Source organism: Panulirus ornatus, chromosome 20 (assembly GCF_036320965.1).
Source record: "Panulirus ornatus isolate Po-2019 chromosome 20, ASM3632096v1, whole genome shotgun sequence".
NCBI classification, from domain to species: domain Eukaryota; kingdom Metazoa; phylum Arthropoda; class Malacostraca; order Decapoda; family Palinuridae; genus Panulirus; species Panulirus ornatus.
The window spans coordinates 33,998,213-34,070,301 of record NC_092243.1 but is presented as its reverse complement, the minus strand read 5'-3'; positions in this window follow the sequence as shown (position 1 = coordinate 34,070,301).

Genomic DNA, 72,089 nt, shown 5'->3' with positions numbered 1-72,089 from the left:
GGACATAACACAAAATTGTGCAATAAACGATAAAGAAGTTGGAAAGAAGCGATATCAAAATAAATCAGTGGCAGACTAATTGGATGAGATGAAACAGTACGTGATATGTGCAGACAACATGCACATATACAAATTTGTATTAGAGAAGAATCAAGAGATGGAGTACTAAAGAATATAAAACTCCCTCATCGTGCAGTGGTAATAGTCATAATACCTTGCCTGTGCGCAACCGCGTGCACACAGCAGTGCTTATACGTAAGTATTCTGGCACATAACTGTCTGCGTAGGCAACTGTGTTCCTAGACAAGCGCTTCTGTGCACGACTATGGCTATACACAAATGTGCCATCACACAACTCTACCTGTACAATATATAAATGTACCTCCATACAACTCTACCTGTGCATAACTGATACCTCCACACAACTTTACCTTAATATATCTGTGGCTGTGCCTGAACACACTCTACATGTACATAACCGTGCCTGTACACAACTTTACCTGTCCATAACTGTGCCTGTGCACAACTCTACCTGTCCATAACTGTGCCTGTGCACAACTCTACCTGTCCATAACTGTGCCTGTGCACAACTCTACCTGTCCATAACTGTGCCTGTGCACAACTCTACATGTCCATAACTGTGCCTGTGCACAAATCTACCTGTCCATAACTGTGCCTGTGCACAACTCTACCTGTCCATAACTGTGCCTGTGCACAACTCTACCTGTCCATAACTGTGCCTGTGCACAAATCTACCTGTCCATAACTGTGCCTGTGCACAACTCTACCTGTCCATAACTGTGCCTGTGCACAACTCTACCTGTCCATAACTGTGCCTGTGCACAACTCTACCTGTCCATAACTGTGCCTTTAGACAACTGCCTGTACACAACTGCGGGTACTTAACTGTGCCACTAAACAACTCTGCCTGTATAAGACTATGCCTGTACACAAGTGTACTTGTACACAACTGTGTCTGTACACTATTGTGCTCGCAAACAAGTCCTTGTATACAAATATAGCTGTATACTAATACTCGGGTAAACAACTATGTATGTATACAGCTGTGACAGCAACGAGTGAGAGTAGAAAATAGAAACTGACCTTTATTCCACACCAGAAATATGAATCAAAATAAGTGATTCCATTCAGCTTATAATAATTCTCTTATTTTCGACCCTGCTTCACTACATCTGCCCAGGTGTAGATTGAAATGGGAAATTGACGTAGATTATATTGAAAAACATACGATGATTTCAGCTTTGTATGATTTTGTATACTAAGAAAAGTTAGATCATCACAGGTTATGATACCACGTATGTAAACCAGATATTCTCACACTATGGTTCTGCCTGCAAACGCACACAACTGTGGTTTACACACGCGAATGAGAGAGAGTGCTGTAACAATTTATTACCTGGAGAATTATAGCTTAGTAAATATTGCCACGACCACAAATGTAATATCTATTATTTAGTGGAAATGACCTTTTCTTTAGACCTGTATAGTTACTAGATGAATAGAAGTGATTTACAATACTTGTGTGTTGGTAGAGTAGGCCAAAGAAATCAATATCCCAAACCCACTGATGAAAGACAGCAATATCCCTAAAGTGACAAGAAAAAAAATGTTGCCCAAATACAATAATGTTTTGGGGTGTTTACTACGATGGTCGAAAACCCTAGACTTTAACATCGAGGTTAAACGGTTGCTGAAGTGACAACCCTGGAGAAAACTTCTGAGGTTACACCTTGGGATCACATATAAACTAACCACACAAGAGGAGAGATATGTGCCGAACTCACTTGATTCTCCTCCAGCGAGGTAAGGTACAGCGGTTTCGTCATACTGAGGGTATGGAGCGAGACAGGAAATATCTTGTGTGATTCCCAGACGGAAGTAGACCAGAGAGGAGATAAGAAATAAGGTTGTAAACAACCGTGAAAAAATATGAAGGAAAAGAAGGTAAACGAGGAGACCTGGAGGGGCTGGTCACCCTTTACGAGGCCCGACAGTCGATAGACCGAATAGTGTAACAGGAAGTTAGTGGGAAGGTGCACTAGTACCATTATATAGCTTTTGAAAAGAGGAATTATTTATAACTGGCTTAGAAATTAAAGATCATTAATGTACATATTTCCCGTCACAATGAAGACAAGTTTGGAGTCATTCATCTGAGTTTATATGCTGTCAATATTTTGTCCCCGCCCGTATCGAAAGGGTTTTGTAATTCAGTTAGGGCGCGTTTGCGTCCCAGGAGAAAGGCAGGTGTAGGAAAAGAGTACTTGTTGTTATCAACAGTGAGTAATGAATGGGTTTTCAAGTATGTTATGTTCATGTTGTCTGTTACCCGGTGGCGTACACTAACCTGTAATGGCATCATCTCATGCATACGTTAGCCTGAGTGGAGATGGGGTCAGCCCACGCAGACGCAGTGACACAGTGTTCGCCATTTCTTTAGCATCATGTATTTCCAAGCTGAGTTTATCCAACTTTTTTATAAGGATCAATTATTTTTCTGTGGATGAATATAGAAACCTCCTCTTAGTCTATTTACGACGTTCTCAATATAACTAAATAACAAAACATATATTTCAACCGTGATGCTTAGAAGAAAACATACATGTAAGTCCTTATCTCACAAACGTACCGGTAGTTTAGCGTGTTTTCATTAGCATACTTATTTGAATAGTAAATTACCAGCGTTTTTAACTGTGATCATTTCTTCGGATAGCAAGTTTTTTGATGCCCGGCTGCATTTCATCGAAAACCTAAATAGAACACTATCAATCTGCTTTTAAGGTATCAAAATGATTATAATGAGATTAATTAATTGTTTTTAGCAGAGACAAGCACGATACATGTGATGCTTACTTTTAGTTTAGTTTTCCACTTATCATATAGTTGTGTCTATTATGCTTTATGCAGACCTGAGGCCGATCCAGCTTCATCTTCGTACCCTTCCAAAGGCTTCAGCATCGGCCTGGAAGCTGGAGATGCTGCTTCGGCCACATATCATATCCTTATATCTGACGTCTTCGCCTTCACGAAGAAAAGTTTTGCAGGCCTTGGTTTCGGCTTCGGCTTAGGCCCCATGTCTGGCGTTATGCGGCAGGCTAAACATCACAGTCTGAATGCTCAAGAATTTGAATGCGAGTCGTTCTTCAACCAGTGGAGCAGCGAGTCATCCCGACGAAATCAAATAATTTCTCTTTCTTTTACAGGAAACAAATTTGTTTTCCTGACTATACCATGGAAGTCGTTCCTTATTGAACATATTAGTTTATATCACAGCGTTATAGGAAATTGGTTCTGTATGCAATTTTTAAAAGTTACGGTGAAAGGCAGTGTTTTTCAATACCATTCTTTTCCCCCAAAGCTTACGACTGCCGTAAAGTACCTATTGCACGAGGGTGTGAAAACATGTCAGCTGAAACGTTTACTGAAACTGTGTATTTCTGAAAGCATACGTGTGGCACTATCATCGTTATAATGATATTGATAACGAAATCATCAATACTCATCCCTCGTTAGTATCATCATATAACGAGCGTTTCAAAGGTTTAGATTATTTTGGTTGTGTCTTCAAACAATGTGCTCGGGAAGTGTGGATACTCAGAGCCTTGGGTGATTTACCTCATGGATGTGTGAGGGTCCAGTCTCCCTAGTCCAGGAGGAAACTGTGCTTGTCCAGTAACTTTATAGAGCCATCGTAATGCCTGAGGTACCAGCAGTAACAGCCGGGGAAAATTATAGTCTATGTATTTAAGGAAAATGTACAGATGCCTTTGCTCCAGTAGACACACTCAACAGCAATTACTCAGAGGTTTCAGAAATTTACGGTTCTCGTATCTTTTTATCTCTATCCAGTATTTCATGTCCAGCCACCTAGCAAGGTTGCTCAGGATGAGGCCACCATCTGAAGGTTACTGACTTAGTGTGAGGTCACGGGGAAATGAGAGAGTTATAAGATCCACATTCCTTTGAGTCTACAAGTATTATCTTTTCAGCTGTGTGTCAGAAACGCCACCTACTTATGATGATGTCATTGATGTACTTTACTTGAATGATTTAGATGCAGCAAATTACCCACACGACACTTCATATAACTGTTTCAAGACGATTGAAAACTCTGATGGTATTTGTGGAGTGCTGGAGGGCAATGCTATTCCTTTTTTTCTTTCTCATCATTATAGAACCGAGATTCTAGCGCTTCATTATTTCTAGCGCATGTGTCTGCGTGTGTCTTTAAAAGCTTGCCATAAAAGTTCGTGCTAACAATATGAACCTTTTATGATGTCATACACTGTGGTATCTGCTGAGCTAAAATCAAGGTAGTTGTAAATTTATTTCACACGAGGGTCTTTCAGGTGTATGCTAATCTATGCAAACAGGACCCAAAGGAGATTACCCTTGATTCTTCAACCCATGTAAGCAGATGAAAGGCTAGAGATCATTTACCCACAGTCAGGTGCCCCGTCGGACGGGTATTCTGAACCTGACAACGAATTACTTGCCACTGAAGATCCCGTGGCGTGTCAACAGCAAAGGTTTCTAGGGCCATTCTAAAATATGATATTGGACGGGACCAAGATGGGCGACGTCTGGATATCACTTATCCTTTCCGCTGATCAATTCCTTATTTGATGTTTAGGAAGGGCTGACGGTTTCGTAGTTAGTCTAACGTTAATGTGAGGTACATCATTATGGCATTGGAATATTTTTAGGTGATTCAGTGGCAGTCCTTGTCCAGTTAGTCTCATTGATTGATGAGGTAACCTAGGTTGATGGATGCTTTGAATACAACTTATTTTCCATACCACTATACGCCCTTGTAGAGGTGAGTTAACATTTCTTCTTACACAAGGCTTTTACCACCTCTTCTGTGTTCACCAAACCACCTTCCACGACTCTCTCAATTCTTATACGTCTCGGACCCAAACATCCTACATCTGCCAGCCTACCATCAAAGAGTCCTACAGTCCTTCAAAGCAATCACTCCATCTCCTCTTCAAAGGATATGTGCCTTTTACCACTTCTCCATTTGCCCCTTTAACGATATTTTCATTTGTTCTTTTGTTTTTCTCATATCATTAATCATCAAAAACATTTTCTTGTTCATCTAGAAGTACACTGATGCTCGTGAACCTCAGCTATCATTTGCCCCTTTTTCAGCCCCAGTACCAACCTCTTGACGCTTTCTCCTGTACATATCCCAATCACTTGTACTCCTTCCATGTACGTAACACCCTTACACCTTTCTGTTATCTTTCACTCGCAAGTTAACCTCGTCATCCTGCACTCAATACCTATAGTGTGAGAACCATCCCATGTCATTCCTGTTAACGACTGATCCCCAGCCAACAAGAAAAATGCGGGTGAAAATATTCACCAAACGTTCAGAATATCACTTTCTTTCATCCCAATATGAATGAGCTTGAAGGTGTATTGCACAGATGACATATCGTGGCTTTAGATTATGGTTTTTACCCCCTGCATCTGTTTCTTTTAGTGAATTTATTTTCACCGAAAGAGCAAAAAAATATGTGATCAACTCCAATGTTAAAAAGGTTTTCATAATTTCTAATTGTGCAAGCGTCAAAAGCAATAGATCATGAGTTAGTGACTCAAACAGAGTTCAGCAACACATTCCAGCGAACTTAATAAATGAGTTAAATCCATCATGTTGATTTAGCTGTAACGTCACTGCAACATTTATGCCAGGCGGCTGAAAAACCTACACGGTCAACTACGGAATCTATAGAGATCCCAGGGAATCCATCTAGACAACTGCCCAGCAGTAGAAAGAAAAAAATAAAAGGCATTTGAAATTTGTTGGAAAAATCAATATCTAAACATAACAGAGGTAGAATGAGGCATCTGTTTCCGTAGCAACAAAAGGGAGGCTACTGTTCTCCTCAGAAAGATAAACAATAACACTCTCATTAGCGCTAACCTCAACCCCAGGAAACCAATGTTTCCCATCAAGGCATCAGCCACACAATAACACGGCATCGGTAAACTATCCGGTAGAGAGACGAGGAGATCTGCTGCTGCTGGTGAGACGGGATAATGTGTTGTATATGGAACTGTCAAACATTTGTCAAAATCTCAGACGTAACCACCAAATGTGAGTGTTTAGAAGGACAAGACGTGATCAAGTGTGGTGAACCGCAATGTGTCGCGAAACTGCTCAGAAGAATAGGAGAAATTGATCTCTCGGCAGTTGAGGCAAGGTACCACGCAAACTGTCGAAAAGAACATATATAAAGGACTCATTGGCGAGAGAGAGAGAGAGAGAGAGAGAGAGAGAGAGAGAGAGAGAGAGAGAGAGAGAGAGAGAGAGAACTTTTACAGCTTTTGTCTAGCTTTATTGTTGATGAGATTAATTAACAGTCCCTTTTCTTGTCCACATCATAAATTCTATGATACGCATGTTGCCAGACTCGAATGCACCCGACCTCCATTTGGGTAGTCACTTGTTTACCGAAGGGCATCCAAGCTACATCTCCTTGTTGTATATCAACTGACTGTTATATTTCTCTAATATCTTCCCTGATGATGTGATCATTACACGAAAGTGCACTTGGGAACTTATCGTGTTTCATTTCCTTGTGGTAAGAAAGGAATATATATATATATATATATATATATATATATATATATATATATATATATATATATATATATATATATATATATATATCGTTAATGAGATGGCTTTGATTGGAGCATTAAGTTCCCAGTGCTATCTCAGCTGAAATGAAAAATTAGCTTTTCCATGTCATAAATCCAATAGAAACATCAATATAAATACCAGCGTCAATAACATTGCCACATCAGCCTGGAGAAGCAGATAATCTTGCTTATATAAATAAACAAGACAGTGAGAATAACATTAGAAGAACTATTTGAAAGTGTGAGGGTAACACAGCCAGGAGATCCTGACTATCTGGGAAATCTTCAAGGTATATTGCCAGGTGAACTAGAAACCTTCAAGGTATAGTACCAGGGGAACTAGAAACCTTCAAGGTATACTACCAGGTGAACTAGAAACCTTCAAGGTATAGCACCAGGGGAACTAGAAACCTTCAAGGTATAGTACCAGGTGAACTAGAAACCTTCAAGGTATAGTACCTGGGGAACTAGAAACCTTCAAGGTATAGTACCAGGGGAACTAGAAACCTTCAAGGTATAGTACCAGGTGAACTAGAAACCGTCAAGATATAGTATTAGGTGAATTAAAAGCCTTCAAGTCATAAGACCAGGTGAACTAAAAACCTTCAACATAGAGCACAAAGTGAACTAGAAACCCTCAAAGTATAGCACCATTTGAATGAGGAACCTTCAAGGTATAGTAGTATGTGAGCTAGAAACCTTCAAGGTATAGTAGTATGTGAGCTAGAAACCTTCAAAGTATAGCATTGAGTAAACTAGAATTCTTCAAGGTATAGTACTTGGTGAACTAAAAGCTTTCAAGCTATAGTACCAAGTGAACTAGAAACCGTAAATGTATACTATTAGGCGAACTAAAACCCTTCAATATATAGTACAAGGTGAACTAAGAATCTTCAAGGTATGCTATTAGTTGAACTACAAACCTTCATGGTATATTACTAAGTGAAGTGAACTACAAACCTTGAAGGTACCTTTAAGGTATGATAGTAGGTGAACAAGAAACTTCAAGGCATAATACCAATTGAACTAGAAACTTTTAAGGTATAAGACTAGGTGAACTAGAAACCTTCAAGGTTTGATAATAAGTGAACTAGAATTCTTCAAGGTTCAGTACTAGGTAAGGAGGAAACCTTCAAAATATAGCCCAAAGTGAACTAGAAACCTTCAAAATATAGTACCAGTTGAATTAGAAACCTTCAAGGTATAGTACTAGGTGAGCTAGAAACCTTCAAGGTATAGAACTATACAAGTCAGAAATCTTCAAGGAATAGTACTAAGTGAATTAGGAACTTTTTAGGTATAGTACGTGGTGAGCTAGAAACCTTCAAGGTATAGTAACAGGTGAACTATAAACCTTCAAGGTATATTACTATGTGAGCAGGAACCCTTCAAGGTAAATTATCAGGTGAGCTGAAAACCTTCAAGGTATAGTACCAGGTGAACTATAAACCTTTAAAGTATAATACCAGCTGATTTAGAAACCTTTATGGTATAGCACTAGGTGAACTAGAAACCTTCAAGGATAGAACCAGGTGAACTAGAAACCTTCAAGGTATAGTACGAAGTGAATTAGAAACCTTCAAGATATAGTACTAGACGAACTAAATACCTTCAAGGTATAATACCTGGTGACATGAAACCTTCAAGGTATAGTACCAGTGGAATTAGAAACCTTCAAGATATAGTACCAAGTAAAGTAAAAACCTTCAAGGTATAGTATCAGTTGAACTAGAAACCTTCAAGGTATAGTACCAGGTGAACTAGGAATATCTTTGCAAACTGGTTATGGAGAAAATCCCAATTTCATCATTCACAGTTCACGGCATTTACACAGCCACAATCAATGGCATGTTGGCGTGCATGACACCGAGACATAAGTTCCTTAGGGAAGAAGTGTTAACTAATGATCAGATCTGGACATTGCAAAAACTCTGCAGCTTGAATTCAGAAAAGGCAATTGTCAAAGCTGACGTTACGAGAGAAACGTCATCTGTTTTGTCTTAACACATAACACAAAAAATGACAGTCTTTCCCTTTGAGTCCGATTACTTTGAAAAACTGAGTTATGTGGTCCAGGATCTGCACATACAGCTCATTGTATCATGCTTTGGAACGCCGGCGCTGATGAAGCTAATGATGTACTAAACCTGCTTACAACAAATGAGGAACCTTCTCTACCGTACAGCATAAACAAGATTAAAACCTTCCGACCGCTGAGTCACACAGCGAAGCAGTCCTGCAAAGGTCACTACAGAGTAGCGGCATGAAACTACAGCAACTCATTCATTGCATCAAAAATGCAATCTTTCTGTGGATGGTGTTAAGACTATACGCTGCTCGTATACCCGAATGTGGAAGATGTTTATCTATTGCTGACCATTCAACAGGTAAGCTGTATCGTAAGAGATTACTATCCTGTTACACAAAGTCCTACTGCTGACTATAAGACCACGCAGTACTGTACTTCAACCTGGCTACAGAAGCGAACCATCAAGTGGGACAAAGTAAGCCATCACACATTTGATGTGAATTTCGCGGGGGCGACCCATTAGTGTAGAACGATCCGTTGATGTATAAGTACATTATTCGTCTCGAGACTTTTCAACTCACAAACTGATACTTTCATAAAACGTCGAATCTTTGACGTATTACTGGAAGTAGGTCTGTTAGGATATGATATATTTCAGTATGTCCTCAGTGACAAAAAAGCAAGCTATAGAATGTACACAATTTTGAACGACTGTTACTGGAGCTATAAATGAATAACAAGAATAAAGATTGTGTAAATATTAAAAAAACACAAATAAAGGCTTCAATGTCACCAAGAGAGGATCTTACAGACGTACATGATAAGGTTATCTCATCCTTCATTGATTTATTGTCAGGTTAAAAGGGATGCACGGAGAGGAACAGAGGGTGAGGCAGCTCAGCTTTGGATGTCCTGTATAGACCATACGTGTCCAGCTCACAGCTTCTTCACGAAGTAAAACGATATGACATTTTCTTATGTATTCATACTAGTCATTTGAAGGTGGATCTGTTTCTCAGTTGTAGAGAATGGAATTATGCATGATATATGACAGTGCTCTCACTGCTCATGGCAAGTGCTGATGAAACTCACCCAAGATCTCTTAACATAGTAAAGCAAGGTACATTTAGTGTCGGAAGGTTAGTGAATAACTCCAGACACCCTGGAGGAGAGAGTCATGAAGCATGCAGACACTTATGGACATGAAAATGATACCTGTTCGTCAGGTATTACGTATATGCAATTAATTTGTTTACTACATACACAGGGTCCGCACATCTCACTGAAGGTTAGAGTGTCTAGCTGCAGCACATTCATTTAAGGATATGTCCACTGAATCATCCAGTGCCTAGAGGGCCTTAGAAAAAGCAAAATTCGAAAAGGGTCAGAACAATGAGCTAAGTAAACCATGAAAGGTATGAAAAGATCTGTACATTCATCCAGCAAAGAGAAGAAAAAAAATGCTCTCGAGAGATACTAAAATTCTTCAAAGAAATAAGGTAAAAAGTAGAAGAGGAATATCTTTCTGCAGAGACTTAAAGGGAAACGAGATTTTATTTTAACCAATGGTAAAATAAAATGTGAAGATCAATAGACAATAAGAATAGGACAAGGAAAATGTCCTCTAATATCATAGTGAAATAAAAACATCATGGCAGTGTTGTGACCCAACTGTTGGTGAAGCCCCAGCAGGATAATACGAAACATATTGTCAGAGCTGATAAAGTATATACTCACTCCTGTCCCTTTTTGCATGGGAACAATTGATGGCATTTAGCCGAAGACTGACAAGTCTAAAATTTTTCACACTTAACACAATGCATAAATGGTAAATGTAAAGTATCTGGTGATATATCGACAACTGAAGATAGAATCACCCTGATACTCTACATGAAGATAAACAGATTTATGAGAAAGCCTGTTACATGATGCCTTAACAGGTTGATATTGATATTGGCACAGATGTGTACGCACGTTAAGAATTAAATCCTACTGGATGGGCCCGGTGAATTTCGAAATGATCAATACAACTCGCCACGGTTGGGTTGTTGAAACATTTATTATGACAAATGGCAGGAAATGTCATTAACAATCACTGTCTTGTAATATCAGGGAAGCAGGGCTACCAACTTGAGGCCACATCTATGGGCATCTCTTAAATTCCTTCGTCCGTGGTGTCAAATCTTTTCTCATAAAAAGTATTAAGATACCTTTTTATTGTCTTTGGAATTCTCTATCTCTAAAATCGTTTGGAATATAAAGAAGAGGATGTGGTGAAAACCTAGATATGAAAGGTCCAAGTACAAGAAACTAGAAGACAACTGACAACAGTAGAGAGAACTCACTAACAAACTTTGCTCGGGTGAGGATTTCTCCAGCAAAATTCATGGGAGAAAAGTCATTCATGAGAAGGAGGGTGAAGCAACGGATATGACAACAAATGACTGTCAAGGGATGTTCACACAGGAGGTAATTGGGTTAACAAAATGAATGGACACGCTTTTATAAAAGTAAACAAATGTGTGAGGATATAACCTGACAGCGATATCTTCCGGACACTAGCACATCATGCAAGAAACATCAAGAACACAAATTCTGTTTTATATACGAATCAGAAAGACGATTACAATAACTTGCAAACATTACTATTCGGCATCTATTTGCATCACACGATTCCAAATGTAACTCGTGTGTGATTTCAAAGGCGAGGGAAAGATAAAGCCAGTAAAGTTGCTCCTAGATTCAAGAGCTTTCAGTGATGCCTCGCAGCAGTTGACTGATATAAGGGATGTCATCAATGATCTTATTGGAAGTAATGAAAAGTTTGTGCAACGTAATAAAACTTTTTTTCGTGGCCTGGGCTCCACCAGAGTATATGCGCTCTGTGGTACCCAACATGCCCTCGATGCCTATGGTAGGAATTAAACTTGGAACTATAACATCTAGAGGTGTATTTAGCCCCTTATCAAAATCCCTTGCAAAAGAAAAGGAACATTTGTATAAGTCTGCCCTATACCGTGCTTCATTCTCCTAGACCCGTTCTCTATGAGCACCCCCACATATTGCCCTGCGTGCGCAAGTAGAGACGTTTCTTCCTTCATCCCACTTTCCACTGTGTTCTCGTTGGTTTGGGAGGATTTTCTGTGCCTGGCTGCCCCTATGTTTGTTTGTCGTCTTTGAGGTAAGCTGAATACCCCTGCAAGCATAGAGGCAATGTTTACACCTCGCTTTTTTGTTTCACTGTTGGCACAATCACTAGGAGTGTTGTTAGCTGCGCGTGGGATGCCTTGCAGTTGCTTCACTCTGACCTCCACGTGTGTGTCTGGTATAGCTTTTCTCCTTTTCCTCCTTCTAGCAAGCTCGTGCTGTTACTGAGGATCTTGTAGCTGTCAGTCAGCCACTTGCTAAGGTTAGGTTTATTTCCAGTGGGGCAGGACCCTGCTAGTAGTCAGTGGTCTCCTTGCAGAGTGTTAGAATGGATGATTAGGCTGTGAGGCCCTGGGTCCACAACAGGTCCTTGTCCATTGGAGGTTGTTTCCTTACCTGCAGGTTTGCTCTAAATGTCCACTGTGGTTAACAGCGTGCGGGATACGGGCTTTGGTGACTCAGAATGATTTGTCTCATTATGTCCTAAAATATAATTTTTCAAGTGCGGAAGGATCCAGTATGTGTGTTCTGCGAGTTCCTGGTTCTCCATCGTTCCACCTCGACAATGGTTTAGGTAATTTGACTATGGAGTTGCCTCGGCTCTGGCGGCGCCTCGGGGTTTTCGTCTATCTCCGGGTAGCGTAGCGTCGGAGGCAGACCCGCCCTCGACGGTCGCCATCAACGATTTAAGACTTGGGTTTGAGGTGACGCCTGCCTGCCCTTTCACTTCCTGTCCTCAGACTGGGAGTTCACTTCTCTGAAGAGGGAATGATTCTGGTTAGACCTACTCCGACCAGTCGTCCTTGAGGACTTCCGAACGCAGGCAACATCGCCGATGTGACATGGGAGTAGCAGTGGCCTAGCCTCCTCCTCCCCTCATGCTTTCGTCACTGTCTCCTAACCCCGGAGTGACACGATTCATCAGCGGGACTGGGCATATTATAATACATGACACCGTTGGATTTACGTACATGTTCAGCGGTGAAAGGGGACCTACCCACTTCACCGTTTCTCCTTGTAATTTGCCCACTGGAAGCTTTGTTGTAGTCTCTCTCTTTACAGGTACGTACTATACGCCTCACAACGTCAGGCAGTCTAAGAATACCAGGACGCCTCCCAGGGGGTCGTCGCGGGTCGGACCTTCGACGATAGTGATACACTAGGATGTTCAGATTATCTCTGGGTGGCCATCACCTGTATAACACCTACACCCTGACCTCCAGTGATGTCCAGTGTGTGTTCCGCGAGTTTCAGAACTATCATCTGCTTCCAGCAAGGAGAGTTAGGACAGCTTTCAACTGTGAGGTCCATCGGATGACCAGATTGGATCTCCAGGACACGTCCTCATCAAAGTACGCCTCAAAAGGAGGACCCAGAGATCCGTTCAAGCTAAGTCTACGTCCACCTCCGCATTCGAAACGGAGGCGACCAAAGCCAATAGTTAATCAGGAGGAAGACTCTCTGCTGGTTGTGGGCGTGGCTCACTCATCCTTCGCAATGGTTTATACTTCGCAGCCAATAAACGTCGCCCACCTAGTATTAATCCTGACGACGTCCCTAACTTCCAATATATCAGCCACAGTCATTTAGTCTCATCAGTCTGCCGAGTAGTACCTCGGGCGGAGCATCAAGAGACCGGATATCTGGCGCATTTGGGATATGGAGGGTAACCAATTAGCATTACATCGTCGTCAATCAGAGGACAGTTGACGGAAACTTGATAAAGTGGGGTCTTTGGAAGGAAACTATAATTTCGGCAATTTTCCCCTGACGCACGGTCGGGACGCTTCCAAAGCGTCTGCTTTGTTGGCAAGTTGGCTATGCGACGCAGTCCTAAACACTGGGCTGACTCTCATGATCTAGGTCGCTAAGACTGCTACAGAGTTCTGGAACTGCCAGAACTGATACGCAAGCTGCACCGTGCATTCACCAGGATGCCATCTTCCAGCAGTCCGGACGACGCAGCTGGACGACAGTAAGGCCAGGAAAACAGCAGCATATGCAGGATCTTCTCAAACACTGCTGTTCTTTTTCTCATGGTGGACACGTCTCCAGACCCCCAGATGATGCAAGACAGGCGTTCACCCTAAGATCCTCATTAGTACCTGTCGGACATTACCACGGGCATCAGTGTAGTCTTCTCGCTACAAGAATAGTGTACCGTGACCCTGTATAAATAAAAGAACTAAGTTGACACGGTTGTAAGTGCGCATGGAGGCGTGCTCTAACTTGAATAGCCATGTTCGCCAGGGACTCATCAAGAGATAACCCTCTCAGTCATTCCCCATTTGATGAAGAGGAACTCCTCAAGTGCCTAGCATTGCAGTCCCCACAAATACAAGTCTCTTTGCTTCCAAAAAATAAAAAAAGACCCAAACTAGCTTACCCTACGAGTCATAAGCCTCCCTTTCTCAGAGATCGTGACTTCTCTTCCTCTTGTGACCGGCTGGAACACGAGAGCAGCCACAACATTGAGGTCGCCTTCTCGGTTGACAAGATTCCAAAAACAAGAAGGGGACAAGATCGCACAGAGCGGCTAAGACGGCCACCGCTTAAGCTGTCCCCATCCTTTACCCAGATCTTCCCGACCATTCAAAATCACGTCTGGAAAATGTTGGCAGGTGGATGGAGTGAGTACCGGCGGCAGATTCCAGTTAGAAACTTAAGGTGGTGATTGAATTTGGAAGAGTGTGTGAAAGGAAGTTAAGAGTACATGTGAATAAAAACAAGATTATCAAGTTTAGCAGGGCAGAGGGACAGGTTAGTTGGGACGTGAGTCTGAATGGAAAACATTTGGAGGTAGTAAAGAGTTTTAGATACGGGCAAGTGGACATGACGGGAATACATCACGGGATGGATTCAAATCCTGGGCATCGACATACATGACAGGAACTGTAGATGTATATTCACAGGGTAGGTTCCGTAAGCACTGAAGAATGTGTGGAAAGAGGTATCGGTATATGGAAGGGCAAAAATATGTGTGTACAGTAGTGTCCACAATGGTCTGTAGGTGAAAATGTGCGGAGAAAGATGAATGTTTTGGAAACAATACGTCTGAGGACAGTAAGCTGTGTGAGGTGGTTTGGGTGAGTAATTAACATAACAATAAGAAAGCTGTGTGGTAACGAAAAAAAATGTGGTTGAGGGAACAGAAGAGGGTGTGCTGAAATGATGGGGACATAATGGAGTGATTGAATGAGGAGAGTTTGACAAAGAGGATATATGTATCTGAATTCGGTGGGACAAGCAGAAGGGAGAGACCAAACTGAAGATGGAAACATGGAGTAAATTAGATTGAGTGATCGGGGCCTGAACATGCAGAAGGGTGAAAGGAATGAAAGTGAGAGTGAACTGGAACGATGTGGTATTCAGGGAATCGACATGCTATCAGTGAACTGAACCAGAGCATATGAAGCGGCCAAGGGAAACCATGCTGAGGTATGTGGGGACTGGTTATGGATACCTGTGGTTTCGGTGTATTGCACATGACAGCTAGAAAATGGATGCGAGCAAACGTAGCCTTTTATCCTCTGTTCCTAGCGGTACCACGCTAACTTGTGAAACAATAATTGAGTATGCAGAAGAAAGGACAAAGATATACATACATATATATATATATATAGATATCTTTCTTTCTTCTTTCAAACTATTCGCCATTTCCCGTGTTAGCGAGGTAGCGTCAAGAACAGAGGACTGGGCCTTTGAGGGAACATCCTCACCTGGCCCCCTACTCTGTTCCTTCTTTTGGAAAAAAAAAAAAAAAAACGAGAGGGGAGGATTTCCAGCCACCCGCTCCCTCCCCTTTTAGTCGCCTTCTACGACACGCAGGGAATACGTGGGAAGTATTCTTTCTCCCCTATCCCCAGGGATAATATATATATATATATATATATATATATATATATATATATATATATATATATATATATATATATATATATATATATATATGGATGGGGTTGTTAGGGAGGTGAATGCAAGAGTTTTGGAAAGAGGGGCAAGTATGAAGTCTGTTGTGGATGAGAGAGCTTGGGAAGTGAGTCAGTTGTTGTTCGCTGATGATACAGCGCTGGTGGCTGATTCATGTGAGAAACTGCAGAAGCTGGTGACTGAGTTTGGTAAAGTGTGAAAGAAGAAAGTTAAGAGTAAATGTGAATAAGAGCAAGGTTATTAGGTACAGTAGGGTTAAGGGTCAAGGCAATTGGGAGGTAAGTTTGAATGGAGAAAAACTGGAGGAAGTAAAGTGTTTTAGATATCTGGGAGTGGATCTGGCAGCGGATGGAACCATGGAAGCGGAAGTGGATCATAGGGTGGGGGAGGGGGCGAAAATCCTGGGAGCCTTGAAGAATGTGTGGAAGTCGAGAACATTATCTCGGAAAGCAAAAATGGGTATGTTTGAAGGAATAGTGGTTCTAACAATGTTGTATGGTTGGGAGGCGTGGGCTATGGATAGAGTTGTGCGCAGGAGGGTGGATGTGCTGGAAATGAGATGTCTGAGGACAATGTGTGGTGTGAGGTGGTTTGATCGAGTAAGTAACGTAAGGGTAAGAGAGATGTGTGGAAATAAAAAGAGCGTGGTTGAGAGAGCAGAAGAGGGTGTTTTGAAATGGTTTGGGCACATGGAGAGAATGAGTGAGGAAAGATTGACCAAGAGGATATATGTGTCGGAGGTGGAGGGAACGAGAAGTGGGAGACCAAATTGGAGGTGGAAAGATGGCGTGAAAAAGATTTTGTGTGATCGGGGCCTGAACATGCAGGAGGGTGAAAGGAGGGCAAGGAATAGAGTGAACTGGATCGATGTGGTACACCGGGGTTGACGTCATGTCAGTGGATTGAATCAGGGCATGTGAAGCGTCTGGGGTAAACCATGGAAAGCTGTGTAAGTATGTATATTTGCGTGTGTGGACGTGTATGTATATACATGTGTATGGGGGTGGGTTGAGCCATTTCTTTCGTCTGTTTCCTTGCGCTACCTCGCAAACGCGGGAGACAGCGACAAAGCAAAAAAAAAAAAAAAATATATATATATATATATATATATATATATATATATATATATATATATATATATATATATATGATACCTTTTTTAATTATACTTAATCGCCGTCTCCCGCGTCAACGAGGTAGAACAAGGAAACAAACGAAGAATGATCCAACCCACCCACATACAAAAGTATATACATAAATGCCCACACACGCACATATGCATACATATACATTTCAACGTATACATACATATACATACACAGACATATACATATGTACACATGTATATATTCATACGTGCTGCCTTCATTTATTCCCGTCGAGACCCCGCCACACATGAAATAGCATGCTCCCCCTTCCCCCCTTCCAGCGAGGTAGCGGCAGGATAAGACAAAAAATAAGACACATTCGTTCACACCCAGTTTCTAGCTGTTATGCGTAAAGCACCGAAAACAAAGCTCCCTTTCAACATCCAGGCCCGACAGGCCTTTCCAAGGATTACCACAGACACTTCACATGCACAGCTCGTCGACCTCGTTATGCCACATCGTTCCAGTTCACTCTATTCCTTGCATGCCTTTCACCCTCCAGTATGTTCAGGCTCCAATCGCTCAATGTCTTTTTCCACTCCATCCTTCCACTTCCAATTTGGTCTCCCGCTTCTCCTTCCCTCCACCTCTGACACATATAACCTGTTTGTCAATCTCTCCTCACTCAGTCTCTTTATGTGTCTAAACCATTTCAACACACCCTCTTCAGTTCTCTCAACCACACTCTTTTTATTACCACACATCTCTCTTACCCTTTCATTACTTACTAGAGCAAACCACCTCACACCACATATTGTCCTTAAACATTATATTTCCAACACATCCACCCTCCTCCGCACAAGCCTATCTATAGCCTACGCCTCACAACCAAATAACATTGTTGGAACCACTATTCCTTCAAACATACCCATTTTTACTCTCCGAGATAATGTTCTTGCCATCCACACATTCTTCAACGTTCCCAGAACCCTCATCCCGTCCCCCACCCTGTGACTCACTTCCGCTTCAATGGTTCCATCTGCTGCTAAGTCCACTTCTAGATATCTAAAACACTTCACTTCCTCCAGTTTTCTCCATTCAAACTTACCCCCTAATTAACTTGTCCCTTAACCCTACTGAACCTAATAACCTTGCTCTTATTCACAACTTTTCTCAGCTTTCATCTTTCACACACTTTACTAAATTCAGTCACCAACTTCTGCAGTTTCTCACTCGAATCAGCCACAAGCGCTGTATCATCAGCGAACTGCAACTGACACTATCCAGGCCCTCTCATCCACAACAGACTGCATACTTGCCCCTCTCCAAAACTCTTGCATTCACCTCCCAAACAACCCAATCCATAAACAAATTAAACAACCATGGAGACATCACGCACCCCTGTCGCAAACCGACATTCACTGGAAACCAATCACTTTCCTCCCTTCCTACTCGTACACATGCCTTACATCCTTGGTAAAAATTTTCACTGCTTCCAGCAACGTACCTCTCATACCATTCATTCTTGAAGCCTCCCAAAAAGCATCTCTATCAACTCTATCATATGCCTTCTCCAGACCCATAAATCCTATATACAAATCTATCTTTTTCTATATATTTCTCACATACATTCTTCAAAGCAAACACCTGACCCACACATCCTCTACCACTTCTGAAACCACACTGCTCTTCCCTATTCTGATGCTCTGTACATGCCTTCACCCTCTGAATCAATACCCTCCCATATAATTTCCCAGGAATACTCAAGAGACTTATACCTCTGTAATTTGAACACTCACTTTTATCCCCTTTGCCCTTGTACAATGGCGCTGTGGGATAGGGGATTAAGAATACTTCCCACGTATTCCCTGCGTGTCGTAGAAGGCGACTAAAAGGGGAGGGAGCGGGGGGCTGGAAATACTCCCCTCTCGTTTTTTTTTTTAATTTTCCAAAAGAAGGAACAGAGGGGGGCCAGGTGAGGATATTCCAAAAAAGGCCCAGTCCTCTGTTCTTAACGCTACCTCGCTAACGCGGAAAATGGCAAATAGTTTAAAAGAAAAAAAAGAATATATATATATATATATATATATATATATATATATATATATATATTTTTCATATGTATATATATGCATGTGTGTGTGTGTATATGTGCGTGTGTGTGTGTATGTGTGTGTGTGTGTGTGTATATATATATGTATATTATCCCTGGGGATAGGGGTGAAAGAATACTTCCCACGCATTCCTCGCGTGTCGTAGAAAGCGACTAGAGGGGACGGGAGCGGGGGGCCAGAAATCCTCCCCTCCTTGTATTTTTTTAACTTTCTAAAAAATGGGAAAAAAAAAAAAAATATATATATATATATATATATATATATATATATATATATATATATATATATATATATATATATATATATATGTGTGTGTATATATATATTTTTTGCCGCGGGAGACAGCGACAAAGTATAAAAAAAAAAAAAAAAAATATTTTGCCGCTGTCTCCGGCGTTTGCGAGGTAGCGCAAGGAAACAGACGAAAGAAATAGCCCAACCCACCCCCATACACATGTATATACATACGTCCACACACGCAAATATACATACCTACACAGCTTTCCATGGTTTACCCCAGACCCTTCACATGCCCTGATTCAATCCACTGACAGCACGTCAACCCCGGTATACCACATCGATCCAATTCACTCTATTCCTTGCCCTCCTTTCACCCTCCTGCATGTTCAGGCCCCGATCACACAAAATCTTTTTCACTCCATCTTTCCACCTCCAATTTGGTCTCCCACTTCTCCTCGTTCCCTCCACCTCCGACACATATATCTTCTTGGTCAATCTTTCCTCACTCATTCTCTCCATGTGCCCAAACCATTTCAAAACACCCTCTTCTGCTCTCTCAACCACGCTCTTTTTATTTCCACACATCTCTCTTACCCTTACGTTACTTACTCGATCAAACCACCTCACACCCCACATTGTCCTCAAACATCTCATTTCCAGCACATCCACCCTCCTGCGCACAACTCTATCCATAGCCCACGCCTCGCAACCATACAACATTGTTGGAACCACTATTCCTTCAAACATACCCATTTTTGCTTTCCGAGATAATGTTCTCGACTTCCACACATTCTTCAAGGCTCCCAGGATTTTCGCCCCCTCCCCCACCCTATGATCCACTTCCGCTTCCATGGTTCCATCCGCTGCCAGATCCACTCCCAGATATCTAAAACACTTTACTTCCTCCAGTTTTTCTCCATTCAAACTTACCTCCCAATTGACTTGACCCTCAACCCTACTGTACCTAATAACCTTGCTCTTATTCACATTTACTCTTAACTTTCTTCTTTCACACAGTTTACCAAACTCAGTCACCAGTTTCTGCAGTTTCTCACATGAATCAGCCACTAGCGCTGTATCATCAGCGAACAACAACTGACTCACTTCCCAAGCTCTCTCATCCCCAACAGACTTCATACTTGCCCCTCTTTCCAAAACTCTTGCATTCACCTCAGTAACAACCCCATCCATAAACAAATTAAACAACCACGGAGACATCACACACCCCTGCCGCTAACCTACATTCACTGAGAACCAATCACTTTCCTCTCTTCCTACACGTACACATGCCATACATCCTCGATAAAAACTTTTCACTGCTTCTAACAACTTGCCTCCCACACCATATATTCTTAATACCTTCCACAGAGCATCTCTATCAACTCTATCATATGCCTTCTCCAGATCCATAAATGCTACATACAAATCCATTTGCTTTTCTAAGTATTTCTCACATACATTCTTCAAAGCAAACACCTGATCCACACATCCTCTACCACTTCTGAAACCACACTGCTCTTCCCCAATCTGATGCTCTGTACATGCCTTCACCCTCTCAATCAATACCCTACCATATAATTTACCAGGAATACTCAACAAACTTATACCTCTGTAATCTGAGCACTCACTCTTATCCCATTTGCCTTTGTACAATGGCACTATGCACGCATTCCGCCAATCCTCAAGCACCTCACCATATATATATATATATATATATATATATATATATATATATATTTTTTTTTTTTTCTTTTTTTGTCGCTGTCTCCCGCGTTTGCGAGGTAGCGCAAGGAAACAGACGAAAGAAATGGCCCAACACAACCCCATACACATGTATATACATACGTCCACACACGCAAATATACCTACCTACACAGCTTTCCATGGTTTACCCCAGACCCTTCACATGCCCTGATTCAATCCACTGACAGCACGTCAACCCCGGTATACCACATCGATCCAATTCACTCTATTCCTTGCCCTCCTTTCACCCTCCTGCATGTTCAGGCCCCGATCACACAAAATCTTTTTCACTCCATCTTTCCACCTCCAATTTGGTCTCCCACTTCTCCTCGTTCCCTCCACCTCCGACACATATATCCTCTTGGTCAATCTTTCCTCACTCATTCTCTCCATGTGCCCAAACCATTTCAAAACACCCTCTTCTGCTCTCTCAACCACGCTCTTTTTATTGCCACACATCTCTCTTACCCTTACGTTACTTACTCGATCAAACCACCTCACACCACACATTGTCCTCAAACATCTCATTTCCAGCACATCCATCCTCCTGCGCACAACTCTATCCATAGCCCACGCCTCGCAACCATACAACATTGTTGGAACCACTATTCCTTCAAACATACCCATTTTTGCTTTCCGAGATAATGTTCTCGGCTTCCACACATTCTTCAAGGCTCCCAGGATTTTCGCCCCCTCCCGCACCTTATGATCCACTTCCGCCTCCATGGTTCTATCCCCTGCCAGATCCACTCCCAGATATCTAAAACACTTTACTTCCTCCAGTTTTTCTCCATCCAAACTTACCTCCCAATTGACGTGACCCTCAACCGTACTGTACCTAATAATCTTGCTCTTATTCACATTTACTCTTAACTTTCTTTTTTCACACACTTTACCAAACTCAGTCACCAGCTTCTGCAGGTTCTCACATGAATCAGCCACCAGCGCTGTATCATCAGCGAACAACAACTGACTCACTTCCCAAGCTCTCTCGTCCCCAACAGACTTCATACTTGCCCCTCTTTCCAAAACTCTTGCATTCACCCCTCTAACAACCCCATCCATAAACAAATTAAACAACCATGGAGACATCACACACCCCTGCCGCAAACCTACATTCACTGAGAACCAATCACTTTCCTCTCTTCCTACACGTACACATGCCTTACATCCTCGATAAAAACTTTTCACTGCTTCTAACAACTTGCCTCCCACACCATATATTCTTAATACCTTCCACAGAGCATCACTATCAACTCTATCATATGCCTTCTCCAGATCCATAAATGCTACATACAAATCCATTTGCTTTTCTAAGTATTTCTCACATACATTCTTATAAGCAAACACCTGATCCACACATCCTCTACCACTTCTGAAACCACACTGCTCTTCCCCAATCTGATGCTGTGTACATGCCTCCACCCTCTCAATCAATACCCTCCCATATAATTTACCAGGACCACTCAACAAACTTATACCTCTGTAATTTGAGCACTCACTCTTATCCCCTTTGCCTTTGTACAATGGCACTATGCACGCATTCCGCCAATCCTCAGGCACCTCACCATTAGTCATACATACATTAAATAACCTTACCAACCAGTCAATAATACAGTCACCCCCTTTTTTAATAAATTCCACTGCAGTACCATCCAAACCTGCTGCCTTGCCGGCTTTCATCTTCCGCAAAGCTTTTACTACCTCTTCTCTGTTTACCAAATCATTTTCCGTAACCCTCTCACTTTGCACGCCACCTCGACCAAAACACCCTATATCTGCCACTCTATCATCAAGGGAAATTATACATTTCCCTTTTCCATAGCCAGAGGTTGAGCCATTATGTGACATTCATTTTTTCATTTCATTTCAAGCTAGAAGTTTCAGTTTTCTAAATTATTTCTTACATTTTTCATAAGTATATATATGTATATGTGTGTGTGTGTGTGTGTATATGTGCGTATGTATGTGTATGTATGTATATATGTATATATATATATGTATATTATCCCTGGGGATAGGGGTGAAAGAATACTTCCCACGCATTCCTCGCGTGTCGTAGAAGAAGACTAGAGGGGACGGGAGCGAGGGGCCAGAAATCCTCCCCTCCTTGTATTTTTTAACTTTCTAAAATGGGAAACAGAAGAAGGAGTCACGCGGGGAGTGCTCATCCTCCTCGAAGGCTCAGACTGGGGTGTCTAAATGTGTGTGGATGTAACCAAGAAGTGAAAAAAGGAGAGATAGGTAGTATGTTTGAGGAAAGGAACCTGGATGTTTTGGCTCTTACTGAAACGAAGCTCAAGGGTAAAGGGGAAGCGTGGTTTGGGAATGTCTTGGGAGTAAAGTCAGGGGTTAGTGAGAGGACAAGAGCAAGGGAAGGAGTAGCAGTACTCCTGAAACAGGAGTTTTGGGAGTATGTGATAGAATGTAAGAAAGTAAATTCTCGATTAATATAGGTAAAACTGAAAGTTGATGGAGAGAGATGGGTGATTATTGGTGCATATGCACCTGGGCATGAGAAGAAAGATCATGAGAGGCAAGTGTTTTGGGAGCAGCTGAATGAGTGTGTTAGTGGTTTTGATGCACGAGACCGGGTTATAGTGATGGGTGATTTGAATGCAAAGGTGAGTAATGTGGCAGTTGAGGGAATAATTGGTATCCATGGGGTGTTCAGTGTTGTAAATGGAAATTGTGAAGAGCTTGTAGATTTATGTGCTGAAAAAGGACTGATGATTGGGAATACCTGGTTTAAAAAGCGAGATATACATAAGTATACTTATGTAAGTAGGAGAGATGGCCAGAGAGCGTTATTGGATTACGTGTTAATTGACAGGCGCGCGAAAGAGAGACTTTTGGATGTTAATGTGCTGAGAGGTGCAACTGGAGGGATGTCTGATCATTATCTTGTGGAGGCTAGGTGAAGATTTGTATGGGTTTTCAGAAAAAAAGAGTGAATGTTGGGGTGAAGAGGGTGGTGAGAGTAAGTGAGCTTGGGAAGGAGACTTGTGTGAGGAAGTACCAGGAGAGACTGAGTACAGAATGGAAAAAGGTGAGAACAATGGAAGTAAGGGGAGTGGGGGAGGAATGGGATGTATTTAGGGAATCAGTGATGGATTGCGCAAAAGATGCTTGTGGCATGAGAAGAGTGGGAGGTGGGTTGATTAGAAAGGGTAGTGAGTGGTGGTATGAAGAAGTAAGAGTATTAGTGAAAGAGAAGAGAGAGGCATTTGGACGATTTTTGCAGGGAAAAAATGCAGTTGAGTGGGAGACGTATAAAAGAAAGAGACAGGAGGTCAAGAAAAAGGTGCAAGAGGTGAAAAAGAGGGCAAATGAGAGTTGGGGTGAGAGAGTATCATTAAATTTTAGGGAGAATAAAAAGATGTTCTGGAAGGAGGTAAATAAAGTGCGTAAGACAAGGGACCAAATGGGAACTTCAGTGAAGGGCGCAAATGGGGAGGTGATAACAAGTAGTGGTGATGTGAGAAGGAGATGGAGTGAGTATTTTGAAGGTTTGTTGAATATATATATATATATATATATATATATATATATATATATATATATATATATATATATATATACATATATATGCTGAAATAAAGCATTACTCTTATTTTATAACATAAAAGCAAGGCTATGCAATACATCCCTGGCTTTCACCAGGTCTTCCTTTAGAGTTAGTATCTAAATTCAGTCAGATATGATACATGGTCCGCTACGCTGCTGAAAATCCTTTGTCTTATTCTCTTTAGATAAATCTGCCTCTGTGTACCGGATGATGCAGCCAGCGGAAAAATGTAAATGGTAAAGTCGTAGAACTGAAAGAAATTGGAGGAGAAATTATGAACACATCTCACTGGACTTTTTTGTTTTATATCCTCTTAAATATGGAAAGTTTAGCTCCACTGCTTGTATGGTAGAGTAATGTAAACAAGCTTCTCTGTTGCTAGACTATATTAAGGCTAACTGTTGCTCTGAGCCACCCATTCATTGGAGGACTGCTGTTACAGCCTGTCAACGGCCGTAACTAACCGGGAACGAGAATTTAGTGGCCAAGGCAAACTCATTTTCAAAACCATCACTTGAAATGCTACACACAGGCTCGATTAGCGAAACGTATACAAACATTTACTAACATGATCATTCCGAACAAAGTTTACGGTTACACGTTTCGTTGCAACGTCATACGTTTCATCCTGATAATGGTAGCATTTTCCATTACATTATGACTGGAATTCCCGGTTCCCACATTCTTTTTTTATATGTTATTTTCACAAGTTTTACGACGCATGCAAAGCCGAGTGGGTAACGCTACTCTGGCATGACTTAGGTAATGGTTACGTGTATTGCAGCAGGAAGGACTATAAACAGTGTCAGAGTCTCATAGCAGTAGCCAGAGTAATAATGGCCAGTGATAATAAAGGTTCCCACTGATGGGAGCTTTACGTATCAGTCTTTATTGTGGTGGGATTTCCACTGCCGGAGACCCCTGCTCCCCCTAACTGCCAGACCTTACATGATGCATGCGAAAGGGGCGTAACCCATAGGGGTTTGCATGAGTCGTAAAAGCAATAAACATGACATCAGATAAATAGCGTCGCTGACACCATCAAATAAGAATTTAATGTGCGCTGTTGCCTGTCACCTGGGGTAAAGATACCAACTGGTAACACAGCCTCTCTTATCCTTAACTTAGTCTTCTCTAACTCTGTATTGGATGCTTCTGTATATAGTCCACTTCCATAATAATTGTATGCCCTTCGCTATATTTTCCTGCCTCCATCGGACCATCGTTCTCACCTCTATTGTCTCCAGAGTTTAGAAATTCACTGAAATCCCATTTTCTTAAAACATTTTGAATTCCATTCCGTCTTTCACATCTCCGGTAAGCTTTCCCGGTGCGAGGTCTACAGGTAATCTCTCCCATAAGACTTTCCTCTGGTCTTCCTTTTCTTTAGGAAATCGTTCTTCGTAGTCCTCAACATCTGGAAAGCATGCTATAGGGTTTAGTATGACTCTTTGCTTGCTAAACTTCCTTTGTTGGATTTTTTTTTTTCTTTTTACTCTCTAATGCGTAACTTCGTTTCTAGTTTGTGTATTACGGCAGTCAATGATGGAGTGACTTTCTTCCTCTTACTCCACTTACAGTGGTGCCTCTCAAGACTCTTCTATCGTCTACTTTCACTCTTTTCTCCACTAATGATCTTTTCAACCTTTACTGCTATTCACTATTGCGCCTATTATTCCGTTCTATTTGCTTCCAACTCCCTTTCACTCACTTCTCTACTGCAATACTCGCTGTTTCTGATGCTGAACGCAATTCCTCTCATACTTCGAACCTGTGCAGCCTCTTGAAATGAGAAATAAGTTATTTGGTAAAAGTCTGTGGTACAAAGCCCCAGTTCATTCCGATATGCTTTTTCTTAAATTTTTTTGAAAATGACAAGGAAGATTTGAATTCCAGTCATTATCTATGTGACGAAAGAATTCAAACAGATTCATGAACACGATTTTTTCTGCAGCCATCTTGGTAGTCGATTAACACTATATAATCCGTAAAGAATTTGAATAACTTCCCCAATTCATTGTTTTTTAATATTTTTCTTAGAACCAGAATAATGCTGATGCGACAGCACTTCAAAGTGCATTTCATTTCTATTTTCTAAAAATTGGTGTAACATCAACTACTTTCCAGTCATTTGGCACTTGATCTTTCCGTAATGCTTTCTTGAATATTCTCGTAATCGAAAAAGCTATATGCCAGCTTGTTTCTTTCAGTATTCTGAAAGAGAAATCATATGAACCTGACATGTTCGAATCTAGTTTATCGAGATTCTTAAAATCTTCGTGGAATTCTGCTTCAGAGGAATATGTGGTTACACCTGTTACTCTCATCATGAAAGCTAAATTACCAAAATTTGATATCATCTGACAAGATTTGTCCCCAACTATTGCTGTTTTCCGTTGTCTTTTCCACTGGCCTCATATGGTAACTGTACAGTTTTCTGAAAAATTCTTCGTTTATCCATTAGCTTCCGCCCAGAGGACATGACGTCCTCCCTAAACCCGAGTCCTTTACGAATGATATTTCAATATACAAATGGTAAATGGTTGATCTCCTTCCATGTAGATGTCATATGCCTTCTTTACGCAACTTAAGTTAATGTGGGCTATGGGTGCTGCGAAATATGATAAAGGTGTTCAAGACGCCTTCAGAGATCAAAAAGTTAAAAACTAACTCGATTAGGGACAGATTGTGAGGAAGCTATAGGCAGCACTAAACCAAGAACCCTTAGGCGATCATAGCCTAGCTGTAATGCTCGCGCCTGCTGCTAGCCAGGTGTCCCGGGTTCGATCCTGGCTGTTGGAAGTTTGTATGTTATATGGTAGTGCGCATTCATATGCACTATATTCGTAAATATATATACCTCTGTGTGGTATAGTTAGGTTCTGTAAAATGCTACCTGCTGGTTGTGTGAGCATATGGGAGATGATCAGTGGAGACCCCGTTGCTCACCAACGTGAGACGAAGGGTATTCGAGTACATAGTCGAATAGTCATTTCCTTATATGGGTGATCATAGCCTAGCGGCAATGCTCCCGCCTGCTACGCAGAGGTCCCGGGGTCGATCCTGGCTGTTGGAGGTTTGCAATATATATATATATATATATATATATATATATATATATATATATATATATATATATATATATATATATACTTTTTCTTTTTTTTTTTTTTTACTTTGTCGCTGTCTCCCGCGTTTGCGAGGTAGCGCAAGGAAACAGACGAAAGAAATGGCCCAACCCACCCCCATACACATGTATATACATACGTCCACACACGCAAATATACATACCTACACGGCTTTCCATGGTTTACCCCAGACGCTTCGCATGCCCTGATTCAATCCACTGACAGCACGTCAACCCCGGTATACCACATCGATCCAATTCACTCTATTCCTTGGCCTCCTTTCACCCTCCTGCATTTTCAGGCCCCGATCACACAAAATCTTTTTCACTCCATCTTTCCACCTCCAATTTGGTATCCCACTTCTCTTCGTTCCCTCCACCTCCGACACACACACACACATATATATATATATATATATATATATATATATATATATATATATATATATATATATATATATATATATATCCAAAGACGTGCTGTCAATGGATTGAACCACGGCATGTGAAGCGTCTGGGGTAAACCATAAAAAGTTCTGTGGGGCCTAGATTTGGAAAGGGAGCTGTGGTTTCGGTGCATTATTACATGACAGCTAGAGACTGAGTGTGAACGAATGGAGCCTTTGTTGTCTTTTCCTAACGCTACCTCGCACACATGAGGGGGGAGGGGGTTGTTATTCCATGTGTGGCGACGTGGCGATGGGAATAAATAAAGGCAGACAGTATGAAATATGTACATGTGTATATATGTATATGTCTGTGTGTGTATATATATATGTTTACATTGAGATGTATAGATATGTATATTTGCGTGTGTGGACGTGTATGTATATACATGTGTATGTCGGTGGGTTGGGCCATTCTTTCTTCTGTTTCCTTGCGCTACCTCGCTAACGCGCGAGACAGCAACAAACCAAAATAATAAAAGATATATATATATATATATATATATATATATATATATATATATATATATATATATATATATATATATATATATATTCATTTATTTATTTATCTTACTTAATCGCTGTTTCCCGCGTCAGCGAGGTAGCGCCGGGAAACAGACGAAGAATAGCCCATCCATTCATATATATATATATATATATATATATATATATATATATATATATATATATATATATATTATCCCTGGGGATAGGGGATTAAGAATACTTCCCACGTATTCCCTGCGTGTCGTAGAAGGCGACTAAAAGGGGAGGGAGCGGGGGGCTGGAAATCCTCCCCTCTCGTTTTTTTTTTTTTTTTTTTCCCAAAAGAAGGAACAGAGAATTGGGCCAGGTGAGGGTATTCCCTCAAAGGCCCAGTCCTCTGTTCTTAATGCTACCTCGCTAATGCGGGAGATGGCGAATAGTTTGAAAGAAAAAAAAAAAAAAAAATATATATATATATATATATATATATATATATATATATATATATATATATATATATATATATATATAGTGGTTTACGTGTTAATTGAAAGGCGCGCGAAAGAGAGACTTTTGCATGCTAATGTGCTGAGAGGTGTGAGAGGTGCAACTGGAGGGATGTCTGATCACTTCTTGTGGAGGCGAAGGTGAAGATTTGTAGAGGTTTTCAGAAAAGAAGAGAGAATGTTGGGGTGAAGAGAGTGGTGAGAGTGAGTGAGCTTGGGAAGGAGACCTGTGTGAGGAAGTACCAGGAGAGACTGAATACAGAATGGAAAAAGGTGAGAACAAAGGAGGTAAGGGGAGTGGGGTAGGAATGGGATGTATTTAGGGAAGCAGTGATGGCTTGCGCAAAAGATGCTTGTGACATGAGAAGCGTGGGAGGTGGGCAGATTGATAAAGGGTAGTGAGCGGTGGGATGAAGAAATAAGATTGTTAGTGAAAGAGAAGAGAGAGGCATTTGGACGATTTTTTGCAGGGAAAAAATGCACATGAGTGGGAGAGGTATAAAAGAAAGAGGCAGGAGGTCAAGAGAAAAGTGCAAGATGTGAAAAAGAGGGCAATTTATAGTTGGGGTGAGAGAGTATCATTAAATTTTAGGGTGAATAAAAAGATGTTTTGGAAGGAGGTAAATAAAGTGCGTAAGACAAGGGAACAAATGGGAACCTCAGTGAAGGTGGCAAATGGGGAGGTGATAACAAGTAGTGGTGATGTGAGAAGGAGATGGAGTGAGTATTTTGAAGGTTTGTTGAATGTGTTTGATGATAGAGTGGCAGATATAGGGTGTTTTGGTCGAGGTGGTGTGCAAAGTGAGAGGGTCAGGGAAAATGATTTGGTAAACAGAGAAGAGGTAGTAAAAGCTTTGCGGAAGATGAAAGCCGGCAAGGCAGCAGGTTTGGATGGTATTGCAGTGGAATTTATTAAAAAAGGAAGTGACTGTATTGTTGACTGGCTGGTAAGGTTATGTAATGTATGTATGATTCATGGTGGGGTGCCTGAGGATTGGCGTAATGCTTGCATAGTGTCATTGTACAAAGGCAAAGGGGATATGAGTGAGTGCTCAAATTACATAGGTATAAGTTTGTTGAGTATTCCTGGTAAATTATATGGGAGGGTATTGATTGAGAGTGTGAAGGCATGTCCAGAGTATCAGACTGGGGAAGAGCAGTGTGGTTTCAGAAGTGGTAGAGGATGTGTGGATCAGGTGTTTGCTTTGAAGAATGTATGTGAGAAATACTTAGAAAGGCAAATGGATTTGTATGTAGCATTTATGAATCTGGAGAAGGCAAGAGTTGATAGAGATGCTCTGTGGAAGGTATTAAGAATATATGGTGTGGGAGGCAAGTTGTTAGAAGCAGTGAAAAGTTTTTATCGAGGATGTAAGGCATGTGTACGTGTAGGAAGAGAGGAAAGTGATTGATTCTCAGTGAATGCGGCAGGGGTGTTAGATGTCTTCATGGCTGTTTAATTTGTTTATGGATAGGGTTGTTAGGGAGGTGAATGCAAGAGTTTTGGAAAGAGGGGCAAGTATGCAGTCTGTTGTGGATGAAAGAGCTTGGGAAGTGAGTCAGCTGTTGTTCGCTGATGATCCAGCGCTGGTGGCTGAATCATGTGAGAAACTGCAAAAGCTGGTGACTGAGTTTGGAAAAGTGTGGGAAAGAAGAAAGTTGAGAGTAAATGTGAATAAGAGTAAGGTTATTAGGTACAGTAGGGTTGAGGGTCAAGTCAATTGAGAGGTAAGTTTGAATGGAGAAAAACTGGAGGAAGTGAAGTGTTTTAGATATCTGGGAGTGGATTTGGCAGCGGATAGAACCATGGAAACGGAAGTGAATCATAGGGTGGGGGAGGGGGCGAAAGTTCGGAGAGCCTTGAAGAATGTGTGGAAGTCGAGAACATTATCTCGGAAAGTAAAAATGGGTATGTTTGAAGGAATAGTGGTTCCAACAATGTTGTATGGTTGTGACGCGTTGGCTATGGATAGAGTTGTGCGGAGGACGGTGGATGTGCTGGAAATGAGATGTCTGAGGACAATATGTGGTGTGAGATGGTTTGATCGAGTAAGTAACGTAAGGGTAAGAGAGATGTGTGGTAATAAAAAGAGTGTGGTTGAGAGAGCAGAAAAGGGTGTTTTGAAATGGTTTGGTCATATGGAGAGAATGATTGAGGAAAGATTAACCAATAGGATATATGTGTCAGAGGTGGAGGGAACGAGGAGAAGTGGGAGACCAAATTGGAGGTGGAAAGATGAAGTGAAAAAGATTTTGAGTGATTGGGGCCTGACCATGCAGGAGGGTGAAAGGCGTGCAAGGAATAGCGTGAATTAGAACGATGTGGTATACCGGGGTCGACGTGCTGTCAATGGATTGAACCAGGGCATGTGAAGAGTCTGAGGTAAACCATAGAAAGTTGTGTGGGGCCTGGATGTGGAAAGGGAGCTGTGGTTTCGGTGCATTATTACATGACAGCTAGACTGAGTGTGAACGAATGGGGCCTTTGTTGTCTTTTCCTAGCGCTACCTCGCACACATGAGGGGGGGAGGGGTGTTGTTATTCCATGTGTGGCGAGGTGGCGATGGGAATGAATAAAGGCAGACAGTATGAATTATGTACATGTGTATATATGTATATGTCTGTGTGTATATATATTTATACATTGAGAATGTATAGGTATGTATATTTGCGTGTGTGGACGTGTATGTATATACATGTGTATGTGGATGGGTTGGGCCATCTTTCCTGTGTTTCCTTGCGCTACCTCGCTAATGCGGGAGACAGCGACAAAGCAAAATAAATAAATAGAAATATATATATATATATATATATATATATATATATATATATATATATATATATATATATACATATATATATATATATATATATATATATATAATATATCCTAGCCTAAGCCAGGCACCCAGAATTAATTGTTAAATGAAATGTAACTGTTTAATACAATATCATGCATTGTTTCTCCCAAGAAATATCAGTGGAGTGTAAAGTTTTGCGTATGGGTATATTGTCTTCTGTATTGTTGTGTGTGAGAGAAGTTGAAGAAAAAATTGTAATTCGATAACTGAGAATTGAGGAAGAACATAGCGTGGTAAACATAAGTATAAGTACCGAAGGTTAGGCAAACATTTCGTAGCAGAAACTCTCACAGGAACGTAACTACATTGTTGTAGGTACTTGAGTCGCGGGTGTGTGCAGTGAAAGAGAAAAGAATTAAAAGTGTATTACCTGAGGAATGAAACTGTGCAAAGTGGGAGTTGTAAATTAAAAGGTCTGTTGCTGTAGAGGTAGAGTCATCTGTAAATTACAGGAAGAGTGGCAGATGGGAAAATAATCTTCCTTCTCCCCTCTTACTGACGGTTTACTATGGCCAGCTGGTGGCCTCTTACACCTTCTCTATTATCACAGAATAGAAAATTTATAGAATTTCCTTTGTTCCATTTTTTTTTTTCAAATTCTCCTCCGCTTCGTTATCACCCATTTCTGGTTACCTGAGTGCTGTACTCTGATGGCTTCATGGTACAAGAGGTGCTGTAAAAATGTGCATGTGCAGAGCTTTGTGCTATAGCCTCACCGCCTGATATGCAGTATGGCTTTCAGCTCGGAGCTTTTTGTAGTGCTTGGTCCGCTGTTCATGCAGAGGTGCAGTGGGTGGTCACATCATCTCGTATCTGCATAGGAATCTTGCCACTGATTACAGGTTTTTTTTCTACAAGAGCCATTACAAGCATCAGACGTAGATAGCGACGGATTCCACTACAGTGTCTAAGCATAAGAGAAAAATTGCCGTTCATCCAAATATCTAACTGTTGCTCATAATCACGCTGAACCATCCTTCTCATACGAGTCTTTCATCTTAACTCCGGATTTAACAGTGCTCTACCTTTCTTATCTTTATTTAAGATGATACATCTTATCAGTATTAGTTACGAATATCATCATCCATCGAGGTAACTTTTATCTTCACACAATATATACATCCATTTGTTTAAATAGGCTCAACCCTTCTCGTGTAATGAATTCATTTTTCTATTTAGCAATTACTCATTGATTTCTGCATCGAATCCTCAAAAAGGAGATGCTTCATCATTTTGAACCTTCCCCTCAACAAACCGACCCTGAATCACCAGATTTTGATCTGGCATACCTCAGGCTGTTTTCTGTTCAAAACCCTCCATTCCTTGCTAACCCAAGCATTCTATCTGGAGCTTCACTACTGATTTAAGCCAACAACTCAAACATTTCCTCCTACTGATCCTCATAAAATTGAGGCAGAGATAACCTATACTCAAAACAACCTCGCACACCTTACCAGCAGAGCAACACGCACTTCTAATTCTCCTTGATACAAGGTAAACACCCTTGACATTTTCCTCGTTACTCACCCTCGTCTTTGTCGTCATTACCATATAATCACCTCAAGGATCTCCTTAACTCTACAGCGTGTCTCTTATACACTACTGCTAAACACCAGCTGAATCACCGTCCTATGTAACACCATAGTGAGGTTAAATGTAACAGCCGGAAAATGTACCACACACTGTCACCGCTAACGCGTGGAACATACCTGAAACTATTACCCATGACACTGAACTGTTCATTACCTGCTGTGTCTCAGCTTCTCTTTTTAAACATCGAGGAAGAGAAAGTGAGCACAAATAGATATTTGGAAATCGGAAGGCTTGAAGGAACACGATGCTGGACAAATGAACATGGACAAATGAACAAAATGCAAAGGAAATCACCATCTCAATGGGAGAAAAAAGCAAAGTGTTTTGTGATTAACATAGAGGACAGAGAAATTTGGTCAAGTAGGGTAGAGTAACTCGGTCAAGTAGGGTAGAACAACTTGGTCAAGTAGGGTAGACCAACTTGGTCAAGTAGGGTAGAGCACCTTGGTCAAGTAGGGTGGAGCAACTTGGTCAAGTAGGGTAGAGCAACTCGGTCAAGTACGGTAGAACAACTTGGTCAAGTAGGGTAGAGCAACTTGGTCAAGTAGGGTATAGCAACTTGGTCTAGTAAAGTAGAACAACTTGATCAAGTAGAGTAGAGCAACTTGGTCAAGTAGGGTAGAGCAACTCGGTCAAGTCGGGTAGAGCAACTTGGTCAAGTAGGGTAGAGCAACTTGGTCAAGTAGGGTAGAGCAACTTGTTCAAGTAGGGTAGAGCAACTTGGTCAAGTAGGGTAGAGAAACTCGGTCAAGTAGGGTAGAGCAACTTGGTCAAGTAGGATAGAGCAACTTGGTCAAGTAGGGTAGAGAAAGTCGATCAAGTAGGGTAGAGCAACTTGTTCAAGTAGGGTAGAGCAACTTGGTCAAGTAGGGTAGAGCAACTTGTTCAAGTAGGGTAGAGCAACTTGGTCAAGTAAGGTAGAGCACCTTGGTCAAGTAGGGTGGAGCAACTTGGTCAAGTAGGGTAGAGCAACTCGGTCAAGTACGGTAGAACAACTTGGTCAAGTAGGGTAGAGCAACTTGGTCAAGTAGGGTATAGCAACTTGGTCTAGTAGAGTCGAACAACTTGGTCAAGTAGGGTAGAGCAACTTCGTCAAGTAGGGTAGAGCAACTCGGTCAAGTCGGGTAGAGCAACTTGGTCAAGTAGGGTAGAGCAACTTGGTCAAGTAGGGTAGAGCAACTTGGTCAAGTAGGGTAGAGCAACTCGGTCAAGTAGGGTAGAGCAACTTGACCAAGTAGGGTAGAGAAACTTGGTCAAGTAGGGTAGAACAACTTGGTCAAGTAGGGTACAACAACTTGGTCAAGTAGGGAAGAGCAACTTGGTCAAGTAGGCTAGAGCAACTTGGTCAAGTAGGGTAGAGAAATTCGGTCAAGTAGGGTAGAGAAACTCGGTCAAGTAGGGTAGAGCAACTTGGTCAAGTAGGATAGAACAACTTGGTCAAGTAGGGTAGAGCAACTTGGTCAAGTAGGGTAGAGAAATTCGGTCAAGTAGGGTAGAGCAACTTGATCAAGTAGGGTAGAGCAACTTGGTCAAGTAGGGTAGAAAAACTTGGTCAAGTAGGGTAGAGCAACTTGGTCAAGTAGGGTAGAGAAATTCGGTCAAGTAGGGTAGAGCAACTTGGTCAAGTAGGGTAGAGAAACTTGATAAAGTCAGGTAGAGCAACTTGGTAAAGTAGGGTAGAGCAACGTGGTCAAGTAGGGTAAAAAAAAAAAAATGGTCAAGTAGGGTAGAGCAACTCGGTCAAGTAGGGTAGAGCAACTTGATCAAGTAGGGTAGGGTAGAGCAACTTGATTAAGTAGGGTAGAACAACTTGGTCAAGTAGGGTAGAGCAACTTGATCAAGTAGGGTAGAGCAACTTGGCCAAGTAGGGTAGAGAAACTTGGTCAAGTAGGGTCGAGCATCTTGGTAAAGTAGGGTAGAGCATCTTGGTAAAGTAGGGTAGAGAAGCTTGGTCAAGTAGGGTAGAGAAACTTGGTCAAGTAGGGTAGAGAAACTTGATCAAGTAGGGTAGAGCAACTTGGTCAAGTAGGGTAGAGCAACTTGTTCAAGTAGGGTAGAGCAACTTGTTCAAGTAGGGTAGAGCAACTTGGTCAAGTAGGGTAGAGAAACTCGGTCAAGTAGGGTAGAGCAACTTGGTCAAGTAGGATAGAGCAACTTGGTCAAGTAGGGTAGAGAAACTCGATCAAGTAGGGTAGAGCAACTTGTTCAAGTAGGGTAGAGCAACTTGGTCAAGTAGGGTAGAGCAACTTGTTCAAGTAGGGTAGAGCAACTTGGTCAAGTAGGGTAGAGCAACTTGGTCAAGTAGGGTAGAGCAACTTGGTTAAGTAGGGTAGAGCAACTTGGTCAAGTAGGGTAGAGAAACTCGGTCAAGTAGGGAAGAGAAACTCGATCAAGTAGGGTAGAGCAACTTGTTCAAGTAGGGTAGAGCAACTTGGTCAAGTAGGGTAGAGCAACATGTTCAAGTAGGGTAGAGCAACTTGGTCAAGTAGGGTAGAGCAACTTGGTCAAGTAGAGTAGAACAACTTGGTCAAGTAGGGTAGAGCAACTTGGTCAAGTAGGGTAGAGCAACTTGGTCAAGTAGGGTAGAGCAACTTGGTCAAGTAGGGTAGAGCAACTTGGTCAAGTAGGGTAGAGAAACTCGGTCAAGTAGGGTAGAGAAACTCGATCAAGTAGGGTAGAGCAACTTGTTCAAGTAGGGTAGAGCAATTTGGTCAAGTAGGGTAGAGCAACATGTTCAAGTAGGGTAGAGCAACTTGGTCAAGTAGGGTAGAGCAACTTGGTCAAGTAGAGTAGAACAACTTGGTCAAGTAGGGTAGAGCAACTTGGTCAAGTAGGGTAGAGCAACTTGGTCAAGTAGGGTAGAGCAACTTGGTCAAGTAGGGTAGAGCAACTTGGTCAAGTAGGGTAGAGCAACTTGGTCAAGTAGGGTAGAGCAACTTGATCAAGTAGGTAGAGCAACTTGGTCAAGTAGGATAGAGCAACTTGGTCAAGTAGGGTAGAGAAACTCGATCAAGTAGGGTAGAGCAACTTGTTCAAGTAGGGTAGAGCAACTTGTTCAAGTAGGGTAGAGCAACTTGTTCAAGTAGGGTAGAGCAACTTGGTCAAGTAGGGTAGAGCAACTTGGTCAAGTAGGGTAGAGCAACTTGGTCAAGTAGGGTAGAGCAACTTGGTCAAGTAGGGTAGAGAAACTCGGTCAAGTAGGGTAGAGAAACTCGATCAAGTAGGGTAAGAGCACTTGGTCAAGTAGGGTAGAGAAAACTTGGTCAAGTAGGGTAGAGCAACTTGGTCAAGTAGGGTAGAGCAACTTGTCAACTTGGTCAAGTAGGGTAGAGCAACTTGGTCAAGTAGGGTAGAACAACTTGGTCAAGTAGGGTAGAGCAACTTGGTCAAGTAGGGTAGAGAAACTTGGTCAAGTAGGGTAGAGCAACTTGGTCAAGTAGGGTAGAGCACCTTGTCAAGTAGGGTAGAGAAATTCGGTCAAGTAGGGTAGAGCAACTTGGTCAAGTAGGGTAGAGCAACTTGGTCAAGTAGGGTAGAGCAACTTGGTCAAGTAGGGTAGAGCAACTTGGTCAAGTAGGGTAGAGCAACTTGGTCAAGTAGGGTAGAGCAACTTGGTCAAGTAGGGTAGAGAAACTTGGTCAAGTAGGGTAGAGCAACTTGGTCAAGTAGGGTAGAGCAACTTGGTCAAGTAGGGTAGAGCAACTTGGTCAAGTAGGGTAGAGCAACTTGGTCAAGTAGGGTAGAGCAACTTGGTCAAGTAGGGTAGAGCAACTTGGTCAAGTAGGGTAGAGCAACTTGGTCAAGTAGGGTAGAGAAACTCTGTCAAGTAGGGTAGAGCAACTTGGTCAAGTAGGGTAGAGCAACTTGGTCAAGTAGGGTAGAGCAACTTGGTCAAGTAGGGTAGAGCAACTTGGTCAAGTAGGGTAGAGCAACTTGGTCAAGTAGGGTAGAGCAACTTGGTCAAGTAGGGTAGAGCAACTTGGTCAAGTAGGGTAGAGCAACTTGGTCAAGTAGGGTAGAGCAACTTGGTCAAGTAGGGTAGAGCAACTTGGTCAAGTAGGGTAGAGCAACTTGGTCAAGTAGGGTAGAGCAACTTGGTCAAGTAGGGTAGAGCAACTTGGTCAAGTAGGGTAGAGCAACTTGGTCAAGTAGGGTAGAGCAACTTGGTCAAGTAGGGTAGAGCAACTTGGTCAAGTAGGGTAGAGCAACTTGGTCAAGTAGGGTAGAGCAACTTGGTCAAGTAGGGTAGAGAAACTTGGTCAAGTAGGGTAGAGCAACTTGGTCAAGTAGGGTAGAGCAACTTGGTCAAGTAGGGTAGAGCAACTTGGTCAAGTAGGGTAGAGCAACTTGGTCAAGTAGGGTAGAGGAACTTGATCAAGTAGGGTAGAGGAACTTGATCAAGTAGGGTAGAGGAACTTGATCAAGTAGGGTAGAGGAACTTGATCAAGTAGGGTAGAGGAACTTGATCAAGTAGGGTAGAGGAACTTGATCAAGTAGGGGTGGGAATAACAAAAATATGGATAATCATTTATCACTGTTGATAAGGCCGGAAACTAGGAATGGCGAGACATATGAGAAAGCGAGAGACCTTAAGCACAGAAGAATAAGTAGGCCTACTGGACGGGAGAGCCAAGAGTACTGTTAGGGGTTCTGCAGCACTAGACTCCGAAGGCTAACAGAGTAGGTGACTAATTTTAATTTGACATGTGGAAGAATAAGTAGATATAATCTGATGACAAAAGAGATCAAAGAAATTTCAGAATAATGGGGATTTTCCACTGAGGTGTATGACAGTGTTCTGAAGTGTTTTCAGGTAGTGAAGATGAGTCAAGCGAGCGAGTGTGGGAACACGAGTATTACATTACACAAGAGCCAGCAGAGGGTCAAGGAAGAAGTGCCAGTCTGGAAGGGAAATGAGCAGAGTTGTGCAATGAGTTGACGTTTTAGGGCCTGCAGAGAGAGAGAGAGAGAGAGAGAGAGAGAGAGAGAGAGAGAGAGAGAGAGAGAGAGAGAGAGAGAGAGAGAGACAGAGAGAGAGAGAGAGAACCTTTCAACCTTTCAATATAGTGGTCCTCTTTATACTGAAGATGGATGAACTAAACAAGTCGCGCGTGATCTATACATACAACCCTTTATCTGTTCTACCCATGCGTCACCAGGAGGGGCGGAGCATGTTTGACAGTGGAGGGGCTGAGGTGTGTGAGTGTCATGCTGGGAGTGTAGCTAGATCCGTGAGGCAGATGCCTCCTTCTCCTCTGATGTGGGCACAGCTTAATAATACAGACAGATCACCTATGATCTTACGAAATCTTAATATAAATGCTTATCTATCTGGGTGACCATACAGAAAACATGTTTACTTCAAGAAGAACGATGAAAGAAAAAGTCCTAAAATATATAAATCATGGAAAAAAAAATTCGCATAAAGATAGCGGGATTTGGGAAGGTTTTAAAGGAGCTAGAGGCTTGAAATAGCCCAACCACTACCTCCGCCATCTATGGATCCCACGGTCCCCGGGCATTTTGTTTAAACCTTTCAACAGCTTAGAAAGAGAAGTGGAAAAGTATTCCGCTGAGATTTCCTTCCAAATTTCTTTGATCTTATAGATAATTCTTCGTAGAAAACATGCCTGTGAAGGCAAGGATGGGTATGTATGGTTCGATCCGTGGGCCATAGACAGACAAGTACAGGGAAGGGTGGGTGTGCTTTAAAAGAATTGCATGAGGTCGATATGTGGTGCGAGGAGCGTTCATCATGATCTGTCAGTGGGCTGAACCAGGGCTTATGAGGGCTGCGAGGCTTCATCATGGATTAGGGCTGCTAGTTCTGATGTATTATACATGACAGTAGGAGAGTGTATACGAGTAAATGAGGACGGTATTTGTCTGTTCCTGGCGCTACCTCGCAACTCGGGAAACAGCAAATGAGTAAATAAAAATAATCAGTCCACGTCCGCTGTGCCGGACCAAGGGTCAAACTCGGATGCTTAAGTTTCCTCAAGTGGTATCAGCTTCATTACACATCAGTGCTCTCCATAAAGTCTACTCAAAACCATTAGCCTAAAACGACCAATCTTACAGAAACATCCAAATTTACCTTCCCAAACCATTACGCTCCTAATTCAACACTCCACAAGGAACAGCACAACGTGTGCAGTCCCTCCCTTCATCAGCTTATCCTTCTCATCCATAGAACCACATTCTCACACTAAACATATTACATTTCAACAGAAATAGCATAACAAATAAGCACACAAAGGTACTAAACTTTCTTCAGAAACAACATACACAAAGCCCTCATCCAAGAAACAAAACTTTAACCCACATCCTTCCTGCCTCCTCTCTAACATTACGCGATCTTAAAACAAGAAAGACGTCATACACAAAGAAGAGGACACATGACACCGAAACATTAAAAATCCAGTTCTCAAGCAATATCTAAAGCACAAAACAGATTACAAACAATGAAAACATTCTTCAAATACAATCCAAGAAATATACTACATCACACCATCTACAGTGTAATCAACTCCAACATATTCCCTCCCACCTTTCCACCTGCCCTCCCAGATGATCTCTCCAACTGCAGAACCTTATCAATATTCCTAACACATATCTCTGTGGATATAGCATTGCCTATCACCTTGCATCGCTCAGCAACCACACTCAAGATCCACGAAGCGAACTAATTATAAATCAAGTCCATCCTTTCAATATCCTCATCCTACACAACCCGCCAACCAGAGTCTTAATCAGCCACTCTCAGCAGCCAATCTCGCCTGACACGAGTTTCACATAACATTACTGAACACAAGAATCACCTGGAGCACACTAGATGAACCCTCTCCTTGATGACGTACTCATTCTGATGAATGTACACCTAACCCATTCAACCTACAAAGCCACCAAAAAATATACACAAATACTTGAAGGCATTTTAATTGTCACTCACGCAGTACATAGCATCCAAGCTCCAAAACTTAACTATTGATGATCTCCGATTCCATATCATGCCATCTCGAACCAAATAGACATAATCAACCAAACCAGCAAAATTCACATACGATCAAAACATAAAAAGATATACAACACAAACTTCCTCCATACAAAGTTGTATATCTCACAAGGCAGTAACAGTAAAAAAAAAATCTCTACCAACAGAAATAGCAGAACACATTCAAACTCTAGCTAGACAACACCATCATTAAACCTAATCACTGAAAAGGAAACAACAAACTGGCAAACCTACTTCAACATGATGAACGTCAATACCCCACATCAACCAACTCTGGCGCACGTTAGGAAAGGTACACACCTCTCTCACCAATTCAGTGATGTTCTTCTCCGAAAGAACACAGAATACTCAAGAAACACTACCCAAAAATCAGCGAGAAACCAACTGCAGATCAGTGGTAACAGACATGAACAAAGTCCTTCAAACTGTACCCAGAAATATCCACACACAAAAGATATCACCCTACACAGCAAAGACAAAATGTAGTTAGCCATTTTCATAGCTGGCCACCAAGCCAGAGTTCCTTCCGCAGGTTTCCCCTCTAAGGATGCAGCCACACTTTCTCTAAACGTGTGGATACAAAACATGTTGACGACTTTGTCATGAACCAGAACACACACTTGTTCGAAGCACTAGTGTCAGAAACATGTTGGTAACTCTATCGGATCATGTTGGTAGCACTGGTATGGACGAGGCTTCCAGCTGCCAATACAAATGTAACATCCACACAAGCCTACAAATGAGACTGTTCGTAATTAACAGGATACAACTGGGTGATTCGTATGTGTGGTTACACAGGAAATGCATGCCACCAAGCCACTGTAGTTGTTTAAAGTTCACATTGGGTTGACACCTGATAAGACCTTACACCGTTATGGTAGACATGTGGAACCAGACGTGTCATTCAGCATGTACAGTCCCTCCCACGAGTTTCGCTTCGTCCTTGGTGCATATCTAACGAACATATGACTGATGACAATGACCGTATTATTGTTAATCGTAAAAGTATCCGTATGTACGACTGTATCTACATAACATGTATTGACACTAAACAAATCTTTTATATTGAAATAATTCACTATCGTGGGTGTACTGGAATACGTGGCTGTGCCTAAACATACACACGCACACTGGCCGTACCTGAACATAATCACTTAGGACAACGACAGATGCAGGTATACATCTGTACTGTCTGGCAGACGGGTTTGCTGGGATATTTTGAACAGGTGACCAAGACCGGTACGAATCCCCGCAACCAGGCGCCGTAGAGTCAGGTGGTCTGCAGTCCATATTGGTGTTCTGAGCCGGGTGTCCACTTTACAGATGTCGAGTCTAATTTCGTAGAGTGCCCACTAAAAATCGGACTTTGACATCCTGAAAAAAGTCTGGAATGATGCACCGTCCCCCAGTTGTGCAGGTTACAGTCCTACATCTCGTATCAAAGCACTGATAAGATTGTTCCTTTTACCAGAGGGTTTAGGTCTAAGCGAAGGACGTACCCAGCATCGGCGGCTACACTTAATGTGTTGTCTACATAACACTACCGCTGCGGCTGCAGCAAGTGACGCGTCCTCACCCGTCGTCATGATGGTGTTGGCTGCTGTCACGGACAAATGGGGACCAAATTTTTACTTCACCTCTGTTTCCAACATGTTGATGTCTCTGCCCCTAACAATGCCCGAAACATTGCTCTAATCAGGCCTGTGACATGATGTTAGCATGCATGTGACATGTTCCCACCATATTTCGAGCAGTGTTTATGACAATTTCTTAGGCAAGTGTGACGCACCCTAAAACACAACCCCTACACGGGACATCTCCGAGGAGCAGTAGTCCCATCTACAAACCTCTTCATCTTTTCCCATATGACCTTTCATCACCTCCTGCAAAACATGGTATAAAAGTTTCCTCAAATGCAGTTGACCTTATGTTTACATCATAGCGCCCTCACACCATCCACGCAACAACAAAAATAGAACACTACATTACACAAATGGAACAGCGACTCATCCAGGACAGAATGTCTCCACCTCCACACAAGTGTTCTGTCACCTTTTGGCATCATACAGACATGATTCCATTATATACCTTCCCATTACCTTAAATGAACAATCGTTTCTAATCAACAAAACCCCAGCTACTCTAGCCATCATATTCGACACACATATGACGATCACCACCGCACCACAAGCATCAAAACAAAATCAACACACTAACAAAATGCCCTTAAAACTCTTTCTGGTCCCATATTTAGACAAAACAAAGAATCCTTTAGTTTCCCCTACACACATTTCATGGTTATCTATCTTGTCAGAGAAGAGAACAAAGCTGTAAATCACACAAAATAGAGCACTGACAACAATCATTGCCTGCCGAGCTACCACAAACACTCATCATCTACACACCGAAGCAAAGATCTTCGCAATACAATGCCACGTTCGACATTCATTTTCACAGCAACAGCACTAGACCCTTTCCGTTTAACCCACTGCTTAACTGAGCGCTTGATTAATCCCCCAAGTCAAAATATGAATCTTAACTCTGCTTCACAACTTCAACAACCTATACTCACAATCCTGAAAAAACATATACACCTAGAAATGATCTAATAAGCACCAGACATCCGCTTCTCAACCCAGTTGTAAACACCGACTCACCAGAAATACATCCACTAAGACCACACTCGCCGGAAATGTACGAAAAGATCCACTTTTGTACGTGCTCTTGACATCAACCATCTCTACAACATCACAAACACCGATTCTGCTAACCACAAGACCCCAGTTGTCCAAGATGCAATATCCATAACAACAACATAACTGTTCATAACTGTTCAGCGCAGACACCAATACACAGTCTCATACCTCACGTTCTAAGTCGTCAAACACACTTTCCAAACCAATGAACAGCTGTATGCATGGAATTTCAGGCACCATGAAGGTTACGGAAAGAGAAATCCATATCATATTCAAAAGATTGTATCGTCTGTGCTAGTGATGAAATATTGAGATAAAGTCTGAGAGTAAAGAAAAGGAAGGAGAAACAGACTATCTGCAGTTTTAAAAGTTTAATGAAATCAAACAGAAACATTGATTCTTATAAATGAAGCAGACATATATATATATATATATATATATATATATATATATATATATATATATATATATATATATATATATATATATATATACAGCCTTTCTTAAAATCTTTTATCAGCAAGCAACCTGGCTATGATCATAATCCCGGCCTGGCTCACAAGAGGGAAACTGTCGGCACCAGACAATGTGTTACGGTAGGGGAGCCGCTCATAATCTCTGAGGCGATTACCCTTCAAATCCAGTAATGATAATTGCCTTACGGACAATGAAAACTAATCTCCGCTTCATCTAGTTCCGACTCTGGCTTAGATTAAGTGCGCACGGTTCTCTTGAGGCAATGTTGGCAGGGGGTTGGAACGCAATGACATTTGTAACGATAAACGCGTGAATGAAGTTTACTAATATGGGTATGAACACAGCGTACAAGAGTATTTATACTTGTATCTATATATATATAATGGTGTTGTGGGAATACCATTTATGATGACTATTTCGTTGATACGGAGAGGGGAGATTTGCACTCGCGTTACCCTAGCCTTGATAGTACATCAAAAAAAGTATTAGCGATGTAAGATTAGTGTGAAGAACACATATCCTTTGACCTGACATGTAGGATACAAATCAAACGCGAATACCGTCAAGGGTGTAGTGACGATAAGGGTGTAATGAAGATGAGGGTTCAGCATTGTAGCAGCATGGTAGACTTTTACCAGAGCAGCCAAGGAGCATAGCAAGCTGACCATGATAATCATAAAAGTTAGGTTCCGGGAAGGCGAAGTTACTCAAAAGGTAAATACAAGAGGACAACCTCTCATCGTACAAACCAAAATACGAACACTCGCACAAGCATATCAGTAAACCTAAAAACAATCAGCCGATCACATAACAAAATCTGACTACTATAAGAGTAAACATACAAACCAGCAAACACAAACTGTCACAGACACGCACTTAAAAGAACACACACAAATACACACACACACACACACATTTATATATATATATATATATATATATATATATATATATATATATATATATATATATATATATATATTCTCTCTTTTTTCTTTTAAACTATACGCCATTTCCCGCGTTAGCGAGGTAGCGTTAAGTTCAGAGGACTGGGCCTTTTTTGGAATATCCTCACCTGGCCCCCTCTGTTCCTTCTTTTGGAAAATTCAAAAAAAAAGAAACGAGAGGGGAGGATTTCCAGCCCCCCGCTCACTCCCCTTTTAGTCGCCTTCTACGACACACAGGGAATACGTGGGAAGTATTCTTAATCCCCTATCCCCAGGGATAATATATATATATATATATATATATATATATATATATATATATATATATATATATATATATTTATTTCATTTATTTATTTATTTTGGTTTGTCGCTGTCTCCCGCGTTAGCGAGGTAGCGCAAGGAAACAGACGAAAGAATGGCCCAACCCGCCCACATACACATGTATATACATAAACGTCCACACACGCAAATATACATACCTATACATCTCAATGTACACATATATATACACACACAGACATATACATATATACACATGTACATAATTCATACTGTCTGCCTTTATTTGTTCCCATCGCCAGCCCGCCACACATGGAATAACAACCCCCTCCCCCCTCATGTGTGCGAGGCAGCGCTAGGAAAAGACACCAAAGGCCGTATTCGTTCACACTCAGTCTCTAGCTGTCATGTAATAATGCACCGAAACCACAGCTCCCTTTCCACATCCAGGCCCCACACAACTTTCCATGGTTTACCCCAGACGCTTCAAATGCCCTGGTTCAATCCATTGACACCACATCGACCCCGGTATACCACATCGTTCCAGTTCACTCTATTCCTTGCACGCCTTTCACCCTCCTGCATGTTCAGGCCCCGATCACTCAAAATCTTTTTCACTCCATCTTTCCACCTAAAATTTGGTCTCCCACTTCTCGTTCCCTCCACCTCTGACACATATATCCTCTTTGTCAATCTTTCCCCACTCATTCTCTCCCTGTGACCAAACCATTTCAAAACAGCCTCTTCTGCTCTCTCAACCACACTCTTTTTATTTCCACACATCTCTCTTACCCTTACATTACTTACTCGATCAAACCACCTCACACCACATATTGTCCTCAAACATATCATTTCCAGCACATCCACCCTCCTGCGCACAACTCTATCCATAGCCCACGACTCGCAACCATACAACATTGTTGGAACCACTATTCCTTCAAACATACACATTTTTGCTTTCCGAGATAATGTTCTCGACTTCCTAACATTCTTCAATGCTCCCAGAATTTTCGCCCCCTCCCCCACCCTATGATTCACTTCCACTTCCATGGTTCCATCCGCTGTCAGATCCACTCCCAGATATCTAAAACAATTTACTTTCTCCAGTTTTTCTCCATTCAAACTTACCTCCCAATTAACTTGACCCTTAACCCCACTGTACCTAATAACCTTGCTCTTAGTCACATTTACTCTTAACTTTCTTCTTTCACACACTTTACCAAACTCAGTCACCAGCTTCTGCAGTTTCTCACATGAATCAGCCACCAGCGCTGTATCATCGGCGAACAACAACTGACTCACTTCCCAAGCTCTCTCATCCACAACAGACTGCATACTTGCCCCTCTTTCCAAAACTCTTGCATTCACCTCCCTAACAACTCCATCCATAAACAAATCAAACAACCATGGAGACATCACACATCCCTGCCGCAAACCTACATTCACTGAAAACCAATCACTTTCCTCTCTTCCTACACGTACACATGCCTTACATCCTCGATAAAAACTTTTCACTGCTTCTAACAACTTGCCTTTCACACCATATATTCTTAATACATTCCACAGAGCATCTCTATCAACTCTATCATATGCCTTCTCCAGATCCATAAATGCTACATACAAATCCATTTGCTTTTCTAAGTATTTCTCACATACATTCTTCAAAGCAAACACCTGATCCACACATCCTCTACCACTTCTGAAACCACACTGCTCTTCCCCAATCTGATGCTCTGTACATGCCTTCACCCTCTCAATCAATACCTTCCCATATAATTTACCAGGAATACTCAACAAACTTACACCTCTGTAATTTGAGCACTCACTCTTATCCCCTTTGCCTTTCTACAATGGCACTATGCACGCATTCCGCCAATCCTCAGGCACCTCACCATTAGTCATACATACATTAAATAACCTTACCAACCAGTCAACAATACAGTCACCCCCTTTTTTTAATAGATTCCACTGCAATACCATCCAAACCTGCTGCCTTGCCGGCTTTCACATTCCGCAAAGCTTTTACTACCTCTTCTCTGTTTACCAAATCATTTTCCCTAACCCTCTCACTTTGCACACCACCTCAACCAAAACACCCTATATCTGCCACTTTATCATCAAACACATTCAACAAACCTTCAAAATACTCACTCCATCTCTTTCTCACATCACCACTACTTGTTATCACCACCCCATTAGCGCCCTTCACTGAAGTTCCCATTTGCTCCCTTATCTTACGCACTTTATTTACCTCCTTCCAGAGCATCTTTTTATTCTCCCTAAAATTTATTGATACTCTCTCAACCCAACTCTCATTTGCCCTCTTTTTCACCTCTTGCACCTTTCTCTTGACCTCCTGTCTCTTTCTTTTATACATCTCCCACTCAATTGCATTTTTTCCCGACAAAAATCGTCAAAATGCCTCTATATATATATATATATCCCTGGGTATAGGGGAGAAAGAATACTTCCCACGCATTCCTCACGTGTCGTAGAAGGCGACTACGGGGGACGGGAGCGGGGGGCCAGAAACCCTACCCTCCTTGTATTTTAACTTTCTAACGGGGAAACAGAAGAAGGAGTCACGCGAGGAGTGCTCATCCTCCTCGAAGGCTCAGACTGGGGTGTGTAAATGTGTGTGGATGTAACCAAGATGAGAAAAAAGGAGAGATAGGTAGTATTTTGAGGAAACGAGCCTGGATGTTTTGGCTCTGAGTGAAACAAAGCTCAAGGGTAAAGGGGAAGAGTGGTTTGGGAATGTCTTGGGAGTAAAGTCAGGGGTTAGTGAGAGGACAAGAGCAAGGGAAGGAGTAGCACTACTCCTGAATCAGGAGTTGTGGGAGTATGTGATAGAGTGTAAGAAAGTAAATTCTAGACTGATATGGGTAAAACTGAAAGTTGATGGACAGAGATGGGTGATTATTGGGGCATATGCACCTGGGCATGAGAAGAAAGATCATGTGAGGCAAGTGTTTTGGGAGCAGCTGAATGAGTGTGTTAGTGGTTTTGATGCACAAGACCGGGTTATAGTGATGGGTGATTTGAATGCAAAGGTGAGTAATGAGGAAATTGAGGGAATAATTGGTATACATGGAGTGTTCAGTGTTGTAAATGGAAATGGTGAAGAGTTTTTAGATTTATGTGCTGCAAAAGGATTGGTGATTGGGAATAACTGGTTTAAAAAGCGAGATATACATAAATATACGTATGTAAGTAGGAGAGATGGCCAGAGAGCGTTATTGGATTACGTGTTAATTGATAGACGCACGAAAGAGAGACTTTTGGATGTTAATGTGCTGAGAGGTGCAACGGGAGGGATGTCTGATCATTATCTTCTGGAGGCGAAGGTGAAGATTTGTGGGGGGTTTCAGAAAAGAAGAGAGAATGTTGGGGTGAAGAGAGTGGTGAGAGTAAGTGAGCTTGGGAAGGAGACTTGTGTGAGGAAGTACCAGGAGAGACTGAGTACAGAATGGAAAAATCTGAGAACAAAGGAGGTAAGGGGAGTGGGGGAGGAATGAGCAGTGATGGTTTGCGCAAAAGATGCTTGTGGCATGAGAAATGTGGGAGGTGGGTTGATTAGAAAACGTAGTGAGTGGTGGGATGAAGCAGTAAGATTATTAGTGAAAGAGAAGAGAGAGGCATTTGGACGATTTTTGCAGGGAAAAAATGCAAATGAGTGGGAGAGGTATAAAAGAAAGAGGCAGGAGGTCAAGAGAAAGGTGCAAGAGGTGAAAAAGAGGGCAAATGAGAGTTGGGGTGAGAGAGTATCATTAAATTTCAGGGAGAATAAAAAAATGTTTTGGAAGGAGGTAAATAAAGTGCGTAAGACAAGGGAGCAAATGGGAACTTCAGTGAAGGGGGCTAATGGGGAGGTGATAACAAGTAGTGGTGATGTGAGAAGGAGATGGAGTGAGTATTTTGAAGGTTTGTTGAATGTGTTTGATGATAGAGTGGCAGATATAGGGTGTTTTGGTCGAGGTGGTGTGCAAAGTGAGAGGGTTAGGGAAAATGATTTGGTAAATAGAGAAGAGGTAGTAAAAGCTTTACGGAAGATGAAAGCCGGCAAGGCAGAAGGTTTGGATGGATTGCAATGGAATTTATTAAAAAAGGGGGTGACTGTATTGTTGACTGGTTGGTAAGGTTAGTTAATGTATGCATGATTCATGGTGAGGTGCTTGAGGATTGGCGGAATGCTTGCATAGTGCCATTGTACAAAGGCAAACGGGATAAGCGTGAGTGCTCAAATTACAGAGGTATATGTTTGTTGAGTATTTCTGGTATATTATATGGGAGGGTATTGATTGAGAGGGTGAAGGCATGTACAGAGCATCAGATTGGGGAAGAGCAGTGTGGTTTCAGAAGTGGTAGAGGATGTGTGGATCAGGTGTTTGCTTTGAAGAATGTATGTGAGAAATACTTAGAAAAGCAAATGGATTTGTATGTAGCATTTATGGATCTGGAGAAGGCATATGATAGAGTTGATAGAGATGCTCTGTGGAAGGTTTTAAGAATATATGGTGTGGGAGGCAAGTTGTTAGAAGCAGTGAAAAGTTTATATCGAGGATGTAAGGCATGTGTACGTGTAGGAAGAGAGGAAAGTGATTGGTTCTCAGTGAATGTAGGTTTGCGGCAGGGGTGTGTGATGTCTCTGTGGTTGTTTAATTTGTTTATGGATGGGGCTCTTAGGGAGGTGAATGCAAGGGTTTTGGAAAGACGGGGCAAGTATGCAGTCTGTTGTGGATGAGAGAGCTTGGGAAGTGAGTCAGTTGTTGTTCGCTGATGATACAGCGCTGGTGGCTGATTCATGTAAGAAACTGCAGAAGCTGGTGACTGAGTTTGGTAAAGTGTGTGAAAGAAGAAAGTTAAGAGTAAATGTGAATAAGAGCAAGGTTATTAGGTACAGTTGGGTTGACGGTCAAGTCAATTGGGAGGTAAGTTTGAATGGAGAAAAACTGGAGGAAGTAAAGTGTTTTAGATATCTGGCAGCGGATGGAACCATGTAAGCGGAAGTGAATCATAGGGTGGGGAGGGGGTGAAAATTCTGGGAGCATTGAAGAATGTTTGGAAGTCGAGAACATTATCTCGGAGAGCAAAAATGGGTATGTTTGAAGGAATAGTGGTTCCAACAATGTTGTATGGTTGCGAGGCGTGGGCTATGGATAGAGTTGTGCGCAGGAGGGTGGATGTGCTGCAAATGAGATGTTTGAGGATAATATGTGGTGTGAGGTGGTTTGATCGAGTAAGTAATGTAAGGATAAGAGAGATGTGTGGAAATAAAAAGAGTATGGTTGAGAGAGCAGAAGAGTGTGTTTTGAAATGGTTTGGCCACATGGAGAGAATGGTGAGGAAAGATTGACCAAGAGGATATATGTGTCAGAGGTGGAGGGAACGAGGAGAAGTGGGAGACCAAATTGGAGGTGGAAAGATGGAGTGAAAAAGATTTTGAGTGATCGGGGCCTGAACATGGAGGAGGGTGAAAGGCGTGCAAGGAATAGAGGGAATTGGAACGATGTGGTATACCGGGGTCAACGTGCTGTCAATAGATTGAACCAGGGCATGTGAAGCGTCTGGGGTAAACCATGGAAAGGTGTGTGGGGCCTGGATGTGGAAAGGGAGCTGTGGTTTCGGTGCATTATTACATAACAGCTAGAGACTGAGTTCGAACGAATGGGGCCTTTGGTGTCTTTTCCTAGCGCTACCTCGCACATATAAGGGGGGAGGAGGTTGTTATTCCATGTGTGGCGAGGTGGCGATGGGAACAAATAAAAGCAGACAGTATGAATTATGTACATGTATATATATGTATATGTCTGTGTGTGTATATGTATGTGTACATTGAGATTAATAGGTATGTATATTTGCGTATGTGGACGTGTAGGTATATACATGTGTATGTGGGCGGGTTGGGCCATTCTATCGTCTGTTTCCTTGCGCTGCCTCGCTAACGCGGGAGACAGCGACAAAGCAAAATAATAAAGATAATATATATATATATATATATATATATATATATATATATATATATATATATATATATATATATATATATATATATATATATATTCATATGAGTCCACGGGGAAAATGAAGCACGATAAGTTCCCAAGTGCACTTTCGTGTAATAATCACATCATCAGGGGAGACACAAGAGAGAAATATAAGTCAGTTGATATACATCGAAGAGACGAAGCTAGGACGCCATTTGGTAAACATGTGATTGTCCAAAACATACAACGAGCGTTTATAAACTTATTTTACAAATTTTATCAACAACAAAGTTATCTAATTTGTACACACCATCACTAATAACAAGATTATAATTCTTTGTGTATTTAATAATAGAAGATTCAATAACATTTCTCTTGGTAATAGAGCTAGAGTTAATAACTGAGATGGCATTACTCCAGTCAATTCAATGATCATAGATTTTAACGTGATTAAACAAGGCATTTGATTCTTGTCCCGTTCTTATACTATATTTATGTTGCTTAAGTCTAACAGAAAGATCCTAATCAGTCTGACCAACATAAAATTTATCACAATTTCCACAAGGCACTTTATAGATGCAACCAAGAGAATTTTCTGGTGAATTGCTGATTAAGATATTCTTTATAATATAATTGCTGCTAAAGGCAACACTTACATTAAAGGATTTAAGCAACATGGGGAGTAAAGGGAAATTATTACTAAAAGGGAGAACTAAAAGATTCTTGGTGTCAATGGGAGGTTTGGACTCAACTCTATAAACTGACAACAAAGGTCACATTCGTTCACACTCAGTCTCTAGCTGTCATGTAATAATGCACCGAAACCACACACACACACACACACATATATATATATATATATATATATATATATATATATATATATATATATATATATATATATATATATATATATAAATAAAGTGATGGGTGATTTAAATGCAAAGGTGAGTAATGTGGCAGTTGAGGGTATAATTTGTTTATATAGGGTTTTCAGTGTTGTAAATCGAAATGGTGTAGAGCTTGTAGATTTGTGTGCTGAAAAAGGACTGGTGACTGGGAATGTGGTTTAAAAAGAGATATATATAATTATACATATGTAGGTAGGGGAGATGGCCAAAGAGCGTTATTGGATTACGTGTTAATTGATATGAGCGTGAAATAGAGATTTTTGGATGTTAATGTACTGAGAGGGGCAACTTGAGGGATGTCTAAAAATTATTTGGTGAAGGTGAAGATTTGTGGAGGTTTTCAGAAAAGAAGAGAGAATGCTAAGGTGAATAGAGTGGTGAGAGTAAGTGAGCTTGGGAAAGAGACTTGCGTGAGGAAGTACCAGGAGAGATTGAGTGCAGAATGGACAAAGGTGAGAGCAAATGACGTAAGAGGGGTGGGGGAGGAATGGAATATATCAGGGAAGCAGTGATGGCTTGCACAAACGATGTTTGTGGCATGAGAAAGGTGGGAGATGGGCAGATTAGAAAGGGTAGTGAGTGGTGGGATGAAGAAGTAAGATTGTTTTAGAGGGAAGTAGTGCAAATGACTGGGATGTGCATAAGAAAGATGCAGTAAGATAAGAAAAGGTGCAAGAGGTGAAAAAGATGGTAAATGAGAGTTGGGGTGAGATAGTATCTCTGAATTTTAGAGAAGATAAAAAGATGTTTTAAAAGAAGGTAAATAAAGTGCGTAAGACAAGAGAACAAATGGGAACATCGGCAAAGGGAGCTAATGGGGAGGTAATAACATGTAGTGGTGATGTGAGAACGAGACGGAGTGAGTATTTTGAAAGTTTGTTGAATGTGTTTGATGATACAGTGGCAAATATAGGTCGTTTTGGTCGAGGTGGTGTGCGAAGTGAGAGGGTTCGGTAAACAGAGAAGAGGTAGTGAAAGCTTTGGATGGCATTGCAGTGGAATTTATTTAAAAGAGGAGAGGACTATGTTGTTGACTGGTGTGTAAAGATATTCAATGTATATATGGTTCATGGTGAAGTGCCTGAGGATTGGCGGAATGCATACATAGTGCCATTATGAAGGCAAAAGGGATAACGGCGAGTGTTCATATTACAGGGGTATAAGTTTGTTGAGTATTCCTGGGAAACTATATGGGAGGGGATTGACCGAGAGGGTAAAAGCATGTACAGAGCAACAGATTGGGGAATAGCAGTGTGGTTTCAAAAGTGGTAGAGGATGTTTGGATCAGGTGTTTGCTTTGAAGAATGTATATGAGAAGTAATTAGAAAAACATATGGATTTGTATGTAGCATCTATGAATCTGAAGAAGGCGTATGACAGAGTTGATAGAGATGCTTTGTGGAAGGTATTAAGAGTATATGGTGTGGGAGGTAAGTTGCTAGAAGCAGTAAAAAGGTTTTATCTAGGATGTAAGGTATGTGTACGAGTAGGAAGAAAGGAAAGTGATTGGTTCTCAGTGAATGTCGGTTTGCAGCAGGGGTGCGTCATGTCTCCATGGCTGTTTAATTTCTTTATGGATGGGGTTGTTAGGGTGGTGAAATGCAAGAGTTTGGAGGGGTATGTATGCAGTCTGTTGTGGATGAGAGGGCTTGGGAAGTGAGGCAGTTGTTGTTCACTGATGATACAGCGCTGGTGGCTGATTCGGGCTAGAAACTGCAGAAGTTGGTGAGTGAGTTTGGTAAAGTGTGTGAAAGAAGAAAGTTGAAAGTAAATGCGAATGAGCAAAGTTTTCAAATTCAGTAGGGTTGAGGGCCAAGACAATTGAGAGGTAAGTTTGAACGGAAAAAAAATGGAAGTGGAGTGTTTTAGATATCTGGGAGTGGATTTAGCAGCGGCTGGAACCGTGGAAGTGAAAGCGAGTCTCAGGATAGGGAGGAGGCGAAGGTTCTGGGAGCGTTGAAGGATGAGTGGAAGGCGAGAATGTTTTCTCAGAGTGCAAAAATGGGTAGTTTTGAAGGAATAGTGGTTCCAACAATGTTATATGGTTCCGAGGCGTGGGCTATAAATAGGTTTGTGCGGAGGGTGGATGTGTTGGAAATGAAATGTTTGAGGGCAATATGTGGTGTGAGGTGGTTTGATCGAGTAAGTAATGAAAGGGTAAGAGATGTGTGGTAATAAAAAGAGTGTGGTTGAGAGAGCAGAAGAGGGTGTGTTAAAATGGCTTGGTCACTTGGAGAGGATGAGTGAGTTAAGATTGACAAAGAGGATATATGTGTCAGAGGTGGAGGGAAGGATAAGTGGTAGACCAAAAAGGTTTTGAGCGATTGGGGCCTGAGCGTAAAGGGGGGTGAGAGGCACGCAAGGAATAGAGTGAATTGGAACGATGTGGTTACTGGGGTCGACGTGCTGTCAATGGAGTGTACCAGGACATGTGAAGCGCCTAGGGTAAATCATGGAAATTTTGTGGGGCCTGGATGTGAAAAGGGAGCTGTGGTTTCGGGGCATTACACAAGACAGCTAGAGACTTGAGTGCGAACGAATGTGGCTTTTGTTGTCTTTCCTTTGTGCTACCGCGCGCGCGCGGGGGGGAGGGGGATGCCATTTCATGTGTGGCGGGGTGACGACGAGAATGGATGAAGGCAGCAAGTGTTAATGTGTACATGCGTATATAATACGTATATGTCTGTGTATGTATATGTATGTATACTTTGAAATGTATAGGCACGTATATGTGCGTGCGTGGCGTTTATATATATATATATATATATATATATATATATATATATATATATATATATATATATATATATATATATATATAAGGTCGTATGTGGGTGGGTTGGGCCATTCTTCCGCCTGTTCCCCTGCGGTACCTTGCTAACGCCAGAGACAGCGACTAAGTATAGTATAGCATAGTATATATATATATATATATATATATATATATATATATATATATATATATATATATATATATATATATGTGTGTGTGTGTGTGTGTGTGTGTGTGTGTGTGTTTGTGTGTGTGTTTGTTTGTGTGTGTGTGTTTGTGTGTGTGTGTGTGTGTGTGTGTGTGTGTGTGTGTGTGTGTATATAATAAACCACAGAACGAATGTCCTGTAATGTGAGCTCACTCAGAATCAACGTATATATATCACCTTGTCATCACAGTAGCAAAATGAAACATGCAGTAGTACATTACAATATTGGAACAATGATTCACCCAGAACACAGTACATGCATCTCTACAGGTGTCTTCATGCGACTTTTTAAACCCCAAACAGACGAGAATCCAACCAGCACCTTCCTTTCACTTGAGGACAGTCAACTCTTCAAAGCACAAACTAGTTATCACGTACAACACACACGTGACATTCACTCCCAACGCATTAAACATCAACACAAAAGCTACATTACACAAGCCCTTCTTTCAGAAAACTGAACGGTACCAGATTTAGACTGGGAAAAAATCCCACAGTGGTTTGTAAAAATATTTCATCCATTCTACACTAAACTACGCCTAACCTGACTAGTTAGTCACCACACTTTCAAATACAACTATGATAACTATCCTACAAACCATTCAAAATATAACACTCATAACTGTCACCGTCTGCCAAACAACAACACACCCAACATCTTCAAAATAAAACAGAGTATCCCAACAGAAACTCACGTTAACCAGCTTGGCTCGCACATCTTCAAACCAGCACCAAACTCTCGCGTCCAAACTACTTTAATTTCAATCACCAGCCCCTACACACTAATGAAATGCTAACCGTATGTCCACAATTTGGCAGCTGATATTTGCCGATCACCCACAACAAACATAATAAAAAGATATATACACACGGAAACGCTACAACAGATACTAAACTACCATCTTCCCAACTTAGCTCCATCAGAATCCACCTCACCAAACATATATCCATCTGAGACCACACACGCCTCACACATAATATTTACACTTTCCCGTCTATGCTCTACACATTACCCACTCACATAACAATACAAGTGCCAGTTCAGCGAATCTCATGAACCATCATACCAACGATGCAGTTATCAAACTTATAAACATCAAAGACTTTCTGCTCAGTTGCCCAGCACTCTTCCCTCTGACGCACAACATCGCTTCACTTTAGTGACCTGCAGTCCTGTTCGGTAGACGTAGTCTGTCTTCTGAGTGCTTTGGAAGCCTCAAAAAAGACAGAAGGGTGCCTTGGGGCTGGTGGTAAGGAAATAGACAAATAATGAATATTGTGATGTTTCTATTCGTAAATATACATATATTTGAAGGTATAATCGTTCAAACAATGTTGTATGGATACAAAGCATAAGTTATAGATGAGGATGTGCGGAAGAGAGTGGAGGTGTTGAAAATGAAATGCTTTTGGACAATATGTGGTGTGAGGTGATTTGATCAGGTAATAAAAGGGTCAGAGAGAAGTATGGTATAAGAAGAGTGGTTGAAAGAGCTGAACAGGGTGTGATGAATGGTTTGGACATATGGAGCAAATGAGTGAGGAAAGGTTGACAAAGAGGATATACGTGTCAGAAGTGGAGGAGCAAAGAGAAGGGGGAAAAAATTGGAGATAAAAGGATACATGGGAAGAGATTTTCATTGACCTGGACCAGCATGCACGAGGGATTAGGCACGCACGGGATAGAGTGAAAGGGAATGATGTGGTATACGGAGGGCGACCCACTGTCACTGGACTGAACCAGGGCACGTGAAACGGCCGGGGTAAATCATGGAAAGGTCGGCAGGGGTCTGGTTGTGGATAGTAGGCTATTGTATCTGTGCATTACACGTGATACCTAGAGAATGGATGTGAGTGCATGAGGCCTCTCTTCGTCTGTTCTTGGTACTTCGTCGATAACGCGCTGAAACAGCAGAGGAGCATGAAAGGACGAGAGAAAATAGAAATAGAAATGAATATATATATATATATATATATATATATATATATATATATATATATATATATATATATATATATATATATCTGAAAACCCATAAAAATCTTCACCTTAGCCTCCACAAGATAATGATCAGACATCCCTCCAGTTGCACCTCTCAACACATAACATCCAAAAGTCTCTCTTTCACACGCCTGTCAATTAACACGTAATCCAATAACGCTCTCTGGCCATCTCTCCTACTTACATAAGTAAGTATATATATATATATATATATATATATATATATATATATATATATATATATATATATATATATATTTTTTTTTTCTTTTTTGTACTTTGTCGCTGTCTCCCGCGTTTGTGAGGTAGCGCAAGGAAACAGACGAAAGAAATGGCCCCCCCCCCCCATACACATGTATATACATACGTCCACACACGCAAATATACAAACCTACACAGCTTTCCATGGTTTACCCCAGACGCTTCACATGCCTTGATTCAATCCACTGACAGCACGTCAACCCCGGTATACCACATCGCTCCAATTCACTCTATTCCTTGCCCTCCTTTCACCCTCCTGCATGTTCAGGCCCCGATCACACAAAATCTTTTTCACTCCATCTTTCCACCTCCAATTTGGTCTCCCTCTTCTCCTTGCTCCCTCCACCTCCAACACATATATCCTCTTGGTCAATCTTTCCTCACTCATCCTCTCCATGTGCCCAAACCACTTCAAAACACCCTCTTCTGCTCTCTCAACCACGCTCTTTTTATTTCCACACATCTCTCTTACCCTTACGTTACTCACTCGATCAAACCACCTCACACCACACATTGTCCTCAAACATCTCATTTCCAGCACATCCATCCTCCTGCGCACAACTCTATCCATAGCCCACGCCTCGCAACCATACAACATTGTTGGAACCACTATTCCTTCAAACATACCTATTTTTGCTTTCCGAGATAATGTTCTCGACTTCCACACATTCTTCAAGGCCCCCAGAATTTTCGCCCCCTCCCCCACCCTATGATCCACTTCCGCTTCCATGGTTCCATCCGCTGCCAGATCCACTCCCAGATATCTAAAACACTTCACTTCCTCCAGTTTTTCTCCGTTCAAACTCACCTCCCAATTGACTTGACCCTCAACCCTACTGTACCTAATAACCTTGCTCTTATTCACATTTACTCTTAACTTTCTTCTTCCACACACTTTACCAAACTCAGTCACCAGCTTCTGCAGTTTCTCACATGAATCAGCCACCAGCGCTGTATCATCAGCGAACAACAACTGACTCACTTCCCAAGCTCTCTCATCCCCAACAGACTTCATACTTGCCCCTCTTTCCAAAACTCTTGCCTTTACCTCCCTAACAACCCCATCCATAAACAAATTAAACAACCATGGAGACATCACACACCACCTGCCGCAAACCTACATTCACTGAGAACCAATCACTTTCCTCTCTTCCTACACGTACGCATGCCTTACATCCTCGATAAAAACTTTTCACTGCTTCTAACAACTTTCCTACCACCCCATATATTCTTAATACCTTCCAAAAAGCATCTCTATCAACTCTATCATATGCCTTCTCCAGATCCATAAATGCTACATACAAATCCATTTGCTTTTCTAAGTATTTCTCACATACATTCTTCAAAGCAAACACCTGATCCACACATCCTCTGCCACTTCTGAAACCACACTGCTCTTCCCCAATCTGATGCTCTGTACATGCCTTCACCCTCTCAATCAATACCCTCCCTTTGAATGCAAAGGTGAGTAATGTGGCAGTTGAGGGAATAATTGGTATACATGGGGTGTTCAGTGTTGTAAATGGAAATGGTGAAGAGCTTGTAGATTTATGTGCTGAAAAAGGACTGATGATTGGGAATACCTGGTTTAAAAAGCGAGATATACATAAGTATACTTATGTAAGTAGGAGAGATGGCCAGAGAGCGTTATTGGATTACGTGTTAATTGACAGGCGTGCGAAAGAGAGACTTTTGGATGTTAATGTGCTGAGAGGTGAAACTGGAGGGATGTCTGATCATTATCTTGTGGAGGCTAAGGTGAAGATTTGTATGGGTTTTCAGAAAAGAAGAGTGAATGTTGGGGTGAAGAGGGTGGTGAGAGTAAGTGAGCTTGAGAAGGAGACCTGTGTGAGAGAAGTACCTGGAGAGACTGAGTACAGAATGGAAAAAGGTGAGAACAATGGAAGCAAGGGGAGTGGGGGAGGAATGGGATGTATTTAGGGAATCAGTGATGGATTGCGCAAAAGATGCTTGTGGCATGAGAAGAGTGGGAGGTGGGTTGATTAGAAAGGGTAGTGAGTGGTGGAATGAAGAAGTAAGAGTATTAGTGAAAGAGAAGAGAGAGGCATTTGGACGATTTTAGCAGGGAAAAAATGCAATTGAGTGGGAGATGTATAAAAGAAAGAGACAGGAGGTCAAGAGAAAGGTGCAAGAGGTGAAAAAAAGGGCAAATGAGAGTTGGGGTGAGAGAGTATCATTAAATTTTAGGGAGAATAAAAAGATGTTCTGGAAGGAGGTAAATAAAGTGCGTAAGACAAGGGAGCAAATGGGAACTTCAGTGAAGGGCGCAGATGGGGAGGTGATAACAAGTAGTGGTGATGTGAGAAGGAGATGGAGTGAGTATTTTGAAGGTTTGTTGAATGTGTTTGATGATAGAGTGGCAGATATAGGGTGTTTTGGTCGAGGTGGTGTGCAAAGTGAGAGGGTTAGGGAAAATGATTTGGTAAACAGAGAGAAAGCTTTGCGGAAGATGAAAGCCGGCAAGGCAGCAGGTTTGGATGATATTGCAGTGGAATTTATTAAAAAAGGGGGTGACTGTATTGTTGACTGGTTGGTAAGGTTATTTAATGTATGTATGACTCATGGTGAGGTGCCTGAGGATTGGCGGAATGCGTGCATAGTGCCATTGTACAAAGGCAAAGGGGATAAGAGTGAGTGCTGAAATTACAGAGGTATAAGTTTGTTGAGTATATATATATATATATATATATATATATATATTTTTTTTTTTTTTTCTGCTTTGTCGCTGTCTCCAGCGTTTGCGAGGTAGCGCAAGGAAACAGACGAAAGAAATGGCCCAACACACCCCCATACACATGTATATACATACGTCCACACATGCAAATATACATACCTACACAGCTTTCCATGGTTTACCCCAGACGCTTCACATGCCCTGATTCAATCCACTGACAGCACGTCAACCCCGGTATACCACATCGATCCAATTTACTCTATTCCTTGCCCTCCTTTCACCCTCCTGCATGTTCAGGCCCCGATCACACAAAATCTTTTTCACTCCATATTTCCACTTCCCTGGGGATAGGGGATTAAGAATACTTCCCACGTATTCCCTGCGTGTCGTAGAAGGCGACTAAAAGGGGAGGGAGCGGGGGGCTGGAAATCCTCCCCTCTCGTTTTTTTTTTTTTTTTTCTTTCTTTTTTTTTTTCCAAAAGAAGGAACAGAGGGGGCCAGGTGAGGATATTCCAAAAAAGGCCCAGTCCTCTGTTCTTAACGCTACCTCGCTAACGCGGGAAATGGCGAATAGTTTAAAAGAAAGAAAGAAAAAATTTCCACTTCAAATTTGGTCTCCCACTTCTCCTCGTTCCCTCCACCTCCGACACATATATCCTCTAGGTCAATCTTTCCTCACTCATTCTCTCCATGTGCCCAAGCCATTTCAAAACACCCTCTTCTGCTCTCTCAACCACGCTCTTTTTATTTCCACACATCTCTCTTACCCTTACGTTACTTACTCGATCAAACCACCTCACACCACACATTGTCCTCAAACATCTCATTTCCAGCACATCCATCCTCCTGCGCACAACTCTATCCATAGCCCACGAATCGCAACCATACAACATTGTTGGAACCACTATTCCCCAAACATACCCATTTTTGCTTTCCGAGATAATGTTCTCGACTTCCACACATTCTTAAAGGCTCCCAGAATTTTCGCCCCCTCCCCCACCCTATGATCCACTTCCGCTTCCATGGTTCCATCCGCTGCCAGATCCACTCCCAGATATCTAAAACACTTTACTTCCTCCAGTTTTTCTCCATTCAAACTTACCTCCCAATTGACTTGACCCTCAACCCTACTGTACCTAATTACCTTGCTCTTATTCACATTTACTCTTAACTTTCTTCTTTCACACACTTTACCAAACTCAGGCACCAGCTTCTGCAGTTTCTCACATGAATCAGCCATCAACGCTGTATCATCAGCGAACAACAACTGACTCACTTCCCAAGCTCTCTCATCCCCAACTGACTCACTTCCCAAGCTCTCTCATCCCCAACAGACTTCATACCTGCCCCTCTTTCCAAAACTCTTGCATTCACCTCCCTAACAACCCCATCCATAAACAAATTAAACAACCATGGAGACATCACACACCCCTGCCGCAAACCTACATTCACTGAGAACCACTCACTTTCCTCTCTTCCTACACGTACACTGGCCTCCCACACCATATATTCTTAATACCTTCCACAGAGCATCTCTATCAACTCTATCATATGCCTTCTCCAGATCCATAAATGCTACGTACAAATCCATTTGCTTTTCTAAATATTTCTCACATACATTCTTCAAAGCAAACACCTGATTCACACATCCTCTACCACTTCTGAAACCACACTGCTCTTCCCCAATCTGATGCTCTGTACATGCCTTCACCCTCTCAATCAATACCTTCCCATATAATTTACCAGGAATACTCAACAAACTTATACCTCTGTAATTTGAGCACTCACTCTTATCCCCTTTGCCTTTGTACAATGGCACTATGCACGCATTCCGCCAATCCTCAGGCACCTCACCATGAGTCATACATACATTAAATAACCTTACCAACCAGTCAATAATACAGTCACCCCCTTTTTTAATAAATTCCACTGCAATATCATCCAAACCTGCTGCCTTGCCGGCTTTCATCTTCCGCAAAGCTTTTACTACCTCTTCTCTGTTTACCAAATCATTTTCCCTAACCCTCTCACTTTGCACACCACCTCGACCAAAACACCCTATATCTGCCACTCTATCATCAAACACATTCAACAAACCTTCAAAATACTCACTCCATCTCCTTCTCACATCACCACTACTTTTTATCACCTCCCCATTTGCGCCCTTCACTGAAGTTCCGATTTGCTCCCTTGTCTTACGCACTTTATTTACCTCCTTCCAGAACATCTTTTTATTCTCCCTAAAATTTAATGATACTCTCTCACCCCAACTCTCATTTGCCCTCTTTTTCACCTCTTGCACCTTTCTCTTGACCTCCTGTCTCTTTCTTTTATACATCTCCCACTCAATTGCATTTCTTCCCTGCAAAAATCGTCCAAATGCCTCTCTCTTCTCTTTCACTAATAATCTTACTTCTTCATCGCACCACTCACTACCTATATATATATATATATATATATATATATATATATATATATATATATATATATATATATATATATATATACATATATATATATATATATATATATATATATATATATATATATATATATATATATGTGTGAATGTAAGTTTGCGGCAGGGGTGTGTGATGTCTCCACGGTTGTTTAACTTGTTTATGGATGGGGTTGTTAGGGAGGTGAATGCAAGAGTTTTGGAAAGAGGGGCAAGTATGAAGTCTGTTGGGGATGAGAGAGCTTGGGAAGTGAGTCAGTTGTTGTTCGCTGATGATACAGCGCTGGTGGCTGATTCATGTGAGAAACTGCAGAAGCTGGTGACTGAGTTTGGTAAAGTGTGTGAAAGAAGAAAGTTAAGAGTAAATGTGAATAAGAGCAAGGTTATTAGGTACAGTAGGGTTGAGGGTCAAGTCAATTGGGAGGTGAGTTTGAATGGAGAAAAACTGGAGGAAGTGAAGTGTTTTAGATATCTGGGAGTGGATCTGGCAGCGGATGGAACCATGGAAGCGGAAGTGGATCATAGGGTGGGGGAGGGGGCGAAAATTCTGGGAGCCTTGAAGAATGTGTGGAAGTCGAGAACATTATCTCGGAAAGCAAAAATGGGTATGTTTGAAGGAATAGTGGTTCCAACAATGTTGTATGGTTGCGAGGCGTGGGCTATGGATAGAGTTGTGCGCAGGAGGATGGATGTGCTGGAAATGAGATGTTTGAGGACAATGTGTGGTGTGAGGTGGTTTGATCGAGTAAGTAACGTAAGGGTAAGAGAGATGTGTGGAAATAAAAAGAGCGTGGTTGAGAGAGCAGAAGAGGGTGTTTTGAAATGGTTTGGGCACATGGAGAGAATGAGTGAGGAAAGATTGACCAAGAGGATATATGTGTCGGAGGTGGAGGGAACGAGGAGAAGAAGGAGACCAAATTGGAGGTGGAAAGATGGAGTGAAAAAGATTTTGTGTGATCGGGGCCTGAACATGCAGGAGGGTGAAAGGAGGGCAAGGAATAGAGTGAATTGGAGCGATGTGGTATACCGGGGTTGACGTGCTGTCAGTGGATTGAATCAAGGCATGTGAAGCGTCTGGGGTAAACCATGGAAAGCTGTGTAGGTATGTATATTTGCGTGTGTGGACGTATGTATATACATGTGTATGGGGGTGGGTTGGGCCATTTCTTTCGTCTGTTTCCTTGCGCTACCTCGCAAACGCGGGAGACAGCGACAAAGCAAAAAAAAAAAAAAAAAATATATATATATATATATATATATACATATATATATATATATATATATATATATATATATATATATATATATGATATTTCTTTACTTTTTTCGTGTTATAAACCCCGCAATAATAAAATGGTGGCGCAGTCAGGTGGTATCATCTTGAGGGAATGAGAGTAAGATTAATGATTACGCCTTATAAAAGTTACCAGAATTTTATTAAAGTCGGACACCTCTTTGAGACAGAATAAATGGATGAAGACATATATAATTGAGATATACTTTCCTTCTAGTTATAGATGAAGGGTAAGGATATAGGAAAGTGGAAAGTTGTACATGGGGGTAAATGTTATAGGAGAGTAGATAGGGAATAGAAGAAAAAGGTATAAGAATATGAAAAAGTTTTAAGAAAGTTTTTTGGGAAGAGAATGAAAACATAAAAAGAAATATTCATAATGAAGAAAGAGATTCAGTGTAAGGTGTCATCAAAATGATATATTCAGAATTGATATAAATTAAAAGCTGGTCAAAATCAGTTACGTATCCCTCATTTCAGTGTGGCTCAGAAAGAGTTTCTAACTTCAATAAAAACGTAATAACTTGTAAGAGAGACAGCCATCAATCAACCTCTCACACTCTCAGTGGAACACCATCTGATCCTGACCCACAGACTGAATGTTGCTGGGTTGATGACCCGGGGGAGAAAAGTTACACACACACACACACACACACACATACATACACACACACACACACACACATACATATCTATATATGTGTGTGTGTATGTGTGTGTGTGTGTGTGTGTGTGTGTGTGTGTGTGTGTGTCTGTCTGTCTGTCTGTCTGTCTGTCTGTCTGTCTGTCTGTCTGTCTGTCTGTCTGTGTGTGTGTGTGTGTGTGTGTGTGTGTGTGTGTGTGTGTGTGTGTTGTAATAATCTTACTTGATCGTCATCAACTATCAAGTAACGATCAGTTCCTTTTCAATTTTTTGTTACCCATATATATATATATATATATATATATATATATATATATATATATATATATATATATATATATATATTATCCCTGGGGATAGGGGAGAAAGAATACTTCCCAAGTATTCCCTGCGTGTCGTAGAAGGCGACTAAAAGGGAAGGGAGCAGGGGACTGGAAATCCTCCCCTCTTGTTTTTTTTAATTTTCCAAAAGAAGGAACAGAGAATGGGGCCATGTGAGGACATTTCCTCAAAGGCCCAGTCCTCTGTTCTTAACGCTACCTCGCTAACGCCAGAAATGGCGAATGGTATGAATTAATATATCAATATTTTTTTTTTTTACTTTGTCGCTGTCTCCCTCGTTAGCGAGGTAGCGCAAGGAAACAGACGAAAGAATGGCCCAACCCACCCACATGCACATGTATATACATACACGTCGACACACGCAAATATACATACCTATACATCTCAACGTACACATATATATACACACAGACGTATAGATATACACACATGTACATAATTCATATTATCTGCCTTTATTCATTGCCATCGCCACCCCGACACACATGAAATAACAACCCCCTCCCACCGCATGTGCGAGAGGTAGCGCTAGGAAAAGACAACAAAAGCCACATTAGTTCACACTCAGTCTCCAGCAGTCATGTATTTTGCACTGAAACCACAGCACCCTTTCCACATCCAGGCCCCACAAAACTTTCCATGGTTTACCCCAGACGCTTCACACGATCTGGTTCAATCCATTGACGGCACGTCCATCCCCGTATACCACATCGCTCCAATTCACTCTATTCCTTGCACGCCTTTCACCCTCCTCCATGTTCGGGCCCCAATCACTAAAAATCTTTTTCACTCCATCTTTCCGTCTCCATTTGGTCTCCCACTTCTCCTTGTTCCTCCACCCCTGACACATATATCCTCTTGGTCAATCTTTCCTCACTCATTCTCTCCATGTGACCAAACCATTTCAAAACACCCTCTTCTGCTCTCTCAACCACACTGTTTTTATTACCACACATCTCTCTTACGCTTTCATTACTGACTCGATCAAAAAACCTCACACCACATATTGTCCTCAAACATCTCATTTCCAGCACATCCACCCTCCCCCGCACAACTCTATCTATAGCCCACGCCTCGCAAGTATATAACATTATTGGAACCATTATTCCTTCAAACATACCCATTTTTGCTTTCCGAGATAATGATCTCGACTTTCACCCATTCTTCAAAGCTCCCAAAACTTTCGCCTCCTCCCACACCCTATGATTCACTTCCGCTTCCATGGTTCCATCTGCTGCCAAATCCACTCCCAGATATCTAAAACACTTCACTTCCTCCAGTTTTTCTCCATTCAAACTTACCTCCCAATTTACTTGTCCCTCACCCTACTGTACCTAATGACCTTGCTCTTATTCACATTTACTCTCAACTTTCTTCTTTCACACACTTTACCAAACTCAGTCACCAGCTTCTACAGTTTCTCAAACGATTCAGCCACAAGCGCTGTATCATCAGCGAACAATAACTGACTAACTTCCCAAGCTCTCTCATCCACAACAGACTTCATACTTGCCCCTCTACCCAAAACTCTTGCATTCACCTCCCCAACAACCCCTCCATAAACAATTTAAACAACCATGGAGACATCACACACCCCTGCCGCAAGCCAACATTCACTGAAAACCAATCACTTTCCACTCTTCCTACACGTACACAAGCCTTACATCCTCGATAAACACTTTTCACTGCTTCTAACAACTTTCCCCTCACAACATATATTCTTAATACCTTCCACAGAGTATCTCTATCAACTCTATCATATGCCTTCTCCAGATCCATAAATGCTACATACAAATCCATTTGCTTTTCTAAGTATTTCTCACATACATTCTTCAAAGCAAACACCTGATCCACACATCCTCTACCACCTCTGGAACCACACTGCTCTTCCCCAGTCTAATGCTCTGTACATGCTTTCACACTCTCAATCAATACCCTCCCATATAATTTCCCAGGAATACTCAACAAACTTTTACCTCTGTAATTTGAGCACACACTCTTATCCCCTTTGCTTTTGTACAATGGCACTCTCCAAGCATTCCTCCAATCCTCAGGCACCTCACCATGAGTCATACATACATCAAATAACTTTACCAACCAGTCAACAATACAGTCACCCCTTTTTTTAATAAATTCCACTGCAATACCATCCAAACCTGCTGCCTTGCCGGCTTTCATCTTCCGTAAAGCTTTTACTAACTCTTCTCTGTTTACCAAATCATTCTCCCTAACCCTCTCACGTTGCACATCACCTCGACCAAAACACCCTATATCTGCCAGTATATCAGCAAACACATTCAACAAACCTTTAAAATACTCACTCCATCTCCTTCTCACATCACCACTACTTGTTATCACCTCCCCATTAGCCCCTTTCTTTGAAGTTCCCATTTGTTCCCTTTTCTTACACACTTTATTTACCTCCTTCCAAAACATCTTTTTATCCTCCCTGAAATCTAATGATACTCTATCACCCTACCTCTCATTTGCCCTCTTTTCACCTCTGCACCTTTCTCTTGACCTCCTGCCTCTTTCTTTTATACATCTCCCAGTCATTTGCATTATTTCCCTGCAAAAATGGTCCAAATGCCTCTCTCTTCTCTTTCACTAATAATCTTACTTCTTCATCTCACCACTCACTACCCTTTCTAATCTGCCCTGCTCCCACGCCTCTCATGCCACAAGCATCTTTTGCGCGAGACATCACTGCTTCCCTAAATACATCCTATTCCTCCCCCACTCCCTTTACCTCCTTTTTTCTCACCCTTTTCCATCCTGTACTCAGTCCCTCCTGGTACTTCCTCACACAAGTCTCCTTCCCAAGCTCACCTACTCTCACCACTCTCTTCACCCAACATTTTCTCTTTTTTTCTGAAAACCTCTAAAAATCTTCACCTTCGCCTCCACAAGATTATGATCAGACATCCCTCCAGTTGCATCTCTCAGCACATTAACATCCAAAAGTCTCTCTTTCTTGCGCCTACAGAATAACACATAATCCAATAACGCTCTCTGGCCATCTCTGCTACGTACATATGTATGCTTATGTATATCTCTCTTTTTAAACCAGGTATTCCGAATCACCAGTCCTTTTTCAGCACATAAATCTAGAAGCTCTTCTCCATTTCCATTTAAAACATTGAACACCCCATGTCCACCAATTACTCCCTCAACTGCCAAATTACTCACCTTTGCATTCAAATCACCCATCACTATAACCCGGTCTCGTGCATCAAAACTACTAACACACACATTCAGCGGCTCTCAAAACACTTGCCTCTCATGATCCTTCTTCTCATGCCCAGGTGCATATGCACCGATAATCACCCATCTCTCTCCATCCACTTTCAGTTTTACCCATATCAATCTAGAGTTTACTTTCTTACACTCTATTACATACTTTCACCACTCCTGTTTCAGGAGTAGTGCTACTGCTTCCCTTGCTCTTATCCTCTCACTAACCCTTGACTTTACTCCCAAGACATTCTCAAACAACTCTTCTCCTTTACCCTTGAGTTTCAATTCACTCAGAGCTAAAACATCCAGGTTCCTTTCCTCAAACATACTACCTAACTCTCCTTTTTTTCTCATCTTGGTTAAATCCACAGGGAGAAAGAATACTTCCCACGCACTCCTCACGTGTCGTAGAAGGCGACTAAAGGGGACGGGATAGGGGGGTTAGAAACCCTTCCCTCCTTTTATCTTAACTTTCTAAAAAGGGAAACAGAAGGAGGAGTCACGCGGGGAGTGCTCATCCTCCTCGAAGGCTCAGATTGGGTTGTCTAAATGTGTGTGGATATAACCAAGATGAGAAAAAAGAAGAGATAAGTAGTATCTTTGAGGAAAGGAAACTGGATGTTTTACCTCTGAGTGAAACGAAGCTCAAGGGTAAGGGGAAGAGTGGTTTGGGAAGTTCTTAGGGGTAAATTCAGGTGTTATGAGAGGACAAGAACAAGGGAAGCAGTATCACTACTCCTGAAACAGGAGTGGCGGGAGTATGTGATAGAGTGTAAGAAAGTAAACTCTATATTGATATGGGTAGAACTGAAAGTGGATGTAGAGAGACGGGTGATTATTGTAAATGGAAATGGTGAAGAGCTTGTAGATTTATGTGCTGAAAAAGGCCTGGTGATTGGGAATATCTGGTTTAAAGAGACAGATATACATAAGCATACGTATGTATATAGGAGAGATAGCCAGAGAGCGTTTCTGGATTACGTGTTAATTGATAGGCGCGCGAAAGAGAGACTTTTGGGTGTTAATGTGCTGAGAGGTGCAACTGGAGGGATGTCTGATCATAATCTTGTGGAGGCGAAGGTGAAGATTTGTAAAGGTTTTCAGAAAAAAAGAAAGAATTTTGGGGTGAAGAGAGTAGTGAGGGTAGGTGAGCTTGGGAAGGAGACTTGTATGAGGAAATACCAGAAGAGATTGAGTACAGAATGGGAAAAGGTGAGAACAAAGGAGGTAAGGGGAGTGGGGGAGGAATGGGATGTATTTAGGGAAGAAGTGATGGCTTGTGCAAAGGATGCTTGCGGCATGAGAAGCGTGGGAGGAGGGCTGATTAGAAAGGGTAGTGAGTGGTGAGATGACGAAGTGAGATTATTAGTGAAAGAGAAGAGAGAGGCATTTGGACGATTTGTGCAGGGAAATAATGCAAATGATTGGGAGATGTATAAAAGAAAGAGGAAGGTGCGAGAGGCAAAAAAAGGGCAAATGAGAGTTGGGGAGAGAGAAAATTATTGAATTTTAGGGAGGATAAAAAGATATTTTGGAAGGAGGTAAATAAAGTGCGTAAAACAAATGGGAACTTCAGTGAAGGGGGGCTAATGGGGAGGTGATAACAAGTAATGGTGATGTGAGAAGGAGATGGAGTGACTATTTTGAAGGTTTGAGGAATGTGTTTGATGATAGAGTGGCAGATATAGGGTGTTTTGGTCGAGGAGGTGTGCAAAGTGAGAGGGTTAGGGTGAATGTTTTGGTAAACAGAGAAGAGGTAGTAAAAGCTTTCCGGAAGATGAAAGCCGGCACGGCAGCTGGTTTGGATGGTATTGCAGTGGAATTTATTATACTGCTTCAACCACTGCAGTTGGTAAATCATTACATATGTTAACAATCCTTTTGAAGAAAAAGTCTTTCGCCTCATTTGAGGTAAAACATGTGTCCACGAGTTTGTAAACATTACTACGAATGAAATCATACGAATCTATCTCTATGTAAGTCTTTATTTCGAGTTTAGTGAATCTTTGACAATTCTGAATGACTCTCAGATCATCCTTTCCCTTATCTTTTCTAAACTAAATGGATTTAAGTAGTTTTGTCAGCTTTCCTTGGATTTGTTCATCAGTCCGGGAATTATTTTGGTTGCTCTTCTCTGCGCTATTTCCATTCTGTCTATGTCTTTCTTCCAATAGGGTAACCAAAACTGAGGACAGTATTCAAGATGGGGACGCACGAATGACTTTAAAAGTACGGATAACATCCCTGGGCTTACTCGATAGCTCAACTTATAAATCCATGAATTTTCTTTCGTCTATTTAACTGCTTTAGTAAACGTTTACTTGGCTTTAGATCACCAGAGATTATTACCCCCAAAAGAGATTATTACACCCAAGTATCATTTTCCTCAATTCCCTTTTGCAGTTGAACAAAATTCATAATGTAGCTTGCCTTTTTTTTTTTTGTACTACCGACATGTAAGAAATTGCACTTATCGATATAAAAATTCATTTGCCACCTATGAGCCCAGTCTATATGTTTGTCTATGTCCGTTTGAAGCTACGAATTCTTATATATCATAATGCAACCCATCATCACATTATTAATATATATGAGAAACAGAATATGTCCCAAGACTGATCCTTGTGGTACACCACTTGCTACGTTTAACCACTCTATGACTTGAACATTAATCACAACTCTGTTTATGGCCAGTTAACCAATTTCTTAACCACCGAAGTACAACCCCATCTCTACCATGTGACTTAACTTTAGTTAACAACCTTTGATGCGGAACTTTATCGAATGCCTTTTTGAAATCCTTGATAGATGACATAACCACTTTACTATCATCATAAGTGATGATTATCTCGTTAAAGAAATCAAGCAGATTCGTCAGACCTGAACGATTTCGTCGAAAACCAAGATGAGAGTCATTCGTTAAGTGATGGCCCTCTAAGAGACAGTTGTAGTCTTATCCCGAATGATGTTTTCCATAAGTTTACCAACCACGGACGTTAAGCTGATTGGACGATAATTTCCAGGCAGTGATTTATTACCTTTTCTGAAGCTTCCATTTCCCCGGAACCTTCCACGTAGCAAGTGACTTACTGCAGAAAACAGTCAAGGTCTTAACTATCTCATTTTTCGCCTCTTTCATTGTTCCCGGATAAAACTGATCTGGGTCCGCTGTTCTAATTATCTTCATTTCATTTAGTGTTGATACTATATCTTCAACTCTTATCTCCTAGTGTCGCAAAATGTTTTCTTCTCTTAGCAGTTGACCTGGATTCGGGGCATGAGCTGCATCCCCAATTGTCAATTCTTATAATACAGCTGAAAAAAAAAAAATAAATGAAAAATAAAATCTTTGCCTTGTTTTCGTTGTCGTGAACCTAATCACCATTTTCAGTTAAATAGACCAATTGACTGGATAACGACTCTCTTGTCTCTAATATAACCATTAATCTAACTCCTTCGGATTTCCTTGGCTATTTTTAGCAATATAAGCTTTATACTAATATTTTATCTAACGCATAAATCTCTCAGTATCTGTACGCAGCCTTACATATTTTGTTTTATTAGACTGGTCATGGGTTTCTTTGATCTTCTTTTGGTCTACTTTCTTAGACGAGAGACATTTATGTCATCGTTCCACCATTTTGGCTTCGTATTGGAGAGAGACCGTCCACTACACGTTGGCACAAATGTTCCCTCCACTGCTTTAACCTTTTGTTAAGACTGTCCATATCGCTTTCGAGTATAGTATCTTCTCAAGTTTGCTGACACACTCACTCACCGCTCCCAAAACACCTTCCTCTCATGATCTTTTTTCTCATGGCCGAGTGCATTATCACTAATGATCACCAATCTCTCAATTCATTTTCATTTCTACTCATATCAATCTAGAGCTCAGTTCCTTACACTCTATCACATCCTCTCACAACTTCTTCTACAGCAGTAGAGAGAATCTTCTGAACCCTACTAGACTCTGGCTACTTAAGGTTCCACTGCTAGTGAAAAATAACTTATAGTGAGGCTGTATCACTGGAAGTACAGTCTCGCAAAAGAAATTCTCATTCTAAAGGAATCTACATTTCCCTGCTATTAGAAGTAGTGCTGCCTTGAGCTGCAGGAGCCTTTAGAAAGGTCCTGGGTAAAACTAGACTCTTGCAAGAAAATATGATTCGCTGTGATTCAGTTCTGAACTAATACTCCAGCTGATGAGCCCTTACTTTCATTTTCCTCCCTGAAATATCCTCTTGGTGGCGTAACATTTTCATCCAGCTTCGTAGCGTTACCTTGTTCATGATTGCGACAGGT